At 34.9% G+C, this 61,878-nt stretch overlaps 3 protein-coding genes and 1 long non-coding RNA gene across 6 annotated transcripts; 3 read left to right on the forward strand and 1 right to left on the reverse strand.

The window, feature by feature from the left end:
* The first annotated feature begins 5,976 nt into the window (after positions 1–5,976).
* LOC144962940 (putative rRNA-processing protein EBP2) lies at positions 5,977–17,426 on the forward strand. The gene is made up of 9 exons (XM_078896367.1): positions 5,977–6,235; positions 10,224–10,304; positions 11,235–11,386; positions 12,187–12,310; positions 13,070–13,159; positions 13,656–13,731; positions 15,811–15,880; positions 16,154–16,298; positions 17,320–17,426. The coding sequence occupies exons 1-9, from the start codon at positions 6,134–6,136 to the stop codon at positions 17,380–17,382; spliced, it is 903 nt and encodes a 300-aa protein (XP_078752493.1). The 5' UTR covers positions 5,977–6,133; the 3' UTR covers positions 17,383–17,426.
* A 6,694-nt stretch (positions 17,427–24,120) lies between these two features.
* Positions 24,121–30,636, reverse strand: LOC144962941 (cilia- and flagella-associated protein 144-like). The gene is made up of 4 exons (XM_078896368.1): positions 30,468–30,636; positions 29,697–29,756; positions 26,110–26,213; positions 24,121–25,486 (listed from the first exon to the last, which is right to left on the reverse strand). Exons 1-4 carry the CDS (start codon positions 30,604–30,606, stop codon positions 25,373–25,375), a joined length of 417 nt encoding a protein of 138 aa, XP_078752494.1. The 5' UTR covers positions 30,607–30,636; the 3' UTR covers positions 24,121–25,372.
* A 2,944-nt stretch (positions 30,637–33,580) lies between these two features.
* LOC144962943 (fizzy-related protein homolog) lies at positions 33,581–60,259 on the forward strand. 2 transcript variants are annotated; one of them, XM_078896373.1, is made up of 14 exons: positions 33,581–33,763; positions 48,004–48,181; positions 48,671–48,778; positions 49,418–49,537; positions 50,020–50,079; positions 50,713–50,814; positions 51,445–51,600; positions 52,794–52,859; positions 53,107–53,209; positions 53,530–53,651; positions 54,620–54,916; positions 55,840–55,944; positions 56,940–57,032; positions 57,791–60,259. In XM_078896373.1, the coding sequence occupies exons 2-14, from the start codon at positions 48,116–48,118 to the stop codon at positions 57,830–57,832; spliced, it is 1,440 nt and encodes a 479-aa protein (XP_078752499.1). In that variant the 5' UTR covers positions 33,581–33,763; positions 48,004–48,115; the 3' UTR covers positions 57,833–60,259. The 2 variants fall into 2 exon arrangements, with proteins under 2 accessions (XP_078752499.1, XP_078752498.1); XM_078896372.1 differs by having other exon boundaries at positions 33,609–33,763; positions 52,752–52,859.
* Positions 33,857–39,563, forward strand: LOC144962945 (uncharacterized). 2 transcript variants are annotated; one of them, XR_013643543.1, is made up of 3 exons: positions 33,857–35,761; positions 37,616–37,848; positions 39,292–39,563. It is a non-coding gene; the product is annotated as an uncharacterized LOC144962945 (long non-coding RNA). The 2 variants fall into 2 exon arrangements; XR_013643544.1 differs by lacking the exon at positions 33,857–35,761 and having other exon boundaries at positions 37,480–37,848.
* Positions 60,260–61,878: the final 1,619 nt, after the last annotated feature.

Here is a 61,878-nt window from a genome sequence, read left to right on the forward strand (position 1 = left end):
ATGTATAAATAAATGAATATTGAAATTGATGAATTCATTCATATTGTAGATAAATATATTTTGAAAATATTTTAGGGTTTTTTTTTAATTCATTATCCGTTGCTGTAGCTGGCTCCTGTATTTTATTTTTAATGCAAATTTGTTTGCATCTTCCGTTGACTTTTCTACCCAGTAAATATTGCTAATCTTGCCATTTCTCATTTATCCTCGGTATTATACATTACGGTATTCAGATTGGTTTAATTAGATAAAAATAACCGATCTATTTTTCAGTGCAACTCGATAATCTCAAAAACGTAGAAGTAGAAATCCCATAATTTTTCGATATCTATAAATTCGGGATCCTTGATTGACCTTTGTTATTTTGAGCACCCACGAGATAACCTCTAATGAATGCTTCTTGTACAAACATAAATAAATAATAGCATCGTCTGGTCCGTTGTTTTCACGGAACACAGTGTCTTAATTATGCTGTTGTAATAAAATACGGTCTTTAATCCGAAAACGCTGATTTTATTTATTTTTTTAAAAAGATTTTAGAAATTAGAGGGACAGCGGTGTCTCAGAGCAAGTGATGAAATTTCACCATCGGCCAATCTTTCTTTTTAATATCCAAGTTGGTGGTCGAGACATTTGTAGCCTAATGTCTCGATCTGGTTTTAATTTGGGGTGAACCAGATAAGGAAACGGAATATTTTTAAAATATGTGATGAAAATTATGAAAATTTATGAATATTTTCTAGAGTTTTGTATTCATTTTTCTCAATGCCAACAAATTAATCTCATTCAAATTTTATTGCTAAGAATCAAATTAAGATTTCCACCCAAGAATGATAAGGGATTGAGTCGTGAGTCAATTTATGTTGTTATCATCATGTAAATTATCACATTTAAATGAGTATTGGAGAGGTATTCTGGATAGCATGGTTCCCATTAGGCATTTTGTTGCTAGCATGATTTTATTAAGTATTCACTGTTTTCTGGTTTATCTAGAATAACGAATCAATCGGAAACCCTGACAAGAAAGGTCACTTCTAATTAATTGGCAATACCCAGTAAAAGATAGAACAATAGTTTGAGCAATAAATAAATCAATGTGCGTGTCTGCATAATTCCAGATTATATTTGGTCAATTTCAAAGGGTCAAAGAAAACATGTCAATGTGAGTTCACTGACGTGTAAAAATTGTTGATGTGGAATGATGTTTTGTTCACACAAATACAGTGTATAATGTGCCCGATCAGACCATAAAATCTATCCTTCAGACAAAACAATGAATGCAGATTACAGAGGACATGTCGATTTATTTTCAAAATAAAAAAAAAGAAATTCTTTGATAATTTGTAGATTTTTGCATTTAACTTTTTGGAACTTCGAACCAGTTTTTAATACCCGCATGATCCTGGGTCTGAGGATTTTTATAAAAATTTGGTATTATTTTATTTTTTCTATTCTTTTTTAAATATTTTTTTAATTGACAAATAATTATAAACAGGGTTGTGTTACATTCTGTGTTTGGGGCTTTGATAAGCAAAATACTCATACCTTCAGGCCAGGATGTTGCTCTATTTCGCGTGTATTTGCATACTTAATTCTTTTATGCCTCTGACCAGTGAGCCAATGAACCAGACAATCAGAAAATACAAGTCGCAATAGAATTCATGCCACTGGAGCCGACTAGCTGACATACATTGAATCGGATTATTTGCAAATCTGATACTGTGAGTTGCGAAAAAAAAAATGTTTTCCTTTTCATGGTAAATGACGATTGAAGTTTTGTTATTTTATTTATCTTTCATTTTATTTATTTTGCTACCATACAGTGGATAAATATCTAGATCTTATTTCATGTTTCTTCGTGTAATCTGAACGCACGGGGTTTAATCAGAAATGATTTATAAGTTCCTCGGGTTTAATCAAATTAATTTTAATCCACAGCATTATGACATTTAAATAAACATGTTTTGAGATTTCCTTATACTTATAGGAAGCACAGAACCATAAATCGATAATAAACTGTTGTTTTTATTGTTTATTCGGAGTGTCTTTATCAATTTATTTCTAATTTTCTTTAAAAAACATTCTTGGAGGTGATAAAAAATCTCTTCCATTTATTATTTTAAAAGTCACTTATTTAATTTATTTATTTATTTATATTATTTATTTATTTACTTATTTATTTGTTAAATTATTTATTTTGGATTTTTGAAGATAATATGATATAATTCAGGTACAATGTTTTGCATCAAATGTTTAAAAGTCACTTATTGCATGAAATTGTATCGTTGTGAAGCTGTTTGGATAACTTGAGACTCACAACACGATCTAGAGATTGGGTCCCCGAGTTCGAATTAGCGATTGGGTAACTCGACTGTGTATAAGAAAGGCAACTTTCTCGCATTCTCCTTTCCCACCAAATAGTACTTGGGTTGGGCAGCTGGGTCTATTGGATCTGTCGGAAAGTACTTTACGATAGATTAACGTCGTATCCAAAGGGTTACTGTCGTTTTCACGCTCCAGAAATAGGGATAAATGCCGGCTGTTGGACCGTGTGACTTCAAAAGACAAATGTATAAAATGGAAATGCTATTCCATCATGACTGATCGTCCCATCTATGAGGGATCCTCTGTGATGTAATGGTAACACATCTGACCGGTAATCAGAAGGCCTGCGGTTCGATCCCAGTCGAGGCAGGCTGATTTTTCTTTCTTTTTTATTTATTTTTTCTTGTAATTTTCTTGATGTTTTGTCTGGCACTGTTTCGTACACACATTTTTTCAAATCTTTATGTCTTATTCTTTATGTCTTTATAACGGGAAAAGTGAAACGTTGTAAAGTGCAATGAGTGATGTGTAAACTTTGTTTTTGATACCTTTGTCAATTCTGTATCTGTTATATTTTTGAAAATACAAGAACGGCGGCAAGACTTTTCAGTCTATCTACCCTTGTATTATTACATCTAACAAAACAAATTGCGTTTTTCATTGATGGTTGACGGAAACAAAAATTACGTATAAAGAGTTTTGTTAAATTCAGTGGTCGATGCTAAGCGGCGAACTCAATTAAAATATCTTGATTAACAGTTTTTAACGGGGGAGTGTTTATTAGGTGTAAGCCGACGTGCTCTTATTTGCAGGTCTAATAACCCAATTCCTTATGGGCTCATTGTTGTAATGGAAATCTCAACCAAAAAAAAAGTGACACAAAATATCGTCCATTACAACAATGGTAAACTAGATAGGCCCATAAGCGTTCGGATGACAGACCTGCATATATACCTGTTGGTGTTAGCCTTCTCATTAAAAAAAAACAATAGATGTATGTTGAATATTCACAACCACCTATCTGCCCCACAACTCATTAATGTACTGCAGGTAAAACATTTAAATTCATGTGACATTTAGGCTGGTTAACTCATCACGAAGTACATGAAGGGCTGAAATCAAGACTTAACCTTATGAGATAAGATAAGATAAGATAAGATAAGATAAGATAAGATATACTTTATTCATCCAAAAAAATGGAAATTCGTTTTCAGACGTGGCATGCATGAAAATGGTTGAGATTCTATGGCGACAATGTATAATATATATTATATATATATATATATATATATAATATATTATATATATATATATATATATATATATATATTATATATATTATATATTATATATATATATATATATATTATATATATATATATATATATATATATATATATATATATATATGCAAACGAGATACCAACAGATCAAACAAACAAATAGGGTACGATAATGTGACGTCAAATACTGGTTCCGATCTCATTGGAAGTGTAAAACTAGTCATCTGGAGGACTGGAATATGCAGCTGATCTATTCTAATTTCAGAGTGATGGCATCGTATTTTCTAGCCTCAATAAATGCTGGTCGTCAATAAAGATCATCTATCCTCGCTCCTTAATAATAAGAGTCTGCCTATACATCCTGATGCCACCTTGTGATTCAATTTGTAATTCATTCATTGTTACTTCTCCTGAGGACTAGTTACACACTAGTGGGTTTGGAACCGGGAGAGAGAAAGATGTGACGTCATGACTTCTTGCTTTCCATTAAGTCAAGTAAAATACAAACTAGACAGCCAGGGTTTAAAATATATTTCATGTTTCTCCATAATGAATGTTGATCTTTATCCTCTCTCTCTCTCTCTCTCTCTCTCTCTCTCTCTCTCTGTCTCTCTCTCTCTCTCTCTCTCTCTCTCTCTCCACCACGCCCCCCCCCCCCCCCCGCCCCCAACAGCATAATAATATTGTCATGAATCGGCATACCAGCAGGTAAAAAGCTTTTGAGTACAATAATGAGACCGTTAAAGATGCACCACGCACTGTAAGGGAATAGGCATATTTTTTTTCCCCTTTTTTATTGATATGCACATCGACACTCAGGTTTGAGTCAATCGGTTTATGTCAAGAAGAAGAAGAAGAAGAAGAAGAAGAAGAAGAAGAAGAAGAAGAAGAAGAAGAAGAAGAAGAAGGGGCGGAGGAGTATGAGAAGGATGAAGAGGCGGTTGTGGTGGAGAATGAGGAGGAGGAGGAGGAGGAGGAGGAGGAGGAGGAGGAAGAAGAAGAAGAAGAAGAAGAAGAAGAAGAAGAAGAAGAAGAACAACAACAACAACAACAACAACAACAACAACAACAAGGAGGAGGAGGAGTATGTTGTGGTGGTAGTGTAAGTGGTGGGCATGAGGAGGAGACAGCAAGAACATATCGTGGCCACGTTTTGCTGCATTCATAAGGTTTTGAAGTTGGTTGATTAATTAATTCAAGTTCCCCCTCCAAACAAACATACAACAACACAACACAGTCGTACACTAACAATACGCCTTTTTTTATCGAATATTTTTTTCCAAAAAACTTTGAATCTACTATTCATCCATCAATTTGTCGAAATGTTTAAACCCGAGACTTGCTCAGTTTTCAGGATTTTTGACAAGTCGAAGTAATATAAAGAAAAAAGAATATTTTGACTAAAATATACAAAAATGCATTTTTTATCTCCAGAAAGCTCTTCTTCTTTTTGCAGAATGGCCTATATTCCTGCATTCCCTTGGAACATGATGAAAACCAGACCAATATATCGGTCATTATCTCGGTAGGGGGAGATTGATACCATTTATTATGGGCAAAACAGTGTTGCACAGTAAGTAGTGGATGACAAGTTTACCAATTCAATAGGTAGTCTTTCTGACCTCCAATCTTTGCGACACTATGCTGACTAAAATATTATACACCACGACTTAAATATCAACAGAGAATAATAATAATAATAATAATAATAATAATAATAATAATAATAATAATAATAATAATATAATAATAATAATAATAATCATACATCATCATAATCATAATAATAATAATAATAATAATAATAATAATAATAATAATAATAATAATAATAATATAGATATAATAATAATAATAATAATAATAATAATAATAATAATAATAATAATAAATAATAATAATAATAATAATAATAATAGTAATGATGATTATGATGATGATGAAGATGATGATGATAATGATGTGATGATAATAGTAATAATGATAGTAATAATAATAATAATAATAATAATTAATAATATAATAATAATAATAATAATAATAATAATAATAATAATAATAATATAATAATAATAATAATAATATAATAATAATAATATATAATAATAATAATAATAATAATAATAATAATAATAATAATAAACACAACAACAACAACAACAACAAGAAAAGAATCTGAATAATAATAATGATAATAATAATAATAATAATAATAATAATAATAATAATAATAATAATAATAGGATGGCCCAATCCTAAAGGACCTTCTGTTTGACGATCTCGCTAAAAGCGGGCCAGATGGAACAGCAGTCTGTCAAAAGGATGTCCGTTTCCCGTCGCATGAACAACCTCGTCTTAGTGAAACTCTCTTTTTGAACGCGAGAAGATAAGAAAATCATGAAAGAGAACTCTTTTATTCATGAAGGGAGGTAAAAGTAAAGAACCACCGAAAACATCAACATCAACACATGTGAAGAAAAGGCAGTACAGTTTAAAGATTACAAAGTTCATGTTTGTTGATCAGAATGGGTGTATCTGATAAAGTGTTATTATCGCAAGATCATGCAGAACTTTATGAACCAAATCCAATTTTAGACGCTGATAGTGAGGCGGATTCAGATGATGAGGTAAGCAAGGACAGCACTCTGCAGATGACTCCTCGCCGCTGTGCTTCGATTCACAAATTATCAATCTCAAACCCCACTCTCCTGAATTTATCTGGGAATTCCTTTCAATTGTTTTTATTCCTGATTTCGTAATTAATTACCAGTTATTTTTACGATTTTTGATTATTTTTTTTATTATTCCAAAACAAAACAATAAAAAAACATTTTCATCATTTCAATCTCAATCATCTCCAACTCCAACCACCGGTAGGTGCTTTGGTAAAAAATTCAAATTGGATTGAGCTCAATGAAACCTATATCATTTTAAAGTGCTTTTCAACACGATTCTAATGATACCAAAATTGTGAAAATCAGATAAGCAGAAGAAAAGTTATGTTTGTTTAAAGGCTGAAAATTGGTCTTCTATTGCCTTTGTTATTTATTGACGGACTTTGTGACCTGAAAATTGTTGCATTTCCGGTAGTAACCACCATTTGGATTTCAAAACTGGTCTAAAATGGCCGCTAAGATTTGAGTAAGGATTTTGCTGGAACGAATTTCAATGATGCGGTATACAACTTTGCCCTGAATTTAATTTTATATAATAAAAGTTAAGATGTTAAATAAAAGTGCCATCATGAAATTTTGATTTACTAAGTTCTAATCTTTTAATTATCCAAAGCTAAATTATACCCTATTTTATCCATAATCAAAAGTTATACTAAACTGTCATTGATTTTAAAATAAACTACACCAAACGATAGATTAATTTCTCTTGAAGAAAATAAGACATAAATCATTTAAATCCATCCATAAACAAAAAAATTATGGAACTTTTTCTGAGACCCATCTCTCAAAAGTCCAAATTATCGGGTCACAGCCACTAGCCCATTCATCGGCTCCCTGCTGGAGCAAATGGACGTTTACCAAAGTACCTACCACCGGGTCACCACTGTCACTGTCACCACAAAAAAGGCACTCTTCGGGGGTTGGTGTCCCTAACGAGAGGCGGCCATCTTTTTTATGTTTACATTGGGGATTGGCCAGATATGTTTGGTTGTGTGAAGCAGACAATGTCTGCCAATAACGATGAATGGTTGTCAGACACTTTTCGAAACTCCGCTCATTTATTTATCCACATCCCAGAAAATGGAACGTTTCTTAATGAAACTTAATGCACATGTTAATAAGTAAAGCTATTAAATTATCAATAAAAGCATTAAATTAACCAACAATAAATCAGTCAATGGATAGTAGCTAACTATGCGTCGACATTCATGTGGATGTTATAGTTATGGCCAGCCGAATGGTTCGTCTGCTTTAGAAGGCTTGTCATTGTCAGAACGGAGTGTCTACGTACACGGTAACTTTAGGCAGTTTAGTGAGCAGCAGCAGTGGGAGCCAAATTGTGGCCCAACTCGCCCATAAGAAAGTTATGACTGTAAATTGCAGTTCGCTTTTACTATCGCTTTTACTAAGTTTTAGGGGGGTTCAATTAAAGATGCATAACTTCTTTATAAAGAAAGAGGAATATCGCAGATATCTTGGTATCATTATTTTCGTTACCAACCGGGCACAGAGCTTCAGGATCTACGTACACGGTAACAGTAACATACATGGTAACCTTGAATCTCGCCTTTAATGGATTATATTGTATCGTTTGATTTTTTAAAATAACACACACACATACAGAGCGAGGTCCATCCATTGCTTGTATTGTAGTGGCAAACCAGTTACCGGTGTTACCGTGTACGTAGATCCTGAGGCTAGGTGTCCAGTAACCGTGTACGTAGACACTACCTTGTCAGAATCTACGCTGTGGGTTCGAATCCTGATTCCGCCATTTTTAAAAAAAATTTATTTTTCTTTTTTGTCTTCTTCCTCAGAGCGTTGATTTCTTATAAATCTTTTTCTCTCAGTATTTTGGTTCCTTTCTATAGAATATTGCAAATTGTAATTAATATTCAATATTCATCCCTACTCGGATCTGAAAAAGTATATACTAAAAGAATAAATAAGTAAAGAACAAAGAAACAAAAAAATTCAGAGGGCAATCAAAAGGACATATAGAAAAGAAAAATAATTAACTAAAAACAATTTTAAGAAGTTCATGCTCAGAAACGGAACAGGGAGTAAAGAATAGATTTGCTCAAATAAAAAACAAAACCAACATTTAAAAAAACAGAAAATCATAGTAGTCGCCGATTGCATTTATAAATTAGAGGCAATGGCAATTTAAATAAATAATAAAAAAATAATAATTATATAGTTGTAATAAATATTTGAGAAAAAAACAAACAGAACAGAGCAATTAATTTGAGCTAAATATATAATGAATTATAATTGAACAATTATCGCAGCAAGAGTAACTTTTCCAACATCAAAAACGGATGCCCATCTGTATTCATTTTTCCCTTCCCACTGTCCGACTGTGGAATAGCCTCCCAGCTGAAGTGGCTGAAAATGAAAACGATTGGCAACTTGCCTTCACTTGGTTGCTAGAGCTCACATCGTGACTTTTTAATCGATGTATTTTTTATATTAGTAGCATGTGCAATGTTTTAACAAGTTTAAAATGTAATACCCTACAAACTGTGGAGTGATCCTCGACAATATTGGATTTTCCACAAGAAGAAGAGGAAGGAATAAAATATTCAATTAATTAAAAAACTTCTGCTCGGAACAAACGGGAAAACTATGACCATCATTTGGGAAGCAAAAAGAAAAAAAGAGGGTGCGAGTGGATTCGAACCAGTGCAGCTAAAAAGGAAGAAAATGAACTGTAGTCTAACCCACTGAGCTGTCTATCCACGCCGATATCGGTGTATCTTAAAATTCATATATGAGCTAGATAATTTTCCACCATCTTTGCTTCCTTGTTTTGATAGTTATTTTCATCTCAGTTTCGGATAATATGTTGTTGAATCTACTTTTGTGAAAATGTGATAATAAATTGTATTGTTTTTTTATGAGGAAGACATGAAAGGCTGCGGACAGTGTGGTCAGTTTTGGGGCAAATAACACATAGGCCTGGGGATGCGTCCGCGAAATAAAAAAATTCTTGGCCATCATCAGTATCCCCAAACTTGTGGTCAAAATGAACAAAAGAAGATCAATAAAGTTAACAGGTAGATAGGTAGTGAAAATGTTAATGGTTGGTGGACTATGAACAGATTTGATGATTACAGGTTTCTTACTGGTTGAAAAAAAAAGGCGAATTGCCAGTTTGACATTTTCACTTCAAATTGACAAAAACTTACATTTCATTGATCCATTAGCTGGATTCGGCATTTGAGCACTATATACTTTTATCTTGATATTGACTTATTTGGGACACAAATAAGTACTGGCAGTCGCTTCAATGTCTATTTGTACCTGCTATCTCATCAAGAGAAGTTCTTCTATCAGATCTGATTAACTGATTATTACTTCTGTCTTTATTTGATTCACTGAGTTGGCACTGCTTGGACGGCGACCATCACAAGATTTGTCAGATAAATACATGGTTGATGGGGCTTTCAGATTAGGTATTGGATTGCATCTCATTTTCTTCTAAATGACGAGATACACGTACAGCCCGCCTCAAAACACTGCCTCTACAAAATGTCTTTACTTTTATAAACTTTCCCAAGGCGTTTAAAGATGTTACTCAAAGTTTCTTCGAAAACAAGAAATTCAGTGACAGCTTCCTATTGTTGACGGACATTCATGGTTTACAGAGTACATGTTTAAGTTCAATTGAGCCAAATATGACGTCGCATGAAAAAGAAATGAACTCAGTAGGACATTTGTCCCATTGCTTTTTGACTCATCCTCGTAGATGCGAGGATTGTCTTGGTTGGTCCGATAATCAGTGTTGTGGCCTAGATAATACGTATAAAAGTTGCAGCGTTATATTTCTAATGGGAGGTGCATATGTGATCATTGTGTGTCTGAATTTTTGGTTTGACTTAAGTATCTAAATTGATACCTCACAGAATAAATTTGTTTCTATTATTATTATTTACAGCTTGCAGAAGCACTTGCATCTGGCATAATACAGCCTGGGCTTGTTGTTGAAGAACAAAAGAAAACATTTATCAATAACAAGGTAAGGAAAAAATATTTACAAAGCTGTGGTCCTTTTGTTTTTCTTTGTTCACATCAAATTGATGACGATCTATTTTCCGGGAATTTGCATTACTTTTTTAAAAAATTTATGAAGGAATTTTCAAAATTCAAAAAGATGTTTACTCAGTGGAGATGGAGCTTTGATTTAAGAGTAGTATTTCGCACAAAAATGGGGAAAAAATGTTCATAGTCATTGCTACATTATTTTGTCTAATATGCCTTGTGTGACAATTACTTATTTCAAAAAGTCATAATCTGATTTTATTTGTAATTGTGTCAAAATTTTATTTTTCTGCATCAGAAACCATCTTTGATGTTAGTAATGATAATATGGATAACAATTTAAAATTGTTGGCAGTTGATGGAATGATAGAGAAAATGTTTGATGACACATTTTACAAGATCACTCACCTTCCAATGATATCTATCAAATATCATATTCATATTTTAGTCCTGTAAATCATCAGTCAATTGACTGAAATCAGCCAATTTGTCGAATTAAAAAGAGATAATAATAACAACTCAAGGGCATAGTCAGATGGATGGATACATTACAAGTCTTTTAAAACAGTAATTGACAATGTTCCACAGGGCTACACATAACAGTTATGTCACTTATGTTTTGATGGATAACTTATAGTGACTATTACTAAGCGATGCTCTTTTAGATTTTCATTAATTGTCTGAACACATCCCCATGTAGTTATTTTCACACAGTCTTCATGAATTATTTTTTTCGTTTCCCAATCCTGTCGTGTTCACAAAGGTGGTCATTCTTGAATGAGTGGCCAGCGATAGATTTCACTATTTTCATCTGAGCCAATTGGCTACTTTGTAATAATAGGGAATATATCAAAATAAATATTGGATTTGTGTCTGACTGTTGTCTAATCCTTTTTTTTTTTTACAGGATGGACTTATAAAAAAGTGTCAGGAATTCTCTCTCAGCAAACAGGAATGGATTCAACGACTTGATTTGACAAACGATCCTTTACCACCTACAGATGCTACAATGATTGAAGACTCAGTTCCAAATGATGACTTCAAAAGAGAGATGAGATTGTAAGGAGTGCTGAGTTTTTATTGAAATGTCATTTTCATTGATTATCGTACTGTTTAGTTTGACATTACCAGGTCATAAATCAGTTCATCTTTACATTATAGGACCACATTCACATTCAACTCAATTTTTAAATATCAATATCTCTTTCTCTCTCTCTCTCTCTCTCTCTCTCTCTCTCTCCCTCTCTCTTTCTCTCCTTTTTTTATTTTTTTGTTTGTTTTCCTATAACCTGTGTAAGTGTGTATGCAAATACATTTATGTATCATGGCTGCCAGATGTCCGCTAATAAGCAGATTTCAGACATTCTCATCTTTTAGATATTGTTTGGTCATTCGCCATCTTGCACATAATGCCTCTTTTTTTTTAAAACATGTTTGCTCCTATGGCATAGCTGAAAAACTGTTTTCTGATATTTTAACTGGCTTTCAATGGTCTACTAAACAATAGAACTTTCTATTTAAAAAATGTCCATTTTAGAAAGAGGCAGATATGTCATATCTTTTAATACTCTATAAATTTTCTTCTTTTCCTTGATTTTTGAGTTTTTCTCCTTTTTTGAAATTTCCCACTGGCAGCTGTGATGTCTGCGTTTTAAGAAGGTGGGAATGTGAGCGGTGGTTAAAATTTAGAAATAATCTTTATTTTGATTTCTTCAAAACATATAACTCAAGGCTAACACCTATTAAATCAGGGAAATTTTCATTTTATTATCTAGTCTATTATGAAACCCTTGCAAATATAGTAACTGGATTTATTTTATCTTTGTTTAGTTATTAATTTATTTTTACATTAATACCAGTCACCGCCAGGCTCAAGCATCGGTTTTGGAGGGTTTATCTAAATTAGCAGCCTTGAATGTCCCAACCAAAAGACCTGAAGATTACTTTGCAGAAATGGCTAAATCGGATGATCACATGAAAAAGGTAAAGTATAGAATGGTTTGTGTTTTCATGCTAAGGTGTGGCCAGCATATATTTACATCCAAATTATACAGTTAGTGATAGGTACCAGATTTTGCTTCACTACATCCTACATTGGGCTGATTAGATATTTCAATGAAAAGTCCAGGATGTCTACTGGAAAATAAACTTTTTATTAAAAGGACTTCGCAGTGGTTTGCAAATCGTGAATTGTCCAACTGTTTCTTTATCTAGGTGATCTACAATGTCTAGGAATGATTGATATGTAAATGCAATAGAGTTGCTTGTTCTGGTTTTTTTTTTTTTTTTTTTTTTTTAAATTTTTAGGAGACATGTTGACTTTAGATCTAATGGTTTGGACTCAAATTCTCTGTCAAATATTATTACATATATTCAGTTTGAAAACAGTTTTCACAATTTCCCATTTAAAACTCCACTGATTTCTCAATATACTATTCTCACAACTCTTTCTAATTGAAGTATTCAATTTGCATGGGGATTTGCCCACTTTGTCATTTTACCAGAAGATTAGAATGATTGATCTAGATTGCCTCGTTTTTGGTTTTCGAGGGATCACTGGTTGGGCGGGGTTTATTTGTTGTAATGTTTTAATTTTTTTATTGATTTTATTTTATTTATTTTTTTATTTTTATTTGCTTTTTCCTTTTCTTGTTTTTTTTTAAAATTCACCAATGATTATGTGTTTGTCAAGAGCATGTATTTGTCCCTTCATTATCCACCTTACAATTTATATCCAAACAGATACGTACAAGATTATTAGAAAAAAAGATGGCCATGGAGAGATCTGAGAAGGTTAAGAAGTTAAGAGAGACCCGCAAATATGGTAAAAAGGTAAGAGTGGATAACATACATTTGCAGACCCGACTTTTTATACAGATTTTTCCCTTCAACTTTGACTCTTGATTTTTTTAACTTTCGAGGAAAGTTAATGAAAATAATGTATAACTAGATTGTTGTAGTAAATATCCCCTATAAAGCATTTTAAAGTGACAATTTCTATAAATGATAAAATTTGTCAGATAATGTGTTATTCACACAATTCCTACCATATTTGTCTTTTTTCTTATAGACAAATATTTTAAATTGTTAGAATGAAATTCTGAAGAAAAAAAACAACCCCACTTCTACTTCTAATCCCTAACGTATTTTTTTTTTAGCAGTTTGGTTTCTTTCAAAGGTAGAACTTAAGTACGTTGTCAAATGTTCGGTAATGAAATGGTAGGTGAGCAGTTGTTGACCTGCATGTGTATCATAAAGTAATTTATATTGCAATAATGACATTATATGTTGTTTTTTTGTTTTTTTGTTTGCTTGTCTTTTGTTCAAGGTTCAAATGGAAGTGATGCAAAAGAGACAAAAGGAGAAAAGAGAAATGCTTGACTCTGTTAAAAAATTCAGAAAAGGTGAGACTTTTGTTAAATCTAATGTTTGCCCAATGAAGTCTTCTGTTGATTTTTCCATTTTATAAAATGTGTAGTTTGTTTGCCTGTTTGCTTTGACTTGTTTTGTTTTTATTACTCGGAAGATTTTTTTTCATGTGTGTTTAATTTTCAGCTTCCCATGAAAGAAAGACACAATTCTTACTTGTTCAAGATTTACTTATTTATTTAAGATGGAAATAAAGTTATTAAACTATTTTTGTCTGAAATGTCGATCCACTAATAATTGTTATGGGTGTGTGTGTGGTTTTGTTTTGTTTTTAAATTTTTCTTTTGAATAGTTTGAAGTGAAATATTTATAATTTATAGACAGACACATATCAAAGCTTTCTTGAAATAAGTTTGGTTTGTTAGTTGTTAATCACCACATCGTGCAGCACTTCTGCTTTAATTTCTTTCCATGGCTGACTTGATCAGAAAATTTTCACATTTAAGGGGGGGAGCGACAAAAATGATGAATTTTGACCCAGTTTGCTAAAATTATATTTTGGTGGGATGTTGTCATGTGACCATTTGTCTGCATAAAAAATTGCATGAGAACTTCATCTTAATTTTTTTTTTCGACTCAAAATAATGTATTTTGTGACCCATAGAATGTAAAATCCTGCCCATTTTTAGTTTCAGTCGACTGATTTCATGAAAGAATATCAAATAGTCTTTATAACTAAGTAAAGGTAAAAACATATCAATGAAAAGTAAAAACTCTCCTCTATCTTCAACAACCAATCATTTTGTTCTTAATTATGTCATTTGGTCACAATCCAATCAGAGAGCGAGAGGAGAGTTTTTCCCTAAACTCGTTTACTTTGACTTTTAAATGCGTTTTTCTCAAAACTGCAATTTTCGTCACTCCCTCAGTTTTCAACCAATCTTCTTCAAACTTTCTACAAAGGAGTGTCATACAATTACGCAGGTCCTCTAGGAGCCGGATTTTTGAAAAAAAAAAATTTAGGAGTAATTTGAAATTATGTAACTTTTTTCAAGGGGAATAATCGAGTAATAACTTTGAACTTAATATTTAAAGTTTCTAATTAAAAAATTAAAAATCAGGCTTCTAGAGCCTCTTTATTTTCCTTTTTTCTGCCTGTGACCAAAATATTATGACAATCGGTTGATAAACAAAAAAGCCTTTGACTTTTTAAGACTTGTTGTTTATTTTCCAATATGGCGTCGTTTCCATAGCAACAGGTAACTTTTTTCGAAGAAAATTATATGCAATCATCCTTCCCAAACAGGTACATTATGACTGTGCATGGAAGTTCAGGATATTTCATCAAATAAAAAAAATGACCCTTGAGTGTCACTCCCCTCTTTAAAGTGTCTTCAGAACATTTTCTTTTTTGATGTTTATTCAGTTTAATTTCACATCATCATCATCCATCGTGGCTGGTACTCTTTGAGTATGATGCCAGTCAGCTGTCTCCGCGTATCACGATCCTCTGTGGTGTGCATGAAGTCTGCGTTGTTTTAAAAGTCACTTTTGGCCATTCTTAGGTTATTTAAATGTGTTATCCGCTGTCTTCCTTTAGCTCTCTTTCCCTCGATCATCCCAGATGTCACCAACTTTTCTATACCATCTATCCTCCATACATCTCACTTCCTCGTTCATAAACCTGTTTGTCCATGATAGCCACTCCATTCGTCAATACATCCACGTACATTCTTTGTCAAGCATCCACATTTCACAATTGTATAAAGGGAAAGTTAACAAATGTTTCCACTACTTTGATTCTGGTCTTTAACTTTAGGTTGTTGTTTAACATAACTGGAAGCATTTTATGAAACACATTTTTTGCTATTGCTATTCTTTGTTTATCCTCTATGTCTCATATGTCATGGATAATGATAGTGCCTAAATATTTATATTTGGAAATTGTGAACACTTTGAAATCTTTTGAATTAGTCAAGGCGTCCTGAGGGTGTTTACCTGAAGCCAGAAGCAGGGGAACAGTATAGCAAAGTTTTACTTACTGTATTAAGCCTATTTTAATACAAGATTGATTTTACATGATTTTATTACCATTTTTTCAATTTGCATTTTAGGTCAAGTCAACAAGATTGACATGTTTGATGAATCTATTGAGAGGGATACAAAAAATAGCAAGAACATGCAGTAAGTTTATCGTTTTTTTTTTAAATTTTATTTATCTATTTATTTGCTTATTCTTGTTTCTTAATATGCGGGATTTTCTCACCATATCAGTTCAGTTCACATAATTTTTAGTTGCATCTTTTATGTTCCTTATTTGCTATTTTAGACATAGCCTGGTGATAAATGACAAACAGGAATTGAAAACAGTCGTAATATTATTCTAATTCTAAGGTTTTCTGAATCATTCAGCCACATCATGAGTTCATAGATATATTTTTTTTCCTTTTTTCACAGACCAAACAAAAGAAGGGAATACAAGAATAAGAAGTATGGGTTTGGTGGTCAAAAGAAACGATCCAAGTACAATACTGCAGAAAGTGCTGCAGATATCAGTAGCTTCAATCCTGACAAGGTTTATGCTAGAGGACGTGGTAAAAAGGTGAATATCTATTACTTTATTCAATAACTATAGCTCTTTATTGTCCATAAATATGGCAATTTGTCATTCAGTTGCATTTGCTATAACATTGCTTGATGACAATAAAATATGCAAAGACGAAATACATCATACAGACATTCCTCATCTTTCTACTCTCTCTCTCTCTCTCTCTCTCTCTCTCTCTCTCTCATGTGCGCGAGCACATTTCACTTTCAGTCACACCTTTAATTGCAACAGGAAAATGTATTTTGGATTTCTTGCAGGTTTCATTAATTTCAAACTTTTTATTTTTACCCAAATTTGGCCACGGCCATGATCTTATACTCAGTTTTGTTCTTTTTTTTTCTTCTTTCTTTCTGTAGCTTAGCTGTTCTCTGAACTCAGTACTTCTCAAAAAGAAAGGGAACTGGCAAAATAAAATTTGTCTACTTGAACAGTATATTGTACACTTCAATTAATCATATTCCATCATAAATTCTATTTAAAGAATCCACTCATGTTCTTGACAATGAAACTACAGCCCTGAGCGTCAATCCTTAAATCAGTATTTGTCCTATCTCTTTACATATTTAGAACTTCAGAATTAACTGTCTTTACCAAGGCAACTGTTATTCTTGTGCTACTTAATTTGAAGCCTTAGTAACGTTGCAGTTTTCGTAGTACAAATGTTGCTGCCCGTCTCTCATTTGTATTTAGCGTTTCATTCATCATGTTTTGTTGACAAAGGGAAAGCTAAAATATCCACATTATTTGTCTTTGTTACCAAATTTAAGCTTCCATTCCAATTGACAATTGTTATTCAGTTCTCTTAGTGAAATGAGTAAGATAATTATTTTGAGTAAAATTATTCCTTGCTCGTAAATGGTTATAATATGCCCACAATAATGAAAAATATGTTTCTATGAAGTTTTTTTTTACCATGTTTTGTTGAGTTTTTATTTTCTTTGCAAAAGCGTTGGTCTATATGTATATTGCACTTCATCTTAAGCATACATGTGTCTATTATTTGTTTCCATTTCAGAATACCAAAGCAAAGAGACCTGGAAAGAGCAAGAGGAAAGTGCTTAAAAACAAGAAGAGATAGAATAAGAAACATTTTGGGGTTTAAAATAAACAAAGTTGTAAATATCCCTGGTCTTCCTTTTTCTTTCTTTCGTTTTGCAGGCTAATCAGAGGATCTCAATTTTTGAGTCATTTTTTTAAACTTTGGAAAATTTTAGATGATCATTGCTCATGAGGGTCCAAGTAAAATTTAAACAAAGAGGATATTTGTGGGATACCTGAGTACCCAAATAGCAGTATTCGATTACGTTATTTCAAGAATAAAAAGAATCACTTCGATTCCAAAATGGCTGACTATTGTTGACGTTTTCTACTTAACAAATTATCATTAGCAATCTACAATACACTACAAATGGCGACGAGCATCTAGAACCCAGATAAGTGCAATAACGTTTACATGTATTTTCATTCTACCAAGCCATAAAACTATAGTCTATTGACAGACTACTACCAACTATTGAGCTTGCATTCTCCAGTCTTGTACGTGTACATACCAACATGCCAAGACCCGACACCTTCAACGAAGGACTAGAGTCCTTCACAAACTATAAAGAAAGACTGGATGCGTTTTTTGTTGCAAACGACATTGCCGAACAGAAACAAACAGCAACTCTGCTATCATCCATCGGGGCTAAAACGTACAACACACTACGATGTTTGACGTCACCCGACCTTCCCTTTAGTAAAAGTTATGAAGAACTTTGCAAACTGCTGTCCAACCATTACTGCCCCCCTCCACTTGAGATAGTTGAAAGATTCAAGTTTCATAAACGCAGTCAAGCGATGGACGAATCGCTTCCGGATTTTTTAGCATCCATAAAACGGTTGGCTGAACACTGCAAATTCGGAGACAATTTAAAAATGTCTCTGCGTGACAGATTTGTTTGCGGAATACGCGATGAAACCATACAAAAGAGTCTCTTGCAAGAGCCAAATCTCACTTTAGAATCTGCAACAGCTTTGGCACTTGCAATGGAAACTGCCCAGCGAGATGCAGCGGAAATCCACACAACAACATCCGGCAAATCAACAGCTGATCTCAACATTATAAAAACAAATCAGCCTTTACCTACTAACAGAAGACATAACTCACAAACATATCCACCATGCCAATCATGTGGGAAAAATAACCACAGGAGAGCCGACTGCTACCTCCGTGATGCAGTGTGTAAGTCATGCAACAAACAAGGACACATTCAGAGAGTGTGTCAGGCCAGGAAGGGCAGCCAACAACAGAGGAGAGGAGGAGACAGAACCTCACAATCCCGACAAGTTCACGAGCTAGATGAAGACAATGTTTCCGAAGATAATTTTACACTGGAAATGTTTCACATGGAAGGAAACACACCAAAAATAAAGGTAGACTTGCAAATCAATAATATTCCTACAAAAATGGAAGTTGACACAGGATCTGCTGTTTCAGTGATGACGAAGAGGGACTTCACAAAAACATTCAAAACCTTCCCAAATTTGGAAAAGACAGCTGTTCGTCTGAAAACATACACAGGTGAAACCATTATTCCACTGGGAAAAATTTCAGTTCATGTAGAACTCAACAATCAGAAGAAAATACTTCCACTCCTTATACTTGACAAAGGCAGCAATCCTATTTTGGGAAGAAACTGGTTGGCCGCTATAAAACTGAACTGGCAGAGCATACATCAGATGACGACACCTAAAGATAGATTCAATACAGAAAAATTGAAAGCTCAGTTTCAAGATATATTTTCAGATGGAATTGGAAAAATAAAAGGAATAGAGGCAACACTTCATCTAAAAGAGGGAGCCGTTCCCAAATTCCACAAAGCCAGACCAGTGCCGTACGCCTTAAAACAAAAAGTTGAGAAAGAACTAGACAACTTAGAAGAACAAGGGATAATCACAAAAATTGCAACCTCGGATTGGGCCACACCCATCGTACCCGTATTGAAAAGCAATGGAACAGTGAGAATATGTGGTGACTTCAAGGTAACAGTCAACCCAGCACTTAACACAGAGCAATACACAATGCCAAAAATGGAAGACATGTTAGCTACTTTGGAACAAGGTCAAACATTCTCTAAAATTGATCTGAGACAAGCATACCTTCAGCTCCCTTTAGACAGTGCGTCACAAAAAGTAACAACAATCAACACGTCAAAAGGACTGTATTCCTTCAACCGTTTAGCGTTTGGTATTTCTTCGTCACCAGCAATTTGGCAAAAGACAATAGACACAATCCTCCAGGGAACACCCGGAGTTCAATGCAACCAAGATGACATGATAGTCACAGGGAAAACAAACGATGAACACTGGCAAAATCTGCTACTAGTCCTAGCTAGACTTCAAGAGTATGGACTGAAGGTCAATCTTGAAAAATGCCAATTCTTCCAAGACGAAGTTATCTTTTGCGGTGTCAAAATAACCAAAAATGGCTTGCACAAAACCGAAAACAAGGTCAAGGCCATCATCGACGCACCACAGCCAACAAACAAAACACAACTCAGATCATTCCTCGGGCTTGTAAATTATTACCACAAGTGGCTGGAAAATGTAGCTCAAATTGCGAAGCCACTGTACAATCTTCTACAGGATAACACAAAATTTGAATGGTCAACTGAAGCTGATCACGCTTTCATTCAAATAAAAACAATGATCGCTTCGGACAAAGTCCTCATGCGCTACGACCCCGATCGACCATTGCGACTCGCCTGTGACGCTTCACCATACGGCATCGGCTGCGTTCTCTCGCACATCACACCAGAAGGCGACGAAAGACCTATTGCATACGCCTCAAGAACCCTCAATAAGGCAGAACAGAATTACTCCCAACTAGACAGAGAAACCCTAGCTATCACATGGGGTGTTAAAAAGTTCTTCAATTATGTATGTGGCAGGCACTTTACACTAATCACTGACCATCAGCCACTCAAATACATCTTCTCGCCCACAAAACCAGTCCCTGCAATGTCTGCAGCCAGACAACAGAGATATGCAATTTTCCTTTCAGCCTTCGACTACTCAATCGAATACAGGAACTCCAAGTCAAACGCTAATGCAGACGGATTTTCACGATTGCCTTTACCCACCACAAACTCAAGTCAAGAGGCCGATTCAGCAGATGAACTATTCTATACAGAAGTAATAGAGTCCTTACCAGTCAACGCAGCAATCGTTGCCAAAGAATCACGCCACGACAAAACACTGTCACAAGTCATACATTACGTCCAAACTGACAGATGGCCAAACACAGTCAACGAAGAACTGAAACCTTACTTCAACAAACAAAACGAACTGTCAGTGCAACAAAACTGTCTCTTTTGGGGATACAGACTCATCCCTCCACAAAAACTGCATGCAAAAATCTTAAGTGTTCTTCATGAAGGACACATTGGTATAGTCAAAATGAAAAACTTGGCTAGGGGATACTTCTGGTGGCCTGCTATTGACAAACAAATCGAGGCAACTACAAAAGGGTGCCCTGGTTGTGCTTCAGTTCAACCTGATCCACCGAAAGCTCCTCTTCACCCATGGCACTGGCCTGACAAGCCATGGCAAAGAATTCAAATAGACTTCGCGGGACCATTCATGGGATTAATGTTTCTAGTGGTCGTCGACGCCCATTCCAAATGGGCCGAAATAATACCGACATCCAATGCCACATCCATTTCAACAATCAATATATTGAGCAATCTTTTTGCAAGATTTGGTTTACCTGAACAGCTCGTATCTGACAACGGTGTGCAGTTCACATCCCATGAATTCAAATCCTTCACAAAGGTCAATGGAATCAAGCACACCCTTAGCACACCCTACCACCCAGCAACCAACGGGCTGGCTGAGCGAATGGTCCAAACTTTCAAACAAGCAATGAAAGCTTCAAAAGATGAGAAGGGTACCATCCATACAAAACTGGCAAGATTCCTGTTTGCTTATAGGAATGCACCGCACACCACAACAAACGAGAGCCCAGCATCACTTATGTTTGGCAGACATCTGCGAACTCACCTAGACATCATTCGACCAAGCATTCATACAAGAGTATCTTCATGTCAAGACCGTCAGCTTCGTACTCACTCTTCTGCCAACACCAGGAACTTCGACAACGGAGACAACGTCCTGGTCCGAGACTACCGCGGACACCAACGATGGCAACACGGCGTAATACATGCCCAAACGGGAACACGCACCTTTGAAGTCAAAACAGCTCCCGGAGCCATATGGAGACGACACTCCGACCAAATTGTTCACACAAACACCCCTGCAATCACAAGCAAACCAGCACCAGCACCACTATTGGACATCGTCCCAAACTTCAGAACGACAGAGATACCAACCATGGTTCAAACAACCCCAGCGAATGACCGAGATCCAAATTCTACGCGGTCACAGGTCGAGGTCCCGCCTCACCACATAGAGAATTCCCAAATTCTCTAACTCTCTCTGACAACATGTCACAGAGAACGCAATCTCAAAACAATCACAACACTACAAGTGCACCTTACACTACGAGAAGTGGTCGCAACGTGAGAAAACCTAACAAATTCACACTGTAGGCATGGCCATTTATAAGCCTTAAGCTTGACTATAATATTGGAAGAAATATTCGTGACGTTACGACCACAAACACAAAAACACTTTGCATCTACACAGCCGCATGAAGTTGACACTAGTTAAGACTATTAGAGTCCATTACTGTGTTTTCTTTTATCATTATGAACTGTTGACCACTTCAACTAGTTTAGTTCTACACAGAAGAAACACTTTTTCTTACTCATCATTGATATATGAGATAATTTTTCTTTTTTTTTCTTTCTCATTAACTCTTAATTAATCATTTAAGCTGTATAAAACAAATGTAAGAATGAATGAACCATTATGTAAACCAAAACGAGCGAAAGTATAATAGCTCATTTTTTTTTTAATCATCTAATTTTTTTTAAGGGGGAGATTGTGGGATACCTGAGTACCCAAATAGCAGTATTCGATTACGTTATTTCAAGAATAAAAAGAATCACTTCGATTCCAAAATGGCTGACTATTGTTGACGTTTTCTACTTAACAAATTATCATTAGCAATCTACAATACACTACAATATTCATGTGTCAAGTTTTGGGCCTCTAACTTAGACTCTGGTATAGGATTCCTGCCAAAATAGATGCAATGTTTGTTAACTACAGTTGAAGTTAAATCGTATGATATGTCAGTGTCAGATTTATCTCCATTTTGTCGTCCTATCACATGTGGGTTAATTGGAATGATTTCAAAATTTACTCAAACTTGATTTATTGCTTTCCTTACAAATTTGGGTGGGGTGTGTCAATTCGGACACCCAAATTAATTCTCTCACCTCAGTGACTTCCGTGGGCCAGACACTGAAAGTAATTGTGAAAATATCCGTGTTGCAAACATCATTATGGGAATGTTTTAAAGAGGACACATTCTAACACTTACTTGAACTTTTTTTTTTTTAAAGTGCAATTTCCTCTAAACATGGTCAAGGCGCTTTACATAGGGTCTGTGACCAACAGCATCACATCTTGAATAAGACATGATGCCTGTTAGTAAGCGATATTACAAGATTTTCCGGCAGAGGCAACATAGTTAACAGCCAGGTACTCATTTTACACCTGAGTATGGTAAGAGAATGTGAGTAACACTAAGAGACCTGTGTCGATCACGGTTGCAGTCTTTCCACTTGAAAGGGGTTGGGTAGCGGACCAGAGCAATGATTGGGCAGATGGGTCTTTTACGTCAAGTGGAAAGTACTATCCAAAGGATAACAACAATAGCTAGTGTCCATAGCAACCAGGATAAACCCTTATAGTCATAGCTCTTAATCTTAATGACAACGTTTTTATGAAACGATAGACATTTTGGTTACAATTCTAATAATTAAATAGTAAAAACTTTTAGAATTAAATATGAAAGCATATCTTGGGAAATATTTTTTTTTTTAAATCCATAATCCTTTATAGCAGTAGCAGTCATTCCATCAATTTCCTGTAGCATGAAATTGACAAGATTTTAAAATATTTTTTTTTATCTAGTAATCTCAGTACCCAGGAGTTATTTCAGTTAGAGAAATTATGATCCAACAAATGATCAACCAGGTTTGTGAACTCCCAATCGTGCTTCGGTGAGCTAACACAAATGTGCCAACTCTTATCAGGAACTGGGTGGAGTCTATTGATCTCCAGGTGGTGGCAGGTCGCCTGCTGCGTCTTCTATCTCTCTAATGTTTTTTGAGTTTCTTTTTGTCTTTGTCTTGGATTACTTGGTTTTGTCCTGGCCCTTACTGGAGACCTAGGCTAAGAGGGAAACAATCAAATGTATTGTGTTAGCTTTGGGAAGTGAATCATCTATAGATATATTTCTTGTTTTGATCATACGTTGTAAACATTTGAATGTATTCCTCTTAGTGGGATCGTGTGCTGGTGTCTGGGTGAGACTTTAAGGTGATCTCAAATTAAGTACCTTGCTCTTGGAATCAACATCTGTTCCCTATTTGAGTCAATTCTCCTTTGTCTTACTTTTTCTTGGGTGCTGATATGACATTATGTCGCAAGCATGTAAAATACTTTTTTTTAAAACAACAAAAGCATCATCATCATCATCACATCTTCATTTAAATTCCAAGATTTGTCCAAATGTTTTGCCGAATTTTGTCTCTCATTAGTTGACAAGTCAATCATGCAATTGTGCTGTGGGGCTCCTGTTTATTTTTAAAACGATAGGTGTAGAGTATTTCAAAGTAAAAACACACTGGGAGCATACTTATAAATTTCACCTTCATTTATTCTGAAGCACATATTTTTGTGATTATTTGGGACATGTGATATAAGCTACCATTAAAAATAACATTTTGTCACCATACAATACGATAATCCAAAACAGATTGGGAATAAGTGCATATCTCTGTAATTTGTAATGGTAACTGGAAATCAATTTTGCAGGACTTGGAAAAAAAAAGACTCTGATACATGGCACTGGTACTAAGTTGTCAAAATGATTTGATACACTTGCTTTAAGTGATTCAAATTTAAAGGGCTATCTGTGTATTATCTGAAAAACATGCATTGAGTTTTAATGGTCATTTGACCATACTTTGAACATTTATATACCAATGCCAATATAACACTATCTCATAGAGGATGCAGGCCAAGGCTTCCTTTTGTTATGGACTTTAAGATTATGGATCGGATGGACTACAGTGGAATCCTGATAAGGCCAACACCACCTGACCAGGACTATTGGTTGACTTTATCCTTTATCGATGGAATGCACTTAGATATGGAACAGAACATTTAGGGCCAACAAGAGGTGCTGACATTATGTGAATTCCATTGAATTCATTTTATTTGTGCTTATTGATTGATATTGCTAGATGAAGTTAGTAGTGAAAAAATATTGATTGCAGTCAAATGAACCACAAGATAAATTATGAGATATGGTACAGTATATAAAATCAAACATGCAATTAGCGGCAAGTGATAAAACATGAGATGATATTTTAGATGTAGGTGAATGAAAAGAAATAACAGAAAGCTTGAAAAAAAAAAAATGAAGGTCATGCCTTGACAGACCCTAAAGAAAACTTTCACCTGAAGATGAAGCAAATTAATTTATCATTTATCATTTATGCACCATTACTTTTGATTGATTGATGAGCCTAGGCTAAGCTTTTGTCAGATCACAATTCATCAGTAAAATTAAATAACTTGTTTCATTGCTTTTCTTCCATAGTTTAATTTTGTTGCACCGATGTTTAGAAATATATTTAATATTATGAATTTCATATTTTTATGTGGTATGCATAATGTTTATATATTATTATTATCAGGATCATCTTCACGAATTATAATTGATTAAGTGAGTATTAAAACAAAACCAGTGAATAGTCACGTCTACCTTAAATATGATGGCTTCCCTCATTGTTGTGTACATTAATCCAAAACAGAAAAAAAATCGTTTTTACGTTAGCTAAAATTTATTGGAACACGTTTCTTTATTCATAATAATCATTTTAAAATTAGTTCAAATTTTCTTGTTGCTCCTTTATCCTCCAAGCAGCATCCATGTACTTAGTTATATTTGAATGAGAACGATGGAAGCTCAATCGTTTGTCAGTCACGTCTTGTTCAATCTAGAGAAAAGGGGGGAAGGAAGGAGAATATATCAGATAGTATCATGATTGAGAATCTGAATCATCTACGTAGTAAAATAACATTTTAAAATTTAAAAACTAAACCTGCATCTATTTAAAAAGTTTTTTTCCCCTACTCTATATACAAAGATATATTGACATACAAGCTTGAAATTTCCCACACATATTAATCAAATTGCAAGACGTTTTCAGTAAAACTAAAATAGAAGCCATCTCTCAAGTAACAAACACATCATAATCTGTTGAATCTCTTTTACCCATGATCTCATAGTTTGAATATTTTGTGTCTCTTCTTGTTTATCTTTGTGCACTTCAAAAAGCGTTTATTTTATTCTCCTAAAGGTAATAATATTATACTTCAGAACTTTGACTGCCCAATATAATAATAAAGGTAAAATGGTCCAAATTTAATTATGTGATCTAGTATGTAGGAAACTTTTGAAACCTACCTTGTAAATAAAATTTGAATTAATTAATCAAGGTACTGGTAATACTTGTAATTTTTTAATCCTTTGAAAAATGTTAGATATAAATGACGACTTGTTATTCATATAATACTTTTTTTACAACAACAAGGGGGGAAAAGTAATTTTTTTTTTTACCAAAGGTCGACTTATCCAGCCATACTCCATAGCTTCTGTTTGAGGAGTTACATATTTCTTCACAGGTTCTTGGCGTGCTCTTTTGATCACCGTTAAGAAATGGGCTGGGCAGAAATAGATAAATAGCACAATAGAAATACAACCGCCACATATCAGTTTTATCCCACACACAACAACTACAACTACAACTACAACCACCGTCACCCCATCGTCATCATCACGACCAATACTATTAGAACTACCACCATCACATAAACTTCACTAACACTTTTACTACAACCACCACCCACACATCAACATCACTACCACAACTACAATTCCCGTCACCACATCTTCATCACTCCCACTACTACAAACACCACCATCACATCATCATCACTACCAATATTACTACAACTACAACCGCAACAACCACATCATCACTACCAATACAAAAACAACCAACACACACCCATTATAATCACCACCACTACAACAACACCCACATGATATCATCGTCACCACCACTACAATAACCACTACCACAATATCGTCACTTTCATTACTACTACTTCAACCACTGTCACCACATCATAATTACTGCCTACCACCACCACCTCATTATCACCACAACTACTACTACAACCACCACACCATCATCACTACTACAACTACTGCCACCACATCATTATCATAACCACTACTACTAGAACCACTGCCAACATCACATAATCATCACTACCATGAATACTAAACCACTATCACCACATCAACATCATTACTACTACTACGACTACTGCTACTACTACAATCAGAATCATCACCACCACCATATCATCACTATCCCTGCAGCCACAACCGCCACCACCACATCATCATCACTATCACTACTACTACGACAACCTCCACATCACAATCCATACCACCATTACTACAACCAGCATCACATCACCATTACTACAACAACCACCACTTCGCTATCCTTACCATCATTAGTGCAACAACCACATCACCATTCCTCCACCACTGCTACAACAACCATCACATCGCCATCCATACCAACACCACTACTACAACAACTACAACCACAGCGCCATTAGAGGTTTCGGAGATTTGGGTGGTATTGGACATTGTGTTTACCTATCTTACAACTCTAAATCTAAATAGATAAGATTTTCTCTATTGAATTCTTCCGAACTGTGTCTGAAATTCATGTGAGCACAATTTTACATTGGCGTCTGTAAATTGTGACTGGTATGCAGGCTTTTTTGAGTGGTCAGAAATTTCTGCAGGCATTTTGATACTTTATACATGGGTCACATTTACTCACTTTATCTTTATCTCCATTAACTGGCTCATTTAGGCTCCTCTAGTTTTGGTACTAGCACACATGTGACATTGGACCACGGGGGAAAATGTCTTTATAGTGGAGCAACCATAATAGCGAGCCAGGGGAGGAGGGGGGGGGGGGGGGGGGGGGTAGAGTACTTGACTATGCCTGTCGTTTTCGATCTACAGTGGCCGTGTCAGCCTTGAAAACAGTGTCATACCGCTTCTTGAAAAAGTTGTGACAGACATTGCTTGCTTGAAAACCCATCGTTCATAGCGAGTCTATTATTATCTTCACCTCGTCTATAATGATAGGCAACGACGTCAAGGTGTTGATGGCTCGACTCTGCTTGAACTACCTCAGAACAGCTGCATTAACATCAGCATTCATGGGCAGTTGCTGCTTTTTTTTTTTATTTTGTGGTTCAAACCCATCACTCACTCAATCCTCTACAGGCCTGCTGGCACTTGAGGCAATGCAAGGGATCTCCACCTGGTCCTGTCCGTTGCTATTCTTGGGGACACCTTGAGGGACAGACCTCTCTGCTTTAGGCCCCTCTCCTTGGGGCGGCCTCTCTTCCTCTTTCCTTTGTAATATGTCCATCGCAAAGCCTTCCTTGTCAGTGTTTTGTCAGGTCTGCAACAAACGTACCCTAACCATTTTTTTATTTTTGTGCTGGAATACAATCTCGTTGCTCTACGAATTTGTTTAAGGGAAGCAAATGCCTGGTTTGTCTTACTTATTCTGGTTTCGATCTCTTTGCTGCAGTCACCATCTGTTGTCAGTCTGTTGCCAAGTAAGTGAATTCTTGAAGATCTTCCAGAGGATTTCCATCTATGAGCACTGGATCTTTGACGTTTTGAATCTCATGACTTGAGTCTTCTTATTGTTTATCTTAAGTCCAATTAAACGTGCTGTCGTTGTACAACTTGAGTCTTCTGACATGTTTTTCTTTTATTGTTTGTTTGGGTTTTGGGGTTTGTTTTTCTTTTTTTTTTCCTTATCATTATTACTTACAGTCTGGTGGTACAGTGGAACCTCCCGATAACGATATGCCACGGGACCGAGTTTTTATGTCGTTATCCGGAGGTGTCGTTATTTAGAGGTTTCAAAGATGGCGGACAAAGTGGGTGTGGTAAGGCCCGCGGGACCAGTTTTTATTAACCACGCCACAACAGTACCATTTTCCCTCTACAGTTTATCCGGGATGGGGACCGGCATGTGAACAGCTGTTTGAATACAACAGAACACATGGCCGCATTAAAAATGTTTGGTTTTTTGGGGTTATTTTTTTGTTTTCTTTTTGTTTGTTTTTTTTTGTTTTTTTTTTGTTTGTTTTTTTTTTAACTTTTATTTTTGTTTCTCTCTATCCATTAAAAATGTAAAAGAAAGGTTCATCATCCTTGTTATTTTGTTATGAACATCAAGACTTGTTTGGCTTGAAATAATCCTCTATCACCGTTTGACGTTGAGCACTGGAAATGATAGCAATTACTTTGTCCTCCATTGGGATGAGCATGTCAAATAATTGCGCACCGCTATCATGTTGCATGGCAAAAGTTCTGAGAGTTGTTAGCGCCATAACCGCTTCACTGGCCGTCACAACAGGGAGTGGAGCATCGCCGTCAAGATCATCATCGTCTTGATTTTCTGTTGTTGGTGTCTTTGTCTCAAGAATATCTGTGTTCTCATTGGTTTCAAAAGCTGCGTTCTCATTGGTTCAAGCAGGAATCGTTTTTTAAAACCTTGAGTACTCATACTCGGTATTTTTATTATCAGATATCTACGAAAACTGCTGAAAATCGCCAAAATGATGTCGTTTTTCGGAAGTTTTATCAAAAAGTGCGTCGTTATTTGGAGGGGTTTTTTTTTACTGATCTTAAATAGAAAAAAAATTGGGACCAGGGGTCAATGTCGTTATCAGGAGGTTGTCACTATTCGGAGGTGTCGTAATCGGGAGGTTCCACTGTATAAGATGCTGTTGCAGATCACCACAGTTGCACTTCCTTAATGCCATGTTTTATTGTCAAGAATACAGAAATGCTTTATAAATTGTGTGCTACAACTATTTTCAAACATTTCAACAGCCTTATTGCATTGGTAGTTAACCCTTATCTACCCCAGCATAACATTACTGTTTCACAGTGGCCTCAATATATTCCAGAATTAGCCGGGTTGAGCGCATTTGGGATCAGCCTGGGTGTTGCTAAGTTTTTAACACTGTAAAGCTTACATACAATTGCAATGTTAAAATTTTCATGCAAATACTAATACTCACAATCCTCTTGTCCATCATCTGCATCATACGGAGAATTGGGTTTTCCCGTTAATGGGTGATCTGAAACAGCAACAAATGTGAGAATATTAATCAAAACATCTATTTTGGAAACTTTTATATTTTTTTAGAGAACAAAACTTTTTTAATGTTTTGCAATTGCATGGTAGACTACCATCACATCAAAATCTCAACAAGTAATTCCTGTTATGTTACGGAAAATTCAGCAACGGAGATTCTGAGGATCTTAGACTTAGAGTTAGAGGACCATCCCAGAGCAAGACAACACACCCAGCAAGCCACGGTTAGTTGATCATTACAACACAAAATGACACATATATGAATATGGCCAAAGGATTGAATTTACATTACGCGCTACCGCTAAGCAATCTTACATACAAATCGGTAGAAGAATAACAAATAGCGATGTGATTGGAAGGAGGCTGAGGACTCGCTACTCACTTAGGTGTTCAATCTTGTTTTGTTTTTGTTTTTTGTTTTGTTTTTGTTTTTGTTTTTATATATTGATAGTCATTCGCCAATGAAAAAAATGACCCAAAACATAGTTTAATATCAAACTGTAAATTTGGATGTGTCCTTACAATTGTACTTAAATAACTCGCAGACTCGTGCGTTCATTTCTGTTTACAATATTACATACAGTCATCATAGAGTATTTAGAGGACAACTTATAATTATATCCGCAGCCAATTATATCACCGTGGTAGACATTACTCGACTTAGTTTTCAGCCTTTCATTGCTAAACAGCTTACTTTTCTTAAAAGGATTTATTCCATAGTCCTTAAATAACTTCTGATGTCTGTTTTCTTTAGCTATAGTTTCACAAAGAATGGCATTTTGATGAACAAAGTTGACTGGATCCTTCTCTCCTTTCTGTTTATCGGCTGCCATCTTGGATTCTGACGCTATTGTTATGTCTCCATGGCAGAGATGCCTACTGATTCTATTGTCGATATCTTATATCGATCTGACATTTATGATGACATCGATACATATATCCAGTCATCGAAGTATCACACTGGTGTCAAAATTGATAGAAGGATCGTTGCTCGTGCCATCAGACTATTATAATAACACTGCTTGTGCTCATTTTGTCGCTAAAAATATGAAAGTGTGAAGGACACAGTACCATGCAAAACAGAGCTAGTCAGAGCTGTTCTCGACTGGGATAGAACACCAGGCTTTGTTTGTCGCCACTTCAGAAGCAGTGACTACTATTACTACTACTACTACTACTACTACTACTACTACTACTACTACTACTACTACTACTACTACTACTACTACGACTGCTGCTGCTGCTACTGCTACTGCTGCTGCTACAACAACAACAACAACTACTACTACCACTACTACTACTACTACTACTACTACTACTACTACTACTACTACTACTACTACTACTACTACTACTACCACCACCACTACTTCTACAACTACTGTAGTCCGTTCCAAGTCCCGTGCGCACAGAATATCACAAATTCCTCCAAAGTTACGAAATGTGATGGAGAGAAAGATAAAGTGAGTAAATGTGACTCATATATTATAAGGGAACAGCACAAGATAAACGACGTTTCGGCCTTTTGGCCTTTTTAAAGTAAACACGATATATGTATATATATATAAGATTGTTATAATAGTTGAAACATTAAATGTAAAAATGTGTGTGCGTGGGCGTGTGCGTGTGTGTGTGTGTGTGTGTGTGTGTGTGTGTGTGTGATGTGCTCATGGTTAGCGCACTTTCCACACTCTTCCTATGCACAGCCGCTGTTGCATCTATGATATAATAAAAATGTATTTCAAAAGTTCGTTAACCAGTTAACAACCATACTCTGGAAAAACACGTATTTTCAAATTTGGCCAGAAAACTCTTCCTTCATATTTATATCGATTGATTTAAATTATCCTAATCTTGGCAAAAACTCACAAACCTGGGACTTCGTGAGACAAAGATCAATGAAGATGCGTACTCTTGTGAAGAATATAGGTATTAAAATTGTCCCAACAATCAGGAGCCTCTGTGGTATAATGGTAGCACGTCCGACCGGTAATCAGAAGTTCTGAGGTTCGATCCCCAGTCGAGGTCGACCGATATTATGGGATGTTTTTTTTTTCTTGTATTTTTCTTTCTTGCTTTGTCTGGCACATTTCATACACACTTGTTCAGTTCTTTATCTTTCAACGCTGCCTGCGCCACAATTTCTTCATTCATTCTGGAGCTAGTGTAATCTTTTTTTTTTTTTTTCAAATCTCTGATCTTGGCACCATCATATAGATAGTATGCAGATGACGTCACTCAGGCCTTTGTTATTGTTTTTGCCATCCGCGTTTGTGAGTTGTTCTCACTAAACTGTATTAACCAGACTATAAAAGTTCATGGTTACACAGAGTTTGTGTGTTGGTCCGTTATACTTCCGGATGGCAATGTTGTGAACTCCTTGGCCAAGCGCATTCTATCTATATTGTGATGATATTACGCCGCTGGCTGTCAACGTTGCACAGAAAGAAATTGACTCCGACATCTTAGTCTGTATTTTATTTGAATTTGACTTCTATTAAGTTTGATATAATATTTGTATCTAAATAACGCCCACAAAAATAGTATTTTAGTAAGGACTTCATCATAGATGTCATTTATAACCGTTCATACTGCAAATATTTTCTCTCTCTCTCTCTGTCTCTCTCTCTCTCTCTCTGTCTCTCTGTCTCTCTCTCCCTGTCTCTCTCTCTCTTTCTCTCTCTCTCTCTCTCTTTCTCTCTCTCTCTCTATCCCAGTTTGTTGATTGTGATGTAGATTCAAAACTGAGAAATCATAGTTCAGTACCTTTATATACATACATATATATATATATATATATATATATATATATATATATATATATATATATATATATATATATATATATATATATATATTATATATGGGGGGCGAAGTGGCCGAGTGGTTAAGGCATTGCACTGTGACCCGGAAGGACCTGGGTTCGAGTCCCGCTTCAGGCACTTTGGTTTTTTTCATAGAGCAAGATTATTAACCCCCAATTTGCTCAATTAGACAACATGGGTGATTCCGTTTGACATCAGACATCTTGTTTGATGAGTTATCTATATTCCTTCGTGGAATGCCTAGGCGACGATATCTAATGATGTCGTGGCGGAAAAGTCATAATTTATTATTATTTATTATTATATATATATATATATATATATATATATATATATATATATATAAATATATAGATGGAGCGAAATTCACGTCACTCAACTTTGTTTATGCAGCCATTTTGTGATTAGTTCCAAGTAAATCTGCAATTATACTATAAATGTTCAAGGTCACACATGGTTTTGTGTGTTGGTACGTCATCAGACTGGCGGATGTTGTGAGTACTTTACCTAAACCATAGCATAAGTTGAGTGTATCTCTGCAAATCATCTTTCTTCCTAGAGTCTGATATTTAATGTCATTTAAATTGTTATTTAGAAAAGCAGTTATTTCCTTTGACTCTTTTCTGACAGAAATTATAATTACAAGTAAAAAAACAACTTTAGAGATGCTACATTCACTTCCCCCCCCCCCCCCCACCTTCTACACTACTACAACTACCACCACTTCCTCATCATCACAAGCACAACTACAACATTCTTTTAAATTTTGTATTATGTCGATTGACAGTATCAACAATTTATCGATTTATACATATCGATTAAATGGTTCAAGCCCGGCACCCTTCTGAGCTTGACCGGAGCTGTTTTTAGTATTAATTAATTTAAAAATAAAACAAATGTTTAATATTCTAAATTTCTATAATTCACTTTGAAAATATTATCATATCATGTTATTAATAATATTTTATAATTTATTTTTTTTGAATTGGAATTGACCCTTGTTTCCCGACATGCCTCACGGGTTCATGGGACGCCATTATGATACACTTTCGATTGAAAACAAAAAACAAAAAAAAACCACAATAAAGAAACAACGGCCAGCACAAGGAATAAACTATTTCTCAAACCATGATCTAGAATATACCAATATTACATATATTTTTAGGTGAGTAACATTTTTTTGTGAGGAAAACAAGCGACAGTCAATAGTGTCTTGTTTTTTTTTTTGTTTTTTCTTCGGTTTGTCTTTTTCTGCACCAATCAGTGACAGCGATAAAGTTCAAGTTAGGTCTAGAGAGTCAAGAGAATTTGAGCAAGCGATGGTCCAGTACTAAATTAACAGTCACAAACTCACAAAGAACGATATCAATAAAGTAAAATGACTGTTGTCACTATCGTTGAGTGTGTAAAGTTTAAGACATTAAAATGCCTCAAATACACCCCGAATCCTTCCACAGCAAACACATTCCCACATTTTACTTCTCTCCAGTACACTCCAGTCCAGCAAGTCCTGCTTTCTTCGGCGTTCAATCTCGTTTTTATCAACTTTTCCTTTTACTCACAAGCCCAATTTTTTTACATTAAAAAAAAAACAAAAGTATATTTTTAGCCCCTTACAATGATGCCCAACACTTGCCATGGTTTTTAAAATTAGTTTTACTCAAAATAGGCACTTAAATGAATGGCTAAATCTGTGTCACAGTTCTCCCATTCACCTGTGTGACCGCTAGTTATCGTTTGTGAGCTGCAGGCTAAAACCATGGCTTGGTTAAATTGAGATACCTCTGGTATTTATTTACAGAATTGGATAAATTAAATACCAAAATAAAGGGCATTGAACGCCCTATCATTTGGTACAATTACCATTTCCCTCCTTAAATTCATTTAGAAGATATTGTAATGGAAAGATAGCTTAATTGTAGTGGGCAAGAAAATCAAGCCGTTTATCATCATTCATGAAAAAATCCCCTTAAAACATAAATAATCATAAAATTCAATCATTTTCCTTTCCAATGATACCATTTTCAACTTTCAAAACTGCTTCCAGGATACCCTTTGAGCATTCCATAAAATCACACTCATTTCAAAATCTACCAAAGTAACGCCATTTCAGCTTGGACTGCCGTGGTCAGCGTCGGTCATTGGCTCCTAGCCTTGTGACGTCACAGTGTTTCAGGGGAATCCCCTTTCGTTTTTTCAGTCAGCTGGTGCCCAATTTCAGGCTGATTCCTATAGTAATTTTTGGGTGTTTTTAAGGCATAAAAAATTGAATAACTCTGCTTCTATATAACCTAGAGACAAAATTCAAACGGTTTTATCATCGGGATGGTATACTGCATCATAGTAAACCAGATTTTATACTGTCATTTGAAAACTGAATTTTCATTTAAGTGCCTACTCAAAATAAACTTTTCTCTGACTCAGACTCTGATCGGGATCGTTGCTGCATCTTCTACTTCTACTTCTAATTCTAATTCAGTCAGGGGCGGTTGGGATGCAGATCAGTCAGTCAGAGAGAGAACGGACTATAAAAATTGTCTACAGTTTTCAATTTTAACACCAAAATATCAATAACTCTGGAAACGTTTGTCATAGAAAAATAAATAAGTCTAACACAAACCACTACTATCAGAATATGTATTATTTTGTCCTGATTGTATTTGGACATTGTGTAAATTTGTTAGATAGAAAAGCTTTTTTAGACTGGCCTAGCCTCTACGTTGACTGACTTTTCCTTTTTACTTTTTTGAAAGGTTTTAGTTTTAACTTTTTTCTTTTTATCTTCTAACTGGACTTCCAATAAACGGGTAGTGCAGGGGGAATTAACCGCGCCTCTTGACCTTGACCCCCTTTTGACGACGGTCATGACACGGATTCGGTCATTCATGTTGGTTTCTTTCTTTATCTTACACTATCACGATGGCAGTCAGCGAGCTCCCTGAGGATATTTCTCAAAATTATTTACGATATTTGACATCCTGGCAAAAAAACACGAGAGGAAGCTTTTTGCCTATAAAAGTATGTTAAAATATTTTAAAAGGAGAACGAAATTTTTGATGTTTTTGCTTCTGTTTATCGAAGCCAACCGAAGAGCGAGAAGCCCCACGACGTGAGTTTTGAGGGAAAAGAAGGCAGTGGATGCCTACTGCTCATACAAAGCAGGGTAAGTGTTCAATTTTAGCTGAGTTTCATTTTTAAAACTACTGTTTAAAGTTACAATCGATTTCTATTTTTCTATGCATCGTCCTCTTCTGCACTGTGTAAATTATCACGACGCTAGACAAGTCATCTCATCGGTCAGTCAGTCATGTGGGTTGTGAAACAAGATTAATTTCAATGAAATGTTAAATGTTAGGTGACGTATGTCTTTTTCATCTTGGTCTTCATGAATTCAGTTTTGTAGAAAGCGTTACTACATAAAAAAGTGGTGGGGATGGGAGTTAAGCGAACGTAAGTAAAGGGAGAACAAAAGAGTTGTACTGTCATGTGTAGGCGAGTTAGAGTTGTGTTTTTTTTATCAGTGCCCCCTGTTGTTTGCATTGGCTCAGTAGAGCATCGGCTCAATCCGATTATTAAAAAAATATCTATATATCTTGTTTTATTGATAGAAATAAACAAACTTAAGTGCCCTTATTAATTTTTTTAAATCACCGGTATACGATTATCAGAATTACTAGTACTAAGTTCATGATGACAATGATCACTGAAGTCTATTTTTACAAATTTAAAGTAATTTTAATTTGCATCACATTAAGTTGCCTCTCTCAGTTTATGAGTGCCAAAATGATGGGAAAGTATTTCATTTTTACATCAATTCCATAATTTCTTGCATTATTTAGTCTCACAAATATCTATTACTATTGTTATCATTCTTATTATGATCATATCATTATCATTATTATTATTTTTTTTTATTAGCATCTTTAGTGTATCAATGACTATGATTTGATGCCCAGTTAAGGAATTTTAGTTTTCTCTAAAGTTCTTTCCACTATAATTTTTCAACTGCTTCTCTAGGCAGTTGGCCCTAAATAAATATCATTTCAGTCTTTCTGAGTTAATCATTTCAGGGATTTGGTACAGAGAACTTTAATTAGATTAAGAAATGAAAGAAAAAAAGGAAACATGCTTTTTATTATATTTATATTTATAAAACGCTAACATAAAATTTGTGGACTGGGCCATCAGGTAAAATATGATTCTTTAGAGTTAGAGACCAATTATTATTTATGCCATTTCAAGGGAATCAATTACTAAGTCAGTTGAGCTATGCGGGAAATTAAAATAGTAATATTTGTGACTCACCGCCTGAGAAAATATGTTGGGAGTGCGTTTGTAGATGCAAAGAATTGAATTTATTTACAAAAATTTTGTTAAAAATTATTGGCGCAGCATCCACTAAACGTGCTCAAAGCGCTTTACAATGGGTTCTGGGCCAACAGCAACAATTAACATTTAGGACAGGTCATGACGCCTGTTAGGCAATATTACATTTTTTGTTTCGGACAGAGACACCCTGTTAACGGCCAGGTACTCATTTTACACCTGAGTACAGTGAGAGAATGTGAGTAACAAGCCTTTTCCAAGGACTCAACTATGCGCTGAGTGAGGCTCGAACCCAGGACCTTCCAATCCAAAAGCGAGTGTCATACCACAAGACCACATAGTCGCACGAAAAAATATGAGACTTGGATTAGATTAATTTTTAATTGCGGAGAGTGAATGTAGTTTATTGATTAATTGTAGAGTGATTATCTAAATTTTAAATATTTTTGATTATTTTAACTTTAAATTCACTTTCTAGCATCATTTTACCTCGAATACCCTTTGTCAAGTGTGATCCATTAGCTCGATTTGGCATAATATTTTTTAATTCAACTTAAAAAGGGGGTTAGCCATCCTATACACCATTTTAAAAATAATATGACTCATCATCTAAATATGTGATATAATTTTCATTCCGAGCAGGTTTTACAAACAAGTGTTGTTTTCATTTGTTTTTAAATTTTACTTGCAGCATATCTGGTGAATGTTCCCATGTTGTTGCAGTAATCCTTACACTGAAGAATTGGCTGCAAGCTGGATTACAAGATATACCTACAGATCCAAGCTGCACACAAGCCTTCCACAACAATGGAGTAAACCTTGTGGCCCAAGAACTGATCCCGAGCCCATTACCTCCATGGTTATTCCCAAACCATGTAGGAATGTAAAGCTGCGACCAGTCATGGCAGCTATTGAGAACAGCAGGTAATATAATGCATTCAAATTATTGGGACAAAACAATCTGCATTGTTACAAGGGTAGATTGTTTGATTTTAGGGGATTTACAGCACTTGCGACACAATTAAATCATTTGAGTGCCAGATGATACAGGGAGAAGTTGTAGATCTGAAGTTGAAAGTATCAAAGGAAAAGCAAGACAAAGGGATATGGTTCGAAGGGGGAACAGAAGATCCCATGAACAATATACTGATGTGTCTACTTTGGCATTGTTAAAAGGCTTATAGTCTGAATTCAATAGACTTTGATTTTCTAAGGCCTTGGGCCTGTTTGTCTTTATCTCTATACCATCAAGAAAAACTAGTGTGTCCGGAAAATCTTTTAAAAATTGTTGTAGCATGTTATTCTTAATGGTGTCCCGATCGGGCCATACTGGCAAACTGTCAAGCCTGAAATACAAGTAATTGATCCATGCCCTAAATAGACATCCTGCACCATTTCTTGATATTTTAAATAAATTGGCAAGATGCAAGAAAGTGTAATTTTGACGCAATTTCATCATAACAAGTAAAAATTGATCTATAATGGGCAAGCAACATGTTGCTTTCATTTGTGTTGATATGGTAAATTACAAAGATGAATATTTTTACAAAATCTTCATACACGAAACCAGTGTAACTCTTTACAGCTTCTTTCGGTCCGTGATGGTGCAGGTGTTCAATGGTCAGTGAGTGACTGCATTTATCTGCGTCCGTTTTGGGGTTTTTTTGACAACAGCAGCCTCTTAAGTTCCTCTCCTTTTAATAATTCTTGGGCGTGAAGTCTCTTAGACTCCTTCAGTTGTTGCTTAAGCAAAAAGACTTCTTCTTTCAGTAATAAGTTCTCTGCAACCACTGCTAACAGTGTCATGTTAGAATCTGAAATAAAATGAAATTATTTTTGCAATTAGTTGTCCAGCAGAGACTAAATCAACAAACTGTAATTAATCTGGGTAAGAATATTGAATCTATTGAGACCACCCACTTTTACTTTTACCCACTTACAATGTCTGGAATTGCATTAACAGTACTATCCAGTTAGAAGTTTGTTTTTTCTCTGTCATAGGTATTCTATGTATGAACAGTGTTTTATTTATGTCCAGCTACATAGAGACTGGTAGCCTGCATATCTAATACCCAACATTTTGGATATGCAGATTAAGACTCTGACACCTGTACATCTATGCCTTTTTTAAAAAGGTAGTTGCAAGTCAAGAGGAAGGGAATTGAAGAAAACATTTATGTTTCTATTCTAATGGGCCCGAGAAAAGTATTTTAAATAGAAATTGCTCAAGGCAGCAAGTTGTTTGACTCCAGACAATCTATGTTTTTTTTCAGGCGGTTAAAATAAATTTATCACATGTTCATAAAATCATTGATTTTTAAAAAATATTCTTATTCTTTTCATGCTTTCTTTTTTTTTATTTCCTAGGCTCCTCTCATTGGTGAGAAGACTGTGTCATCTGAAACTTCTATCAGTTGTTGGGATTTGGCACTTCCATGTCTGATAAATTTTGATCCTCCAGAGAGCGTGGTGAAATATAGTCATGAGTGGCAGGATTTATCTAATCAGCACTTCGGATGCCCAAAATCTTGAACATTCAACTGTTCAACAGGCTCACTGTGCTCTTTCCACATAGTAAAAATTATACAATTTGTCATTTCTTTTATGTGTTATTAAAGTCATACCTAAATTTGGAATAACCCTTTGTTCATTTTCCTTGTTATCCCTTAGTTCATTTTCTTTGTTTTCAGTCTCCTGTTGACCACTTCAGTATCCATAGGTTCTGGTGCGGATCCATTTTCGGGATTGGTTGCTTCAAAATTAGTGTTCTTTCATGACCGTCTCTGAAAAAGAACAAAATGTAAACGTTTCTGACATTGATGTGTTTATGCACTTTATGGTCTTGTGGTAAGACTTTATCCACCAGGTGGGGGTACATTGAGTATGTAGACCAGACATGATGACAATAAGGCGCTATGACTATCTTGTAAGATTACCATCCAGGTAGTTTTATTTTATAAGTGCGGTTATGTGGTCTGGAGTAGGTCATACACCTTTGGACCAAAAGGTCTGGGTTCGCATCCCGAGTGGTGTAAAGTTGAGCCCTTGGAAAGGCTCTTTACTCACATTTTCTCACCTTATGTGGGTGTAAAAGGAGTAACTGGTCAACAGCGTTGTCACTGTCCAAAAAAAAAAGTGCAATATCGCCAAAGTGTCGTGTCTCATCCTACATGTTGAGTGTTGCTGTCGACCCCTTGTAAAGCGTTTTTGGCATGTTTAGTGGAGATTGCTGTTTATAAAAGATCCAGGTTTTTATTTATGATAAGAAAAAGTAAGTAAAGAGCTTTTTTCCAAGGACCCAACTTATTGCACACACAGTCACAGAGGGACTCAAACAAGTCAGAATGTCATACCCCGAGATCTCAAAGCTAAACATAAGACAATAAGCAAATAAATGCTAAATTTACTCCTTGGGTGGGGTTCCTGGCCTTCCATAGTGGGCAGGTACATACTGTGTCTTCTACTTCTATCCCCGTATATCTGTTTTCCAACTTGCATTCTGTCTTTGTCTTGGAATGAGATTACATACATACTTGGTTTTATCCTGGCTGGGAGGGAAACAGTCAAATGCATAGTTATTGTTATGGGAGATGATATTTTTTTCCTTGTAAATCTTCTCTCTGTTAAAATAATCTGTTCTGTGCTTCTTTTTTTTTTTTTTTACATATGGTTATGTGGTTCCGATAGCTCAGTTGGTAAAGCACTCGCTTTACATGCAAAGGGAACTGGTTCGATTCTGGACCCATGTCTCTTGTTCACACAGTGGTGGCTGGTCTGTTAGGCCTTGAGTCTTGAGGAAAGTACTTTGTGATAAACTAGCAGCATCCCACCAGAAGGATGACATGCACTGTAAAAATTGGAGTAATAAAATCTGGCTACATTGGTCCTATGGCTCTGAAAAAAAAAGACTACTTTTCCTTTTCTCAATTTTGGGGGTCGTGGAAATTTTATTTTTCAACCTGATCATCAAAATCAGACACATTGATCAACACTCACTATCACCCTTGATATTTTCAAACAGTAAAGCAGGGTTCAACTCATTTACCTAAACCTGCTACTGCTATCTGATTTGTTGAATTCAGGAAACAAATGTCATTATTAATAAGAAAACACACTGAGAATTTAAAAACCCATAGCCACATGAGATAACGGTCAAAAACTCACCCTGATCAGAATCCCTCACCCTCAGAGGTTAAAGCCGACGTTTGCTTGGTGTTAATTTTGTTCTTGACTTTGGATATTGAGTTCCAATCGATAACTTGACTGAGCAAGTTCAGGATCGGGGAATCTTTTAGTCGGCTCACCATCTTTGAAATGCTGCAATTTAAGTTGGAAAGATAAAATGAAATTATTTGATTTGACAGCATCAGTAAAACATGTATCTTCTCTTGTTTTCTTGTTATTATTAGAAGAATAACAACAGTAACATCTACTGTCAATGTCTCCCACACTATTATTACCGTACAGTGAATATAGCCTTCCACACCATTATAGTGAATATAGTCTCCAATAAGATATGAAGTGAATAGAAAAGTGCCAGAAGACAAGAGAGAATAAAAAATTTTCGCGGCGGTGGTGGGGTTTGAACCTGCGACCTTATTGGTACGACAACTCCGCCTGGCAGGTGAGAGTGTGGCTCTACCGTGTGAGCTATCCACGAACACAAAAATATTCGTTTCAAACTCAAAGTCATTACTAGATCCCTCTCTCACCCACTTCTTGAGACCGCCGATTCGTTCGTACACCACCATCGCGAATAATTTTGACCAGCAGTTAAGCTTAATAGCCAATATTCTCAACACAAACATATAACATAGAAACGATTGAGACATTGAGTATGCTCCGGTGTATGGGGTGAATTTTTAATTCAGAAAAGTGAGTGGAGCAGGCACTTATGTTGGTAACAACAAGATATGAAGTGAATAGAAAAGTGCCAGAAGACAAGAGAGAATAAAAAATTTTCGCGGCGGTGGTGGGGTTTGAACCTGCGACCTTATTGGTACGACAACTCCGCCTGGCAGGTGAGAGTGTGGCTCTACCGTGTGAGCTATCCACGAACACAAAAATATTCGTTTCAAACTCAAAGTCATTACTAGATCCCTCTCTCACCCACTTCTTGAGACCGCCGATTCGTTCGTACACCACCATCGCGAATAATTTTGACCAGCAGTTAAGCTTAATAGCCAATATTCTCAACACAAACATATAACATAGAAACGATTGAGACATTGAGTATGCTCCGGTGTATGGGGTGAATTTTTAATTCAGAAAAGTGAGTGGAGCAGGCACTTATGTTGGTAACAACAAGATATGAAGTGAATAGAAAAGTGCCAGAAGACAAGAGAGAATAAAAAATTTTCGCGGCGGTGGTGGGGTTTGAACCTGCGACCTTATTGGTACGACAACTCCGCCTGGCAGGTGAGAGTGTGGCTCTACCGTGTGAGCTATCCACGAACACAAAAATATTCGTTTCAAACTCAAAGTCATTACTAGATCCCTCTCTCACCCACTTCTTGAGACCGCCGATTCGTTCGTACACCACCATCGCGATATTTTGACCAGCAGTTAAGCTTAATAGCCAATATTCTCAACACAAACATATAACATAGAAACGATTGAGACATTGAGTATGCTCCGGTGTATGGGTGAATTTTTAATTCAGAAAAGTGAGTGGAGCAGGCACTTATGTTGGTAACAACAAGATATGAAGTGAATAGAAAAGTGCCAGAAGACAAGAGAGAATAAAAAATTTTCGCGGCGGTGGTGGGGTTTGAACCTGCGACCTTATTGGTACGACAACTCCGCCTGGCAGGTGAGAGTGTGGCTCTACCGTGTGAGCTATCCACGAACACAAAAATATTCGTTTCAAACTCAAAGTCATTACTAGATCCCTCTCTCACCCACTTCTTGAGACCGCCGATTCGTTCGTACACCACCATCGCGAATAATTTTGACCAGCAGTTAAGCTTAATAGCCAATATTCTCAACACAAACATATAACATAGAAACGATTGAGACATTGAGTATGCTCCGGTGTATGGGGTGAATTTTTAATTCAGAAAAGTGAGTGGAGCAGGCACTTATGTTGGTAACAACAAGATATGAAGTGAATAGAAAAGTGCCAGAAGACAAGAGAGAATAAAAAATTTTCGCGGCGGTGGTGGGGTTTGAACCTGCGACCTTATTGGTACGACAACTCCGCCTGGCAGGTGAGAGTGTGGCTCTACCGTGTGAGCTATCCACGAACACAAAAATATTCGTTTCAAACTCAAAGTCATTACTAGATCCCTCTCTCACCCACTTCTTGAGACCGCCGATTCGTTCGTACACCACCATCGCGAATAATTTTGACCAGCAGTTAAGCTTAATAGCCAATATTCTCAACACAAACATATAACATAGAAACGATTGAGACATTGAGTATGCTCCGGTGTATGGGGTGAATTTTTAATTCAGAAAAGTGAGTGGAGCAGGCACTTATGTTGGTAACAACAAGATATGAAGTGAATAGAAAAGTGCCAGAAGACAAGAGAGAATAAAAAATTTTCGCGGCGGTGGTGGGGTTTGAACCTGCGACCTTATTGGTACGACAACTCCGCCTGGCAGGTGAGAGTGTGGCTCTACCGTGTGAGCTATCCACGAACACAAAAATATTCGTTTCAAACTCAAAGTCATTACTAGATCCCTCTCTCACCCACTTCTTGAGACCGCCGATTCGTTCGTACACCACCATCGCGAATAATTTTGACCAGCAGTTAAGCTTAATAGCCAATATTCTCAACACAAACATATAACATAGAAACGATTGAGACATTGAGTATGCTCCGGTGTATGGGGTGAATTTTTAATTCAGAAAAGTGAGTGGAGCAGGCACTCCTGCTCCACTCACTTTTCTGAATTAAAAATTCACCCCATACACCGGAGCATACTCAATGTCTCAATCGTTTCTATGTTATATGTTTGTGTTGAGAATATTAGCTATTAAGCTTAACTGCTGGTCAAAATTATTCGCGATGGTGGTGTACGAACGAATCGGCGGTCTCAAGAAGTGGGCGAGAGAGGGATCTAGTAATGACTTTGAGTTTGAAACGAATATTTTTGTGTTCGTGGATAGCTCACACGGTAGAGCTACACTCTCACCTGCCAGGCGGAGTTGTCGTACCAATAAGGTCGCAGGTTCAAACCCCACCACCGCCGCGAAAATTTTTTATTCTCTCTTGTCTTCTGGCACTTTTCTATTCACTTCATATCTTGTTGTTACCAACATAAGTGCCTGCTCCACTCACTTTTCTGAATTAAAAATTCACCCCATACACCGGAGCATACTCAATGTCTCAATCGTTTCTATGTTATATGTTTGTGTTGAGAATATTGGCTATTAAGCTTAACTGCTGGTCAAAATTATTCGCGATGGTGGTGTACGAACGAATCGGCGGTCTCAAGAAGTGGGTGAGAGAGGGATCTAGTAATGACTTTGAGTTTGAAACGAATATTTTTGTGTTCGTGGATAGCTCACACGGTAGAGCCACACTCTCACCTGCCAGGCGGAGTTGTCGTACCAATAAGGTCGCAGGTTCAAACCCCACCACCGCCGCGAAAATTTTTTATTCTCTCTTGTCTTCTGGCACTTTTCTATTCACTTCATATCTTGTTGTTACCAACATAAGTGCCTGCTCCACTCACTTTTCTGAATTAAAAATAGTCTCCAATACTATTATCACCGTACGGTGAATATAGCCTTCTAAACATTATATTGAATATAGTCTCCCACACTTTTATCACCGTACAGTGAATATAACCTTCCACACTATTCTCACCGTACGGTGAAAATCGTCCACCAAGATATTACCGTACGGTGAAAATAGTCTCCCACACACCGTCAGGCTATTATCACCGTACGGTAAATAAGAGATAAACATCGTATCTACTTGTCTTAAACTGTACTAATAAATGAACGGCTCAAATAAAGTATTCTCTAAGTCTCTAAGATCGTTCTACTTACTTCTACAATGTTGATTTTGATTAAGACTTAGACTTAAACCAACTGGCCGGGAGTCAAGACTCTACTCTAAAAGTCAACGTGAAAAGTGAAAGAGAGAAATGATGTTTACCGAAAGAATCATAAAACAAACTCTGGCAAAAAAAATTAAAAAATCAATTTTAATATGATAATGATTGATATAGACTGTGTTGAATATCAACTTACCTTAGAACAAATGTAACGGTTCTTGTTGATCTTCGCTAAATTCAGCTGATTGTGAGGGCGAGCGCAAGCCCTGATCCATCGCTTGCATCGAGGTTTGTCGATCCACGGCTTGATAAAAGGAAAAAATCGTATGCCTCCCGATCTCTCCGGATATCAACTGTCGCTGTCACAAAGGCCCCATTGACAATTTTTACCCATATTTTCTTTAATTTAAAGAATTCTGTATCAGGCTTAGTCTAAGACTACACAGCCATTACTATTGTTTATAAACAACCACCTAGCCATGTCCGAATGCCATATCCGGGTCAGGGCTCTGAGGGTGTGTCACGAATCTCGTGTTTTGATTGGTTAAAAATCTACTGGTTAATTGATCAATGATCTTGTCTTTCTCATCAAATCAAATACAATAGATTTAAACTACTTGTGTTAAAAGTAGATTTAATAGTTACTTTAAACCATTATTATTATTGTTCTTTTAATTTGCATCACTTTAATTGTCAATAGTTGAAATTGAAATTTTTAAAAAAATTAAACCCACAAAAGTAGACTGCGCCGGGAGACTATACTATTCAGACTGGAGTATGAATATTTTGATTGCACATGCACATTAGAATTGGAGTTTGATTTGAGTCTGAATAGCCGCAGGAGACTATTCAGACTTAAGTTTGAATAGCCCGGTGGTGCCGAAACTCTAGTTTCACCGGGGAAAGATTCGGTCTGGATAAAAAAATTCTGGGTTAGGGGCAACTTCCGATAAGGTCAAATTGTTTCATTACACCCTCCTTCTCCAACCACACATCATCATCACTGCCACTAGTACTGCAACCACCATCACGACATCATCACTACCACTACTACTACAATCATCACTACCAGTATTAATACAACCACCAACACCACATCATTATTACTACCACTACTACTACAACTACCACCACTACCTCATCATCACTAGCACTACTACTACAACCATCAATACCACCACTCCGACAACCACCACCACATCATCATTATCACTATCATTACTACAGCAACTACCACTACCGCATCATCATCACTACCTCTACAACCACCATCACCCATTATCATCACTACAACTACAACCACTAACACATCATTACGTCATCAACACTACCACAACCGTGGCCACGACCACTACATCATCATCACTACCACGCCTACTACAACGACCACCCCCACATCATCATCACTACCACTACCACTACTACAACCGCCACCGCCACTACCACATCATCACTAGCACTACTACTACAACCACCACCACCACATCATCATCATCACTAGCATTTATACTACCACAACCATTACCACCACTTCATCATCTACCACCTCTACTACTACAACCACCACTACATTATCATTATCATCATCACTACCACTACTATTACTATTACAACCATGACCACCACATCATCATCACTGCTACCACGAATACTTCAACCACCACCATCACCACTGCTATCACCACCTCCATCACATCATCATCACTACTACAATTACTACAATCACTTAGGTTTTGGAACTTCACTTCATTTGAAATATGGAAACTTTGGGATTATGTTTATATATCATAATTTAGTTCTAATCAGTTATCTCTTTAGAGTTATACAATATGTAAACACAATGCCAAATACCATCCCAATTCCTTTTTCATGTGCATGGAAATTCCTCTTTTGGCATTGAAATTCCTTCCGAGTAGTATCTGAAATTCCTGTGAGCAAAATTTAAATTTGGTATCTCTGGAATAGCTGCAGCTTAAATTACATTATATTACAAGTCCCATCCATCTGAACCTCAAAGTGCTAACTTAGACTTAGATAAAATTATTTTTAAAAAAAAAGGGGGGGGGGGCAGTATTGTTACTCTCTCTGTTTTCTTACTCTTACAACCTCTATCAGGGTTGCAATTCTGGTTTTGTTTAAAAACCCGAACTACTGAACTTTTGTAGTAGTTCATGGACATACAACCAAATGCCTGTTTTTTGGGGTTTAAAAAAAAAATGAAAATAAAAAGATAGAAACCTGTTTTTTTTTTGTTTTTTTTTCTTGTGTGCTAGAGTTTAGAGTATAGAGAGGATGTGATATATTTGTGATTCATCTGTCTCTTATTTAAGAGATTTTATCAACCTTACATTCTATACATTGCTATATTCAATTTAATTTAGACTGGGGACTGTGAGTCTTTGTATTTGTGGATGTGAATGTATAGGTTTTGTGTACATCTAAGGGTATGTGAAATGTTGTTTTGTTTTTGCGGTATATGGTGGTGGGTGATCACCCTGTAAATATTTTCTTATGTGTGGGCAAGTGTTGAACATTTCCTATTTTATTATGTAGTGTTTGTTTTTTGGGGTTTTTTCTGGTTGCCAAGTAGCTTTTTTGAGATAATATCCCATGTGATGTCATGTTTGATTTTGGCATCTTTCAAATTCCAGACATGCTCACTTAATGATGTTGATGCTCTCTTATTGCTATGAATGAAGGTGCAAACAAACTAACACAGACAAGCAGGAAAATTACACATCAGACAATAATTTAAAAACTCGAATAACCAACACATCTTTACCATTTTTATTGTTCATCATCATCATCCTCCTCCTTCGTCGTCTTCTTCTTCTTCTTCTTCTTCTTCTTCTTCTTCTTCTTCTTCTTCTTATTATTAATTATATTATTATTATTATTATTATTATATTATTATTATTATTATTATTATTATTATTATTATTATTATTATCAGATAATGATAATAATTGATAATGTTAACATTAATGTCATCATGAGATAATATATCGAACAAAAAAATGGAACACATCTTAGTTTCTCAATTTTAGAATTTGGTTCCTCCATCTTTAGGGATTTGAAAGTGAACAGCTTTTATTCAAGTTTGGATGAGTCTTCTGACTTGTGAAAAGATCTGAAACATTCATTATCATTCAGGAAAGACAAATTACTTGAAATAGGAAGGATGAATCCAGAGTACGAAAAGAGACTGCTGAAGCAGATGAATGGCGAATTATCACCCCTTGGTTCTGTAAGTATCCTTTAATCTGTCGCAAGATATAATAAAGCTAATGATTGTATACTTTATATAGACGTGACATAGGTAAATAACTTACTGGCTTTTGTTCATAGCTTCCATGACCTCAGTAGGGTATGCAGTAATGAGATAGTGGTCGACTTGGAAGAATATAGTGCCTTTGGGTAGGGATATTGTTTTCTCTGATTGAGTAGATCATGATAAATATTGTGTAACCATGAGAAGTTGCTGCCTCTTCTTTCAAGGCTGTCTGGCATTTCTAATTTATTATTTTTTACCTTACTTCTTTTATTCCTGTATTATGGAGTTTATCTTAAATTTTCCAGGACCATTTGAAAGAGTTTGGAAGCTCATCTAACATTATATAGATAATTATAATTTTTCTTTTGTTTTCATTGGTAAATATTTTATGTAAAAACTGACATAAATTGATCTGCATATACTTTAGCTATCGTTGTCTCATGTGCCATATTTTTTTTACAGCCCATCTTTTCAAGTCCTGTTGTTTCACCTCATAAAAAGATTTATGGAGACAGATTTATTCCTTCAAGATCCAGCCCATGTTGGAATCTCAATTTTGATCTACAACCGGTACATTTTATTATTGACTTTGATGGTTTGATTTAAACATGGTTTATTTGATTTGTGTTGTGGCTATTTTTTCATTTCATTTTAATTTTAGTTTTTATGGAGGGGGGTGAGGGAATTCAATCTTAATAGACATTTGTTTTTGTTCTTTTGATTCTGCTTGGGAACAAGTTTAGTTGTTGTGAAATAGAAATGACATATGTGTTGATTTCTAATCACATCATCATTTTTTTTTTACTTAATATTTGTCAAAGTATACAGGTGTAGTGTTAGATTAAAAACATGTATAGATAGGTAAACATTTTTCAATATTTTGATGTTCATTTCTGAAATGCATATAAAAGCCTTCATGCTCTATTTCAACATGTAAATTAAAAAGTAAGACTATTCTTCATGTATAATCAGGGAGGAGTTCTAGTTGGGCTTAAGATGCAAAATATTTGATAACTTTTCAAGAGAAGAATGTCTCCAGGTCAACTTTTGCTCCATCTTGAACCGTGATTTTCTAATCCCATTTGAGAGATAATCATCTGTGAGATAAGATTGGAATATACAATTGAAATAAAAGAAATATGGTCATAATAATCTTGATTATTTTTATATTTTCAAAATTTTCTCTCTTTTTTTTTTTTTCATATAAAGCCATCTACACCAACTTCTTCAAAGACAAAAGAGGCCAATAGTGAATCTTCAAGAGACAGTTTAACGTATGCTTGTTTATTAAAGAATGAACTTCTGTCTGCAGAAATTGAGGACTTGAAGGTATAAATGTGTATTATTCATTATTATTATTATTATTTTGTCTTGAATTTTAAAGGGCATAGATATTTTTAGGAGCCATATTTGTCTAAATTCGAATCTTTTAACACTCAGAATTAGTTGGGTTTTTTTTATAAATCAAACATTTTGAGAAAAAGCGATAAAACTATTATTATATTACTAATAAAAGGAGATATTTTACCACATTGATTTACTCCTATTGGAGAATTTTAATCCATAAAGATAAGAGTAGAAATCATGTATTTAGAAATAGAATATTTCAATGTACAGTTTTGTTAAGTTTAAAATTTAAAAAAAATTTCTTTAACTTTTTTCGTTGCAGCGCTTATTACAAGGTGATTAATTTGTCCATTTCAGATTGATCTGATGTAGTATATCGTAATATATAGTAATTGGTTTGATATTTCGGAAGTTTCATGCTTTGGTTGCTTTTAATTCCATCCACCCCTTTATTTTTTTTAAAGGATTTGCAGACAAACGACAAGAAAAATTCAACTCCTAAAGACTCCAAAAAATTATTCAAAGTAAGTCATGTGAGAATTGATTATTGGAGTCTGTTAACCAATGTGCAAGAAGCAAACTCTTTCAAGAAAAAAAAAAGCAAGCAAGCGAAAGGAATAAGTTGATAAATGTGACATGTCATTAACTGAGTTCTAATTTATTTTTATTTTGACTCAAGTAATATGTCAAACACACATTTTTAAAAATTCAGTCCGAGATTAATTTTTGAAAGTCTTGTTCAAGCTGTTACTGTTCTTTTGTTTTGTTTTTGTTTTAAAATTCTTATAGTAGATGGCAAGTTATGCCAGTGTCTAAAAATGAGTACCACTAGAGGTTTATGCATTAATGCTCTGAGTATTAAGTTTAAAATCTGAACTTTATGGTTTGCCTTTTGCTCTGGCTTACCTAAAGTAATTGAAATTGACTGTACTTTTTTTTTAATGTATTTATGTTTTTAATGACAACCGTTTCTTCCTTTTTTTATTAGTTGAAAATCGTTTTTTTTTTTTTTTTTTTCATTCGTAAAATAAATTGTGATTTCTTTATTGTTTGCTTGTTTTTGTTTTGTTTTTTTGCTTATTGTAATTTTGACTTTTATAGGAATACACATGCATAGTTAGATTATATTCATATGTTCTTGTATTAACTGCCCTCAGTTCCACACTCCAAGAAGATGCACAGATGGATGTGACACCTCTCCTTATTCTTTATCTCCAATTGGTAGCAAAAGTCAAAAGTTATTACGGTCACCCAGAAAGGTTTGAAATATTCATTTCTATTTATCCACAAATAACCGCATCTTGATCATTGATATAAGTTTTATTCAAAATTGATAAGGTTTGTGATTGACTTCAAAAATCCTTGTCTAAATCATCAAATTATTTTAAGAAATCAATGTTTTTATTTAAAAACTATGTCAAAGCGCCCCAGATAATAAAAAAAAAAAGAATTTATTTTTAGCTCTTCATAAATTCATCCTGTGCTAAACTTATTTTTAAGATTCAAATTCACAAAGCCTTTTGTCATGTTCAACTCATGTTCAAGTTATTTTAGAAATTGCATTTGGTTCAGTTTTTTCTTCTTTTTTTTTCCTTCTATCTATATGTTTATTTCTATTTTTCTTTCTTTAAAATTTTTTTTTTTTTTTTTTTTTTTGTACTAGACTTAATTGCATGGTCTTCATTCTCCAATCTTGTCTCAGTCCATGTTTCTAAAGAATAGGGGCCCATCCTAGCTTTAAAAAAAATTATGTTTGGAGATGTATTTATATGGAGTTTATGGTCTCCATGACATTAGCTAAATCCTTTTGAATTATTTAATCATCAGATGGAGTTACTGTAGGTAAACTGTATGATTAATTTTTTTCTTTCTTTTCACTCTGTCAACAGGCAATTAGGAAAATATCTAAAATTCCCTTCAAAGTACTGGATGCTCCAGAATTACAAGATGACTTTTATCTTAATTTAGTTGACTGGTCATCACAGAATGTGTTAAGTGTGGGTTTGGGGACCTCTGTGTATTTGTGGAGTGCGTGTACGAGTCAGGTGAGGTAGACAAATCATGGGGTTTGCTATTTTCGGTGTTTGTTTTTTTTTTCTTCCCTTTTCTTTTAATGTCCATTTATTTCTATTATCTCTCTCTCTCTCTTGCTCTCTCTCTCTCTCTCTCTCTCTCTCTCTCTCTCTCTCTCTCTCTCTTTCTTTCTCTCTCTCTCTCTCTCTCTCTCTCTCTCTCTCTCTCTCTCTCTCTCTCTCTCTCTCTCTCTCTCTCTCTCTCTCTCTCTCTCTCTCTCTCTCTCTCTCTCTTTTTAAAATACATCTTAAAATGTGATTGCTTTAAATTTCTATATTATCCAAATTACAGATCATTACTTGACCTCAAAGTTCGGGCTCATTTATTTTTAACCATCCAATATAATAAGTTAATACATATTTCTAACCTGTTACTAAAACACATTTTTTCTACATATTGCTTGATATTTAGAACAGAGATGATCAAATATTAAAAACACATACATGCGACCTTTCATTATTCGTGTCATCTACTAATTTTCTCTTTGTTAAGATCAACCCTTTGGTCATGTATGATGTATCCTCCAAAATTGAGTAAAATTGACAAATAAAGAGATGTTTGAGTGATGCTGATTCAATTGTTCCTTCCCCATTAACCACAGGCCGACATTAATTTTTTTTCACTTCCCCTTTAAATTGAATTAACTCATCTGCCTTTCTAGCAGTGTTCATTATTATTTAGTATGGATTTGGGTGGAAAAGTTTTGGTGTATGTAGAATTGGAGGAGGGGCATGAGTTAGGGAAACGGCTTCTTCCAGACAGAAGTCAATGTTACACAACCCACTTTTTTTTTTTTTTTTCATCAGCACATTCAGTATTCAGACTTTTTTCCTCTATGTTATCTTCGTAATATTTTTAAATTTAATCACCAGCATAGTGTTTATTTAAGAAAAATTTTCGTTTATCAATTGTACTACAATTGAGAAATCAAGGTGTCTATTATTAAAAATTGAATATATTGATAATTCCAAGTCACCTCTCTCATTACTTTTTGATCATACATGATTTTTTTTTTTTAAATGGTAATACATTTTTTGTTTTCACATGCAACATATAAAGGTAATGGTAGAGGTAACTTGTAAAATTGTCCACTAATTGTGGGTTTGTTTTTTTTCTTCTGTAGTCTAAAGTATTTAAAATGCCTTTTCAAACACATTTTCCCCAGGTTACAAGGCTGTGTGATTTATCAACAGATAATGACACCGTTACATCTGTTTCATGGTCAGAAAGGGTAAGTCTTCTTGGCCTTTTTATTCAATTCTCTTTTTGTTACTGTTCTCATAACTTGGGAATTTGATGGTCTGTAATTTAAGATTATTTATTTTTGTTGTTGATTTTTTTTGTGTATGTGGATGGGAGTGTGCATCTAATGTGTTTGGATATAAGCAAAAAGAAATATTTGTTTTGATTCGTTACTATTTTAACTGACTATTGCATTCATTTCAAAATTATGATGTCCTTTTATACTCTTTCCCCAGGGTAATCAAGTTGCAGTAGGAACAAACAAGGGTTATGTACAAATATGGGATGTAGCTGTCAGTAAAAAAGTTCATACATTAATGGGTCATGGTGCTAGAGTGGGTAAGAATGAAATTAGATATTATTTTATATTGCTAGTATCCTGGATTTAAATTTAATGAAATGTGATATGAATTTACATTAATAATTGTGTTTGACATGTGTGAAGTTTGACAGTTTGAATTCTTACTTTACTCAATATTGTTATTATTGATCAGCATTGTGAAGGTGATTGAAATTGTGTGCTACCTCCACAAGCTTTCCAGATTCAAAGAATATTTTGTACTTTTAGATATATGCAATTAATGTTGTGATTTGCGAGAATGGTCAAGTCATTCAATCAACAAATCTTACTATAATTATTTTGTCATTTTCATCAACAGGTGCATTAGCATGGAATGGTGATATGCTTTCATCAGGCAGCAGGGATAGGTTAATATTACAGAGAGATATTAGGACACCTAACACAACTCCTGAACGCAAATTAATAGGCCATAAACAAGAGGTATGTAAGCTTTTAAAATTGAGTTGCTGCATGGATAAGTCATACAATAAACTTGTTATCTTGTGATTAGGAAACCTCGCAAAATGGGTTCACAGTTTGATTACATGAGAATTAGAGCATTGTCTCGCTTTCATGTTTGGACAAACATTTTAATGTTGCACATACAGTACAACCAAATTACCATAACCTTTTCCATCATAAGGAGCTGAACAAACTTTTTTAAAGCTTCAATATTTTCCATTTTACTTTTATTTCCTTTGAAATAGCTAGATTTTCACGGATACGGTCACCTAGTCTATATTTTGTTCTATCCATATGAACACCCTAAATATAGTCATGTTTACTTTATAATTTGATATTTTTAATATTGTGAGTCCCTGTGCTGACAGGGATGAAGAGAAGAATTGAAGAAGCCCTTTTCTTATAACAGCAAACGATACTAAAAAGTTTATTGCCATGTCATATAATTGTCAGTAAATACAATATTATGTTCTGTGAAGGTAAATTTGGCTGGAATGTCCTGGGAGAGGTGAAGAATACAAAGAACAGAATGAGGTGGGAATGTACCGTTGAAGCCCCTTGTTCCACAAGGAATGTAAAAAATTAAATGATGATGATATAATTGTCATTGAAATTCAAGATGCAGTTACTTTATACACTCATTAGACATATACCGTTTTGGTCAATTTTGGACATCTTTTGAATTTCTTGGAACAAGTAAACCCCTGATGACAAAAAGGAGAAACCCATTAAACAAAACAATTTTATTTTAAAAAAATAAAAAGTTGGATGAAAGTTTTCATTTTATAACAATTGAATCAGTTTTGATTAGAGATTGTATTGTTTTATGTTTAAATATAATTTTCTTTTTATTCTAATCCGTTTTGGTGGAAAGGAAATATACCTAAATTTTATGCTCACGCTTTTAAAAGCCATGTTGATGCCAAATTTTATATTTTAATCTCCAGGTGTGTGGCTTAAAATGGTCCCCAGATCATCAACATTTAGCGTCTGGTGGCAATGATAATCGTCTGTTTGTATGGAATGCCACTAGCACCACCCCTGTACAAACACACATGGAGCATCTGGCTGCTGTAAAAGCTATCGCCTGGTCCCCACATCAACACGGGCTGCTGGCCAGTGGGGGTGGTACAGCTGATAGATGCATCCGTTTCTGGAACACTTTGACCAATCAGCCCTTGCACTGCGTGGACACGGGGTCTCAAGTCTGCAATTTGGCATGGTCTAAACATTCTAATGAGTTGGTGAGTTATTTTTTAAAGATATAATTCCAATGCTTTGGTGCAGGTAATTTTTCTTTTTTTTTTTTCTTTTGTGTCTCAGTGATAGCCCACTATTGATTTATTATTGTTCATCATTTATTAACCCTGGCGAGGTGTCATTTTACTCTAACCTGCAAACAATTCTTCATATTGTTTTCATCAATTATAAAAAAAAAGAACAAAACCGTGAGCTTTTTTTATAGTGCAATATCTACTAAGCATGCTCAAAGCACTTTACAAAGGGTCCCTGGTTAATAGCAACATGTAACATATAGGACGAAACACGATGCCTGCCAGGCGATATTGCAATTTTTTTTCCAACACATGCAACGCTGTAAAGGGCCTGGTAGTCATTTCACATCCGGGTACAGTGAGAGAATGTGAGAAAAGAGCCTTTTCCAGGAACTCAACTATGCACCACTCAGAGCGGGGCTCGAACACAGGACCTTCCGATTTGAAGGCGGGTGTCATACCACAAGTCCACATAGCCACACAAGAGGGCATCAACAGTGTTTTGATAATTGAAGTTAAAAAGTTTTATCTTTGTTACTGCTCTTTAAAAAAAATCGCTGTTAAAGGCTTAATGTACAAGTAGTTTTTTTATAAGCAATTTGATTATTGTGGCTTATCATGTAATTTTGGAATCCATTTTTTCCCCCTTTTTTTTGTTAGGAAGTATTATATTTTCAACCCTTTGTATCCAACATATATTCATTTTCAAATGCAACTTGATTCTACTCAAATCGAGATTGGTAAATATATATATATATTTTTTTTTTTTTTTAAATTAGATTTCCATTTTATTTTTATGGTTCATATCAGTCAATGTTAAAGAATGGTTTTATAATTTTGTTTTCTTCATATTGATATTTGGAACATCATCATCGTCACATTTTTCCTTGCAGGTGAGCACCCATGGTTATTCACAAAATCAAATCCTTGTATGGAAATACCCTACCTTAGTACAGATAGCCAAACTCACAGGCCATTCATTTAGAGTTCTGTATTTGGTAAGTACTCTATTGTTATTTACTTCAGTCTTCCATGAGTAAGAATAATAAATATAAAAATAATTGGTTAACTCCCTTTAGCACGGTTAATATTACTAGATCTTGATGTTTATCTTATATGAACCTGATTTCGTCTTTAGTTGGTTATTTATCTGATAAGGTGGAAAAATGAAAGGATAGAGGGGATTTCATTGCCAGGTTTTTAATTTTGTTGTTAATATTTTATTTTTTGATTAATTATAAATCATCAAATGTATTTTTAAAGACTTGTGATTTCAAATTGCTTGTAAAAATGTCTTCCTTTTCAAAATTTGCAAATAGCCCTCCTCCATGCCTTAGGAAAGCATGTTGTTTATATTTTCTCGTATTTTAGTTTTTTACGTCGACTGTGGCATTTTTTAGGGTTTAAAAAAAAAATTAATTTATTAATTGATTTTTTATATATTTATTTTTGAGTTGGGAACCCTGTTTTAATGATAAAGTATGGAATGACAAATAAAACTAAAACCACTATCAATCAAAAATTGAATGATAGCAGATTTGGGGCACCAAAAAACTAATGTTAAAGAGTAAATCATTTTTGTATGTCTTTTTGCATCTTATTTTCTTTGTTTTGCACTTATGTCATTAATACATTTAAATTTATATAAAAAAAAAAAGAAATTGAACGTGTAGAAGACTACAATAGAGACATTTGTCAACAGTACTCATCAATAGAAATTAGAAAACTCAGTTGCTGTTAAAGTTACCATTGCATCTCTATTGAAAATTTATGGAAATTTTTGAAACCATTTAAACATCTCTATTGAAAATTTATGGAAATTTTTGAAACAATTTAAACATCTCTGTTGAAAATTTATGGAAATTTTTGAAACAATTTAAACACCTCTATTAAAAATTTATGGAAATTTTTGAAACAATTTAGACAATATATCCCTTATTTAATGAATCCCTCTTTCTAACCAAATCCAATTATTTTTTCTTCTTTGCTCTAGGCAATGTCCCCAGATGGTGAGGCAATTGTGACAGGTGCTGGTGATGAAACATTGAGGTTTTGGAATGTGTTCAGCAAAACAAGGTCCAATAAGGTAAGCTTCAATTGTCACTATTACTACCATATTGTTTCATTCTTCAACTCGTTGATATTTGTAAAAAATGAGATATTCCCATTGAAATTTTAAAAATTAGATTAATTTATGGTTGAGACGTCTTAATAATAAGGTGTTTGACATTGCACCTATACTACCATTTTTAACATGGGGGAGGGTGATGTGGCTGGTTAAGGCATTGCGCTGAGATCCGGAGGGTCATGGTTCGAGCCCCACCTGAGGCACTTTCAGTGTTTTCCTTTGGCAAGATTATTAACCCCCAATTTGCTCACTTTGTACATCATGGGTGATCCCTGTTGTTGCTTGATTGATCTATAATCCTTCATGTAATTGCCTAGGGGATATCTAAAGATGTCACGCAGAAGGGGTGTAATTTTTATTTTTTTTAAATTGTTAACATCTGTTGAGATTATTATTAATTTTTTTTAATATCAGACAATTTTTGAAAAGGTTATTTACAGGCTGTTTGACCCTTTGCATCAGTCGGGTTTTATGTTGGAATGAATAAGATGAGAAGAATCACTGGTTAAAGTCAAAATGTTATAAAAAATCAATTTTTATGCAGTTTAAAGGAATTATATTCACCATTCTCCATGACAGCAATAAAGCAAAATTGTGTAATTTCGACTTCTTGTTCAATTTCCTGTCAGGTTGGTTTCTTATGTGATTCAAAGGAGTTATCCTCTGTCATATGTGATGAAAGTCAAAACTCATTTATTTTTATTTTGCATTCACAGGAATCCAAGTCAGTTTTAAATCTTTTCACAAGAATCAGGTAGATCCATTTGCTTGAGTTTCACATTTATTTCACTCTCAAGTCAAGGCAGTGATGTGAAGAGATCATGTCCGGTTTATTCTCTGTGAGAAAGCTCTTTACAGACAAGGAAGGACGTAAAGAATATGTGATATGAATTGTACAGATTTGTATGTAAGGGATTTTATTTGGATCGAAAGATCAGATGTTGTGTTTGTAGAATGGGGATGAATATCCCATTCATTGGTTTCCTTTTTCTATTCAGCACTTTCAATTTTATTTCTTCTTAAATCTCCTTTTAAAATGTTCAGATGCAATAGGCATGGATAGAGTACCATTCAGGAGAGATGATGATTTGTTGTTTTGAATTTGTTTTTAAAATAAGATAGTGTTTTTCATGAGATCCATTTTGGTGTCGTTTTTTTTTGTTTTTTTTTGTTGGTTTTTTTTTTTTTCTTTTTCGTTTATTAGATGCACTGTAAAGACGATCAGGTGTGTGACTAGAAATCGAAAATCAATCCTGTAAAACTTAAAATAACAATTAAAAATTGTCAGTTGGATCATTTAGCGCCAATGTAAAACTTAAAAAAACAATTAAAAATTGTCAGTTGGATCATTTAGCGCCAAATTAATTAAAATTTTGTTTGGAATTTTGATTTGGGAGATGTCATTGTATTTTTTTTTTTTTCCTTTGTGTTTTTTTTTTTTTTAACTGATGTATAAATGGAGTTTCTGTCGTATTAGTTTCTTTTTTATGTCTTCTTTTATTTGTTCATGCTAGAAGGGGAAAGGTTTAAAGATATAACATCTGGTGAATGGTCTCTTATTTTTTTGGTGGGGTATTTTTTTCTTGTTCGGTTATGCAAAAGCAGTACACTAGGGAGTTTAAATAAAGTTGGTTAGATTAAGTATCACATTTCATGGTTTAACGGTTCAAAAGTACCAGCAGCTAACACCATTTATTGCCTCTGAATCACTTCCTGAATACTTTCTTTCCATACTCCTTATTATTACATAGATGATAAGATAGTTAAATTACTTCAAGAACATGGCAACAGAGTATGTGCTTATTGAGGCTTAGATGTCACATTGTGGGAAGATATTCTATTAACAGATAAAAGGTAGAGGTTTCTTTTAGTCGAACAAGCGCTTGACAACACAAAGCTCTTGCCAGGGTTTAAGTTTAACTCTTTTGAGTTCACTGTAGTTGAAAATTGAACAAATTTGTTTGATTTTCCATTCATTTGAACTTGAGTGGGTTAAGAGATTGAAACAGCATAGAAAATGCAATGCATCAGCCTACTGAATTAATGACAATGACAATCTTTGTATTTAAAAAATGTTCCTTTGCTTAACATTAATGTTTCAGGTAATAAACTGGCTATCCGTCTACTTTTTGCTCTGATTTATATGCAGCATTTGATTCTAAATAATGTATGCCTATCTAAAATGTCAAGTTTTAACAGCATTAACAGTACCGGTAGGACATTTTAATAGAGGAGTGTCATTGCAAAGATTGTGTATTTGGATTAAAAATTTATTTTGTAGATATTTATTTTATTTCGCCACATATTTGATATTAATATTTACTAAAAAGGAAAGTATGTTTTTTATATTTAAAAAAGTTCATCATGTATCATGTGGTAAAAAATAATTGTTGGCAAAGATTAATGCCCCATTTTATATATATATTTCGCCCCATTCCCCATTATCCCTCTTTTACTCTGGATTTTACAACTTTTAATATATAATTTCCCGATCGGACAGAATTTAAAAAAATCCCAAGTCAGCTAAAGTTATATATCTATAGGAATAAGTTTTTTTCAATTTCGTGACAAAGCTGGATGCAAGATATAACTAAGGGTGGTCTTTCTCAAAACAATTTGGGGCCCGATATGAATTGATGATAGATACTATTATCAATATTATAATATACTAGAGGTTTAAAAAAGTGTATGAAACAGTGCCAGACAAATCAGAGAGAAAATTTTTAAAAATTAAAAAAATTAGCCCGCCTTGACTGGGGATGGAACCTCAGACATCTGGTCACATAAATATTTGAAGATACAATAGATTATCTCTAGAATCCTTTATGGGTTATTCATGTCAAGCTGCAGGACTTTATTTGTTGTTACAAATAAAGTCTTTTAATTTATTGTAAATTGAAATTTGATTTAGTTGACCCTTAGGCATGCTTATCAGAAGGTAAAACTGTTAATACTTTTTCAGATATTATGTCAGATATGAAATGATATGTATGATAAAGTGTGGTTGCCTAGGGTATCTGATTAATATGAATGATGCAATATGGATGTTCACATTAATGTTCACGTCATGACCATTGTTTTGTACTGAAGGAGCTCCGATCTTTTCATTCGACATTAATATGTTAGTCCAAGTAATGCATTAAAATATGATGTACTGAATGTACAATAAAGTATTTTGAAATGATTTTCATTTGTCTTTTCTGTTCTTTGTGGGTTTGTTTGTGTTTATGTTTTTGATATTTCTTTGACCTCCCATAGTGGGCAGGGAGACACTTACTGTGTCTTCTATCCCCTTATTTCTGTCTTTGTCTTGGGATGAGATTACTTGGTTTTGTCCTGGCCCTGGCCGGATACCCTAGCTGGGAGGGAAACAGTCAAGTGTATAGTCTTGGGAGATGATATTTTTTTTTGTCTTGTAAATCATCTCTTTGTTATGCACTGTATAAAGTTTTGTTTACATCTTATATATGACTTGTAAATATTTGAGGATGTTCCTCTCATTGGGGACTTGTGCTTGTGTCTGGATGAGACTTTTATGTGATCTCAAACTAAGTACTTTGATATTGTGCTCTTGGAATCTACATGTTTCCTATATGAACCAATTCCCCTTTGTTTCACCTTTTCTTGGGTGCTTTAATTGTAATTCTGGAACTTTCTTCTATCCCATTTTCTTCATTTTTTTACTGGCGCTGATATGACCTTCATGTGTTGCAGGCGCCCTAAAACCCTTAAAAACAAATACAATGTATATGACATTTCTTTCCTTGTAAATCATCTAAGTTATAATGTAACATTATTGCAAACCAAAGTAGTGTCCCCCTTTTTTGGTGAGACTTGTATAGCATTGTCTTCAGCCGCTTCAATGCCAGGCACTGGGGGTATATGTATATGCTGTTGGGCTCTACTTGTGACTGCCTTGATCTTTCTTTTTTCTCAAGCTCTTGTGATCCAAGAATGTGGCTGGCATTGATCTTTCAAGTCCTTGGACACGGAAACGACCAAAAGTGTTGCAACTTCCGTTTAAATAACAATGTGAAATTGAATGTAATCTTCAACTCAATTTCATTACAAAAACAGATCAAACGAACGTTTCGGGTTTCCCCTTTATCAACAAAACAGGATGAATGAAACACTACAGATGGATGAGATAATAATATGGTAGTGCGTTGTTAAGATGAATAAACATAACAGCAACATTTACATTGCAAGTTCCGTTAAACTTTAACGTGAATCCATCTTTGATAGTGGATGCTGATCAAAATACAGTAATTAGAATTTTTTTTTTTTTTTAAACATACGCTGAAACACAATGTATAGTGTTTATATAATTTATAGTCGATTATGGTCAATGGGGTCTCTCTTTTTCAGTGACTTGTGTCCCCCCCCCCCCCCCCCCCCCCCCCATATTCGTTGTCGAGTCTTGTCCTGGAATTGGAGTAGTGCATCGACAAGAAGAAAAAAAAAAATTTACTTGAACTTTTATATAACGCAATAAAATTTCCACCAAATGGGTTCAAATCACGTTACAAGGGGCCCCAAACCAGATTAAACCATAAATACTTCGCATGTAGAATGAGACACGACGCCTGTGAGGTGCTAATACTCTTATTTTGTTGACAAGGTCAATGCTGTCATAGGCTAGGTAATACATTTACACCTGATTTGAGTAGGGTGAGAGAAAAGGGCTTTTTCCAAGGACTCAACGTTGTACCATAACAATTATAATAGTGCACATTTATGTTAAGCGCAGCTTATCCCAATAAATTATCATTATGTGGGCTCCAGGCAATCCATCCACAGTAGT

Source organism: Berghia stephanieae, chromosome 1, assembly GCF_034508935.2.
Source record: "Berghia stephanieae isolate SIO BIC M18660-M18661 chromosome 1, UCSD_Bste_1.3, whole genome shotgun sequence".
Lineage (NCBI taxonomy): Eukaryota > Metazoa > Mollusca > Gastropoda > Nudibranchia > Aeolidiidae > Berghia > Berghia stephanieae.

Excerpts from the sequence above, each read along its gene's own strand:
- LOC144962943 (XM_078896372.1), top strand. The coding sequence starts at position 48,116 with ATGAATCCAGAGTACGAAAAGAGACTGCTGAAGCAGATGAATGGCGAA. Across the intron at positions 48,182-48,670 it reads AATTATCACCCCTTGGTTCT|CCCATCTTTTCAAGTCCTGT; the intron begins GTAAGTATCCTT and ends TTTTTTTTACAG. Across the intron at positions 49,538-50,019 it reads CAGAAATTGAGGACTTGAAG|GATTTGCAGACAAACGACAA; the intron begins GTATAAATGTGT and ends TTTTTTTTAAAG.
- LOC144962941 (XM_078896368.1), bottom strand. The coding sequence starts at position 30,606 with ATGGCAGCCGATAAACAGAAAGGAGAGAAGGATCCAGTCAACTTTGTT. Across the intron at positions 29,757-30,467 it reads AATAAATCCTTTTAAGAAAA|ATCACCCATTAACGGGAAAA; the intron begins GTAAGCTGTTTA and ends TTGCTGTTTCAG. Across the intron at positions 25,487-26,109 it reads GCTGGATAAGTCGACCTTTG|ATTGAACAAGACGTGACTGA; the intron begins GTAAAAAAAAAA and ends CCTTTTCTCTAG.
- LOC144962940 (XM_078896367.1), top strand. The coding sequence starts at position 6,134 with ATGGGTGTATCTGATAAAGTGTTATTATCGCAAGATCATGCAGAACTT. Across the intron at positions 10,305-11,234 it reads AAACATTTATCAATAACAAG|GATGGACTTATAAAAAAGTG; the intron begins GTAAGGAAAAAA and ends TTTTTTTTACAG. Across the intron at positions 15,881-16,153 it reads AAAAATAGCAAGAACATGCA|ACCAAACAAAAGAAGGGAAT; the intron begins GTAAGTTTATCG and ends CTTTTTTCACAG.